Raw genomic sequence first — 72089 nt, 5'->3', positions numbered from 1 at the left:
CCGCCCTGTCCACCGCTAGTTCCACCATATGCAGCTCTCAAGTCCAGCTCACCCTCCCAGAGACTATGAGTAGGTCAAGAAAGTACTCAGTCTCTCATCCACGTACACTGGGTTTGAACGCCCACATTGCCAAACTAATCTCGTTAGAGATGATGCCCTATCGGTTGGTGGAAAGTGCAGCTTTCCGCGAACTCATGGCCTATGCAGTACCACGCTATGACCTACCCAGTCGCCACTTCTTCTCTCGCAAAGCCATCCCAGCCCTCCTCCATCATGTGAAAGACCGCATTGTCCATGCACTCAAGCAGTCAGTGAGTGGAAAGGTGCACCTCACAACAGATGCATGGTCCAGTCGGCATGGCCAGGGCTGTTACGTGTCCATCACTGCGCACTGGGTTAATACGGTGGATGCAGGGTCCACAGGGGACAGCGGTGGTGGGACAGTGCTGCCTAGCCCACCATATAGGAAACAGTTGGCTGTAGGCGTTCAACCCTCCTCCTCCTCCAGAAGCGAAAGCTCATCCACAGAGCGCAGTCGTATGAGCAGCTAGTGGAAAGCGTCAGCAGGCTGTGTTGCAGATGATGTGTTTGGGCGACAGACCCACCGCGGAGATGCTGGCCGAGTACTTTCAGCGACAAACTGAGTCATGGCTGGGCAGTATACATCTTGAGGCAGGCAAGGTAGTTAGTGATGACGGCCGTAATTTTGTGGCAGCCATAGCCCTTTCAAAACTCAGACACATACCTTGCTTGGCTTACACCTTGAACCTGGTGGTGCAGTGCTTCCTCAACAATTATCCGGAGTTAACAGCCCTGCTCCAGAAGGTGCGAAGACTGTGCGCGTACATCCGCTGGTCGCCTGTACACTCCATTCGTATGCAGAAGCTGCAGCGATTGCTCCACCTTCCCAACCACCGCCTCATTATCGACATTGCAACAAGGTGTAACTCCACCCTGCACATGGTTGAGCGGCTGTGCGAACAGAGGCAGGCCATAATGCATTTGTGGGAGGATACACAGCCAGGCACTTTGAGAGCAGACATGGAGTTGACAGGTGTGCAGTGGTCGAAGCTGAAAGACCTCTGTAAAGTCCTTCAGTGTTTTGAGGAATGCACACGGCTGGTAAGCGCAGACGACGCCATCCTAAGCATTAGCATCCCACTTATGCGTCTGCTCATGCAAACTTTGACGCACCATAAGGAGCAGGTGTCTGCAGCCAATGTTGACGAGGAGGAAGAGGAGGAGGGAATCCTTGATGACATTCAGCCATTGTCTGCTCAGGGACCTCTCCTGGACGAGGTGGAGGAAGAAGAGGAGGAGGAGGATGATGATGGGGATGATTACTTAGGGAGGAGGATGCATCTCGTGGGGCAAGTGAAATTGTTGCCTTGGCAAGGTCTGGTACAGGTTTGTGCGTGACTGGAGGGATGTGGATTTGCCAGAAAGTGATCCTCCAACCAGCACTCGCAGTGCATCATTGACACCGGGAACATTGGCCCACATGTCAGATTATGCCTTGCAGGTCCTAAAAAGGGACCCCCACATTGCCAAAATGATGAACGATGATGACTACTGGTTTGCCAGCATCCTGGATCCATGCTATAAAGGCAAATTACAAACCATCATGCCACAGGAGAACCTTGAACTAATATTGGCTAATAAACAAGCAACTCTGGTAAACCGGTTGGTTGAGGCATTCCCAGCACACAGCAGCAGTGATGGTTCTCACACGAGCCGTTCGGGCCGGGGGCAGCTTGGCAGAGGTGTTCGTGGTGCACACAGCAGAAGTGGCGTTGGAGACAGGGGTTTCATGACAATGTTGTGGACTGATTTTTCAAGTACCGCTCACACAACTGGTAATACTGCATCGATGGAAAGTGACAGGAGACAGCAGTTGTCAACTATGGTTACAAACTACTTTTCCTCCCATATCGATGTTCTCCCGCACAGGTCATTCCCCTTTGACTATTGGGCCGCTAAACTGGACACCTGGCCTGAATTGCCACAATATGCCTTACAGGAGCTCGCTTGACCAGCTGCAAGTGTGCTATCGGAAAGAGTCTTCAGTGCAGCTGGATCAATCCTGACAGAAAAAAGGACCCGTCTGTCAACCCAAAATGTGGATGATCTAACCTTCATTAAAATGAACCATGCATGGGTTTCCAAGGATTTTGTCCCACCTTCCCCTGATGACACATAGGGTGACAGAAAAATGGCTTGCTTTGGTTCTCCTCTTCCTGGGACTTGAACAATTTCGCCTTTTGCATCAGCTGAATGTCCAACATCAACATATGCCACTTTCTAAAACTCCCTAACTGTGCTGCCTCCCCCCCCCATGGCCGGGGTCACCACCTAGCGCACGAAACCGTGCGAGTGCCGTTGCCCTGGACAGGTGGGTAGGCCGACTATTGGGTGCGAGCACTGGCACATGGTCCCTCATAGTGCAATCAAGTGTCTCTGACGGTGGTTGTGCACACCCGCCGTCAGACACACTGCCGTACTATGAGGGGCCCAGTGCCAGTACCGACGCCCACGAGTGGGCCCCCCTTGCTTGGGCAGGGCCCCAGCATTTGCAATCTTTACCTCTCCCTGCTCTTCCGCTGTGTAGTCTGGGCTGTCAAATCCATACTGGGCCTGACACCGTCTGAACCTGCCTCCTGATCTATAGACATATATTTTGAATGTGTACACTATGCTATCCATTCATGTTATCCGGAGATATGGTACCCTTTCTCACCTTTGTGCAATCACGTGTATTCCATACTGGGCCTGACACCGTTTGAGCCTGCCTCCTGATCTATAGACATATATTTTGAATGTGTACACTATGCTATCCATACATGTTATCCAGGGATACGGTACCCTTTCTCACCTTTGTGCAATCACGTGTAATCCACACTGGGCCTGACACCGTCTGAGCCTGCCTCCTGATCTATAGACATATATTTTGAATGTGTACACTGAGCTATCCATACATGTTATCCGGGGATACGGTACCCTTTCTCACCTTTGTGCAATCACGTGTAATCCACACTGGGCCTGACACCGTCTGAGCCTGCCTCCTGATCTATAGACATATATTTTGAATGTGTACACTGAGCTATCCATACATGTTATCCGGGGATACGGTACCCTTTCTCACCTTTGTGCAATCACGTGTAATCCATACTGGGCCTGAGAACGGCTGGCGAGCTGTTATGCAAGCTATAGCACCTGTGGTTTGCACACGTAAGTTTTTCATTTTTTCAGGAGTGACGGTTAGGCCTAATTCCGGAACTGCAGTTGACCTACACTTACTGGGAAATCATCGTTCGCGGGTAATAATTGTAATCCCAGATCCCCATCACTAACGTTGTTCAGCGGGTTATCTGCACCTGTAAGCGACAAACGCTGGCCTTTTCAGTGTAGCGCACATGCAGCCACGGACATGTAAGGGCATGACACACCAGTTATTGGCCAATCTCACGTGCCAGAGCCTCGCGTGTCCCTCTAGTAAGCCAGACTCGGACCGAGGGGCATGACGGAGTCTCGTTCGTTAACGGAATTAAGCTTGCAATGTGTGCATCTTTTTTGTTGCTGGATGGTTGAGGTTGCCCGTGTTGAGTCAAATTACACCGTAGGCTCCACTCCTGGTGGTGCCCTTCTGGACATTCCTTTAAGGTTCAGCTTTGCAACCATACTGCCCACGTAAAACAAACACTTTGCCTTCATGAACGCTGTTTGGAGGGTCGTGACTCGTGAGAATAACGCCGCCCAAACAGTTAACCTGCTAGAGAGATCCTTTGTTGCTCCCAAGCATGACATCACACTCCCTAGGAGGAAGGTAATGCCACTGTGGCGACCGTACTCCTGGGGGCGACACAAGTGCACTGATGCCCAGCCACTGCTCGATGAATCTGCTGCTACATTGACCCAGACCACTACATTCCCCTCGCATGCTACACGGCCTGAATCTGACCCTGATGAAACTCTGGTTACCCTTCCCATATACAGTTCCATCTTACACGGTGACAAAGAGGAAGCTGCAGATGAAAGTGCAGGTTCGGGCCACCTGCCGTAAGACACTCCAGCGTACTATCAGGGGCCCTGTGCCAGTGCCGTCGCCAACGAGTGGGCCCCCCCTGCTTGCTCAGGATCACAGCACTTGCAAGGTTGAAAGTGCAATGAGATGGAAGATGGGGACGACGAGGAGTCCAGACTAGTACAGGGATTCCCTAGCGAGGAGACTTATTTGATTGTTTTCAATGTTGGGACAGCAATTTTTGGGGAGCACTATACTCTGGAGAATGATAGATGGGGCCCACCATACACTGGAACATTCCAAAGGTGGACATCAGACACTGGAGCAGCATTTACAGGGCCCATTATACACTAGAGCATTAGAAATGGGGCCCATTATGTTTGGAGCATTATTTGGGCCCATAAGACAGTGGAGCTTCATCCATGGGGACCAACATATACTGTAGCATTATGTGGAGCTCATCATATACTGTTTCAAACATTATATGGGACCAATGATTCTGTATGTAGAAATAGATGGGCCTCGTAATGAGATGTAAAAAGTGAAGTATTTTTCATTGTACTATACCGCTATTTCTCTGCCGTATCGGAGCATCATGAGTTGTAGTATGTGTTAAAGGGGCGCTCTTTCCCCCAGGGCACATGAAAACCTGGAGCCAGCCCTACCCCCCCACAACTTTAGCCAAATAACCCCAATTTTTCAGTGCGTAACTTGTATTATGAAGTTAATTAAGGTTGACAAGCTTAAGTAATAAGAATTGATGCTTTTGGCATTCAAATGGGCACTGTAGGTGTGTTTCCTGTCCTCTTCTCACTGCCGACTTTAATTCCCCATTGACTTACATTGGGTTTCGTGTTGCGGTTGGACCCCCGACTTTTCCCTATAGTCGGCCGATTTTGCTCGACCCGACTTTTGGAAAAGTCGGGTTTCATGAAACGAAACTCGACCCTAAAAAAGCAAAAGTCGCTCAACTCTATACGATACTGTTTGATAATCAGACAACTCAATACGATGTATAAAGAAATGGAAATGTCCATATATGTATTTATCGAGTGTCACACACGCTGACTCTGTGTAGATGTGAGCGTAATAAGAAACCAGATATCAGATACTGTTTGAGAATAGGACAGCTCAATACGGTGTATGGAGAAATGAAAATGTCCATATACGTATTTACAGAGTCTCACAGACACACGCTGACTCTGTGTAGATGTGACTGTAATAAGAACACCTGATATATGATACTGTTTGAGAATCGGACAGATCAATACGGTGTACAGAGAAATGGAAATGTCCTTATATGTATTTATGAAGTGTCACACACACACACTGACTCTGTGTAGATGTGACCGTAATAAGAACAGCAGATATCAGTTACTGTTTGAGAATCGGACAGATCAACACAGTGTATGGAGAAATGGAAATGTCCGTATATGTATTTATGGAGTGTCACACAGGCTGTCTCTGTGTAGATGTGACCGTAATAAGAACACCAGATAGCAGATACTGTTTGAGAATCGGACAGATCAATACGGTGTATGGAGAAATGGAAATGTCCATATATGTATTTATGGAGTGTCACACAGGCTGTCTCTGTGTAGATGTGACCGTAATAAGAACACCAGATAGCAGATACTGTTTGATAATCGGACAGCTCAGTAAGGTGTATAGAAAAAAGGAAATGTCCGTATATGTATTTATGGCATGTCACACACAGGCTGACTCTGTGGAGATGTCACCATAATAAGAACACCAGATATCCTATACTTTTTGAGAATCGGACACCTCTATACGGTGTATGTATGGAAAAATGTTAATCTCCATGTATTTTTTATGGAGTCTGTTCCTTTTGATTGGCGGCAAGCAAATGTGGTACCAATATTCAAAAAGGGGTGTAAAAGGGAACCTGGAAACTATAGGCCGGTAAGCTTAACATCTGTTGTGGGTAAAATTTTTGAAGGGTTTCTAAGGGATACCATTATGGAATATCTCAATGTTAATAAATGTTTAACTCCATATCAACATGGATTTATGAAGGATCGCTCCTGTCAGACTAACCTGATCAGCTTCTATGAGGATGTAAGCTCTCAAATGGACCCAGGAGAATCATTGGATGTCATTTATCTTGACTTCTCTAAAGCATTTGACACTGTCCCACATAAAAGATTGGTCAGTAAGATGAGAAAGCTTGGGCTAGGGGAAAATGTGTGTAGATGGGTAGGTAGCTGGCTTAGTGATAGAAAACAAAGAGTGGTTATTAATGGGGCATCCTCAGATTGGGCCAGGATTACTAGTGGGGGACCACAGGGGTCTGTATTGGGCCCCCTACTATTTAATATATTTATTAATGATCTAGTGGATGGCTTACACAGTAAAATATCAAAAGGATGACAGTTTGCAACTACAGACATATTTGAGTAAAATGGAGAACTGGGCTGAAGAATGGCAAATGAGGTTTAACACAGATAAGTGTAAGGTTATGCACATGGGAAGGAGAAACTGATGCTACAATTACTTACTAAATGGGAAACTGCTGGGGAAATCAGACATGGAAAAAGACTTAGGCATCTTAGTAAGAAGCTAAATTGGAGTGCCCAGTGTCAGGCAGCTGCCACCAAAGCAAATAGGGTCATGGGATGCATTAGAAGAGGTCTGGGGACACGAGATGAAAACATAATTCTCCCTCTGTAGAAATCACTCGTCAGACCACACTTGGAGTAGTGTGTGCAATTTTAGATGCCGGTGCTCAAGAAAGACATTACTGAACTTGAAAGGGTTCAAAGGTGGGCTACTAAAATTATATATGGAGTTGGTTCACTACAATACCCAGAAAGGTTATCAAAATTAGGTCTATTTACTCCAGAAAAGAGAAGACTTAGGGGAGACCTAATATATACAGTTGTGGCCAAAAGTATTGACACCCCTGCAATTCTGTCAGATAATACTCAGTTTCTTCCCAAAAATGATTGCAAACACAAATTCTTTGTTATTATTATCTTCATTTAATTTGTCTTAAATGAAAAAACGCAAAAAGAATTGTCCTAAAGCCAAATTGGATATAATTCCACAAAAAACATAAAAAAGAGGGTGGACAAAAGTATTGGCACTGTTCGAAAAATCCTGTGATGCTTCTCTAATTTGTGTAATTAACAGCACCTGTAACTTACCTGTGGCACCTAACAGGTGTTGGCAATGACCAAATCACACTTGCAGCCAGTTGACATGGATTAAAGTTGACTCAACCTCTGTCCTGTGTCCTTGTGTGTACCACATTGAGCATGGAGAAAAGAAAGAGGACCAAAGAACTGTCTGAGGACTTGAGAAACCAAATTGTGAGGAAGCATGAGCAATCTCAAGGCTACAAGTCCATCTCCAAAGACCTGAATGTTCCTGTGTCTACCATGCGCAGTGTCATCAAGAAGTGTAAAGCCCATGGCACTGTGGCTAACCTCCCTAGATGTGGATGGAAAAGAAAAATTGACAAGAGACTTCAACGCAAGATTGTGCGGATGTTGGATAAAGAACCTCGACTAACATCCAAACAAGTTCAAGCTGCCCTGCAGTCCGAGGGTACAACAGTGTCAACCCGTACTATCCGTCGGCGTCTGAATGAAAAGGGACTGTATGGTTGGAGACCCAGGAAGACCCCACTTCTTGCCCCGAGACATAAAAAAGCCAGGCTGGAGGTTGCCAAAACTTACCTGAAAAAGCCTAAAACGTTTTGGAAGAATGTTCTCGGGTCAGATGAGACAAAAGTAGAGCTTTTTGGGCAAAGGCATTAACATAGAGTTTACAGGAGAAAAAAAGAGGCATTCAAAGAAAAAAACACGGTACCTACAGTCAAACATGTCGGAGGTTGCCTGATGTTTTGGGGTTGCTTTGCTGCCTCTAGCACTGGACTGCTTGACCATGTGCATGGCATTATGAAGTCTGAAGACTACCTATGTAGGGCCCAGTGTGAAAAAGCTTGGTCTCCCTCAGAGGTCATGGGTCTTCCAGCAGGACAATGACCCAAAACACACTTCAAAAAGCACTAGAAAATGGTTTGAGACAAAGCACTGGAGACTTCTAAGGTGGCCAGCAATGAGTCCAGACCTGAATCCCATAGAACACCTGTGGAGAGATCTAAAACTGGCAGTTTGGAGAAGGCACCCTTCAAATATCAGGGACCTGGAGCAGTTTGCCAAAGAAGAATGGTCTAAAATTCCAGCAGAGCATTGTAAGAAACTCATTTATGGTTACCGGAAGCGGTTGGTCGCAGCTATTTTGGCTAAAGGTTGTGCAACCAAGTATTAGGCTGAGGGTGCCAATACTTTTGTCTGGCCCATTTTTGGAGTTTTGTGTGAAATTTCATTCGCATTGAAATTCGCATTCGCATTGCATTCGCATCGCATTTTCATTCGCATTGAAAATTTCATCCGATCCCTCTCACCCGGGACACTCCTCATTCCAACTACTCCCTTCAGGACGTCTCTTCAGAGTCCCGAAATGCAGCACCAACCGCCATATGAACAGCTTCTATCCACTCTCTCTTCAACAATTAAATCGTCATGTGTAGACTATATACTGTATCTGTCTTGTTAAATGTTACTTGTTGTATCTGTTGTTATATATTATGTTGCCTCTTTGCCACAAAGAATTCCTTGTATATATGTAATATGTACTTGGCGATAATAAATTTGATTTGATTTGATTTGAAATGATCAATGTTTTGCTTTTTGCTTCATTCTCTTTTGTTTTTTCATTTAAGACAAACTAAATGAAGATAATAATACCAAAGAATTTGTGTTTGCAATCATTTTCAGGAAGAAACTGAGCATTATCTGACAGATTTGCAGGGGTGTCAATACTTTTGGCCACAACTGTATGTACAAGTATTTCAGAGGGCAATACAGAGATTTCTCCAATGAACTTTTGCCTTCCCCAGGATCAACAATGCAGAACAGCTGCACTAAAAATAGGCTGAAGTAGATGGACATAAGTTTTTCCTTCAGCCTTCAAAACTATGTTACTATGTGGGCTCTATAGATCATAATACAGTGTATAATATAATAATCCGATAGATGTGGGCTCTATAGATCATAATACAGTGTATAATATAATAACCCTATAGATGTGGGCTCTATAGATCATAATACAGTGTATAATATAATAACCCTATAGATGTGGGCTCTATAGATCATAATACAGTGTATAATATAATAACCCGATAGATGTGGGCTCTATAGATCATAATACAGTGTATAATATAATAACCCTATAGATGTGGGCTCTATAGATCATAATACAGTGTATAATATAATAACCCTATAGATGTGGGCTCTATAGATCATAATACAGTGTATAATATAATAACCCTATAGATGTGGGCTCTATAGATCCTAATACAGTGTACAATATAATAACCCTATAGATGTGGGCTCTATAGATCATAATACAGTGTACAATATAATAACCCTTTAGATGTGGGCTCTATAGATCATAATACAGTGTATAATATAATAACAATATAGATGTGGGCTCTATAGATCATAATACAGTGTATAATATAATAACCCAATAGATGTGGGCTCTATAGATCATAATACAGTGTATAATATAATAACCCTATAGATGTGGGCTCTATAGATCATAATACAGTGTATAATATAATAACCCAATAGATGTGGGCTCTATAGATCATAATACAGTGTATAATATAATAACAATATAGATGTGGGCTCTATAGATCATAATACAGTGTATAATATAATAACCCTATAGATGTGGGCTCTATAGATCATAATACAGTGTACAATATAATAATCCAATAGATGTGGGCTCTATAGATCATAATACAGTGTATAATATAATAACAATATAGATGTGGGCTCTATAGATCATAATACAGTGTACAATATAATAATCCAATAGATATGGGCTCTATAGATCATAATACAGTGTATAATATAATAACCCAATAGATGTGGGCTCTATAGATCATAATACAGTGTATAATATAATAACCCTATAGATGTGGGCTCTATAGATCATAATACAGTGTATAATATAATAACCCAATAGATGTGGGCTCTATAGATCATAATACAGTGTATAATATAATAACAATATAGATGTGGGCTCTATAGATCATAATACAGTGTATAATATAATAACCCTATAGATGTGGGCTCTATAGATCATAATACAGTGTACAATATAATAATCCAATAGATGTGGGCTCTATAGATCATAATACAGTGTATAATATAATAACCCAATAGATGTGGGCTCTATAGATCATAATACAGTGTATAATATAATAACCCTATAGATGTGGGCTCTATAGATCATAATACAGTGTATAATATAATAACCCAATAGATGTGGGCTCTATAGATCATAATACAGTGTATAATATAATAACCCTATAGATGTGGGCTCTATAGATCATAATACAGTGTATAATATAATAACCCAATAGATGTGGGCTCTATAGATCATAATACAGTGTATAATATAATAACCCAATAGATGTGGGCTCTATAGATCATAATACAGTGTATAATATAATAACCCTATAGATGTGGGCTCTATAGATCATAATACAGTGTATAATATAATAACCCTATAGATGTGGGCGCTATAGATCATAATACAATGTATAATATAATAACCCAATAGATGTGGGCTCTATAGATCATAATACAGTGTATAATATAATAACCCTATAGATGTGGGCTCTATAGATCATAATACAGTGTATAATATAATAACCCTATAGATGTGGGCTCTATAGATCATAATACAGTGTATAATATAATAACCCAATAGATGTGGGCTCTATAGATCATAATACAGTGTATAATATAATAACCCTATAGATGTGGGCTCTATAGATCCTAATACAGTGTATAATATAATAACCCTATAGATGTGGGCTCTATAGATCATAATACAGTGTATAATATAATAACCCTATAGATGTTGGCTCTATAGATCATAATACAGTGTATAATATAATAACCCTATAGATGTTGGCTCTATAGATCATAATACAGTGTATGATATAATAACCCTATAGATGTGGGCTCTATAGATCATAATACAATGTATAATATAATAATCCGATAGATGTGGGCTCTATAGATCATAATACAGTGTATAATATAATAACCCTATAGATGTGGGCTCTATAGATCATAATACAGTGTATAATATAATAACCCGATAGATGTGGGCTCTATAGATCATAATACAGTGTATAATATAATAACCCGATAGATGTGGGCTCTATAGATCATAATACAGTGTATAATATAATAACCCTATAGATGTGGGCTCTATAGATCATAATACAGTGTACAATATAATAACCCTATAGATGTGGGCTCTATAGATCATAATACAGTGTATAATATAATAACCCTATAGATGTGGGCTCTATAGATCATAATACAGTGTATAATATAATAACCCTATAGATGTGGGCTCTATAGATCATAATACAGTGTACAATATAATAACCCTATAGATGTGGGCTCTATAGATCATAATACAGTGTATAATATAATAACCCTATAGATGTGGGCTCTATAGATCATAATACAATGTATAATATAATAATCCGATAGATGTGGGCTCTATAGATCATAATACAGTGTATAATATAATAACCCTATAGATGTGGGCTCTATAGATCATAATACAGTGTACAATATAATAACCCGATAGATGTGGGCTCTATAGATCATAATACAGTGTATAATATAATAACCCTATAGATGTGGGCTCTATAGATCATAATACAGTGTACAATATAATAACCCTATAGATGTGGGCTCTATAGATCATAATACAGTGTATAATATAATAACCCTATAGATGTGGGCTCTATAGATCATAATACAGTGTATAATATAATAACCCTATAGATGTGGGCTCTATAGATCATAATACAGTGTACAATATAATAACCCTATAGATGTGGGCTCTATAGATCATAATACAGTGTATAATATAATAACCCGATAGATGTGGGCTCTATAGATCATAATACAGTGTATAATATAATAACCCGATAGATGTGGGCTCTATAGATCATAATACAGTGTATAATATAATAACCCTATAGATGTGGGCTCTATAGATCATAATACAGTGTACAATATAATAACCCTATAGATGTGGGCTCTATAGATCATAATACAGTGTATAATATAATAACCCTATAGATGTGGGCTCTATAGATCATAATACAGTGTATAATATAATAACCCTATGGATGTGGGCTCTACAGATCATAATACAGTGTATAATATAATAACCCGATAGATGTGGGCTCTATAGATCATAATACAGTGTATAATATAATAATCCTATAGATGTGGGCTCTATAGATCATAATACAGTGTATAATATAATAACCCTATAGATGTGGGCTCTATAGATCATAATACAGTGTATAATATAATAACCCTATAGATGTGGGCTCTATAGATCATAATACAGTGTACAATATAATAACCCGATAGATGTGGGCTCTATAGATCATAATACAGTGTATAATATAATAACCCAATAGATGTGGGCTCTATAGATCATAATACAGTGTATAATATAATAACCCTATAGATGTGGGCTCTATAGATCATAATACAGTGTACAATATAATAACCCTATAGATGTGGGCTCTATAGATCATAATACAGTGTATAATATAATAACCCTATAGATGTGGGCTCTATAGATCATAATACAGTGTATAATATAATAACCCTATAGATGTGGGCTCTATAGATCATAATACAGTGTACAATATAATAACCCTATAGATGTGGGCTCTATAGATCCTAATACAGTGTATAATATAATAATCCTATAGATGTGGGCTCTATAGATCATAATACAGTGTATAATATAATAACCCTATAGATGTGGGCTCTATAGATCATAATACAGTGTACAATATAATAATCCGATAGATGTGGGCTCTATAGATCATAATACAGTGTACAATATAATAACCCGATAGATGTGGGCTCTATAGATCATAATACAGTGTACAATATAATAACCCTATAGATGTGGGCTCTATAGATCATAATACAGTGTACAATATAATAACCCGATAGATATGGGCTCTATAGATCATAATACAGTGTATAATATAATAATCCTATAGATGTGGGCTCTATAGATCATAATACAGTGTATAATATAATAACCCTATAGATGTGGGCTCTATAGATCATAATACAGTGTACAATATAATAACCCGATAGATGTGGGCTCTATAGATCATAATACAGTGTATAATATAATAACCCTATAGATGTGGGCTCTATAGATCATAATACAGTGTACAATATAATAACCCGATAGATATGGGCTCTATAGATCATAATACAGTGTATAATATAATAATCCTATAGATGTGGGCTCTATAGATCATAATACAGTGTATAATATAATAACCCTATAGATGTGGGCTCTATAGATCATAATACAGTGTACAATATAATAATCCGATAGATGTGGGCTCTATAGATCATAATACAGTGTATAATATAATAACCCTATAGATGTGGGCTCTATAGATCATAATACAGTGTACAATATAATAACCCGATAGATATGGGCTCTATAGATCATAATACAGTGTATAATATAATAACCCTATAGATGTGTGCTCTATAGATCATAATACAGTGTACAATATAATAACCCGATAGATTTGGGCTCTATAGATCATAATACATTGTATAATATAATAACCCTATAGATGTGTGCTCTATAGATCATAATACAGTGTATAATATAATAACCCAATAGATGTGGGCTCTATAGATCATAATACAGTGTATAATATAATAACCCAATAGATATGGGCTCTATAGATCATAATACAGTGTATAATATAATAACCCTATAGATGTGTGCTCTATAGATCATAATACAGTGTATAATATAATAACCCTATAGATGTGGGCTCTATAGATCATAATACAGTGTACAATATAATAACCCGATAGATATGGGCTCTATAGATCATAATACAGTGTATAATATAATAACCCGATAGATGTGGGCTCTATAGATCATAATACAGTGTATAATATAATAATCCGATAGATTTGGGCTCTATAGATCATAATACAGTGTATAATAGAATAACCCTATAGATGTGGGCTCTATAGATCATAATACAGTGTACAATGTAATAACCCTATAGATGTGGGCTCTATAGATCATAATACAGTGTATAATATAATAATCCTATAGATGTGGGCTCTATAGATCATAATACAGTGTACAATATAATAACCCTATGGATGTGGGCTCTATAGATCCTAATACAGTGTATAATATAATAACCCTATAGATGTGGGCTCTATAGATCATAATACAGTGTACAATATAATAACCCTATAGATGTGGGCTCTATAGATCATAATACAATGTATAATATAATAATCCGATAGATATGGGCTCTATAGATCATAATACAGTGTACAATGTAATAACCCTATAGATGTGGGCTCTATAGATCATAATACAGTGTATAATATAATAATCCTATAGATGTGGGCTCTATAGATCATAATACAGTGTACAATATAATAACCCTATAGATGTGGGCTCTATAGATCCTAATACAGTGTATAATATAATAACCCTATAGATGTGGGCTCTATAGATCATAATACAGTGTACAATATAATAACCCTATGGATGTGGGCTCTATAGATCCTAATACAGTGTATAATATAATAACCCTATAGATGTGGGCTCTATAGATCATAATACAGTGTATAATATAATAATCCTATAGATGTGGGCTCTATAGATCATAATACATTGTATAATATAATAACCCTATAGATGTGTGCTCTATAGATCATAATACAGTGTACAATATAATAACCCGATAGATATGGGCTCTATAGATCATAATACAGTGTATAATATAATAACCCTATAGATGTGGGCTCTTTAGATCAAAATACAGTGTACAATATAATAATCCGATAGATGTGGGCTCTATAGATCATAATACAGTGTATAATATAATAACCCGATAGATGTGGGCTCTATAGATCATAATACAGTGTATAATATAATAACCCGATAGATATGGGCTCTATAGATCATAATACAGTGTATAATATAATAACCCTATAGATGTGGGCTCTTTAGATCAAAATACAGTGTACAATATAATAATCCGATAGATGTGTGCTCTATAGATCATAATACAGTGTATAATATAATAACCCGATAGATGTGGGCTCTATAGATCATAATACAGTGTATAATATAATAACCCAATAGATGTGGGCTCTATAGATCATAATACAGTGTATAATATAATAATCCGATAGATTTGGGCTCTATAGATCATAATACATTGTATAATATAATAACCCTATAGATGTGTGCTCTATAGATCATAATACAGTGTATAATATAATAACCCTATAGATGTGGGCTCTATAGATCATAATACAGTGTACAATATAATAACCCGATAGATATGGGCTCTATAGATCATAATACAGTGTATAATATAATAACCCGATAGATGTGGGCTCTATAGATCATAATACAGTGTATAATATAATAACCCAATAGATGTGGGCTCTATAGATCATAATACAGTGTATAATATAATAATCCGATAGATTTGGGCTCTATAGATCATAATACAGTGTATAATAGAATAACCCTATAGATGTGGGCTCTATAGATCATAATACAGTGTACAATATAATAACCCTATAGATGTGGGCTCTATAGATCATAATACAGTGTATAATATAATAATCCTATAGATGTGGGCTCTATAGATCATAATACAGTGTACAATATAATAACCCTATGGATGTGGGCTCTATAGATCCTAATACAGTGTATAATATAATAACCCTATAGATGTGGGCTCTATAGATCATAATACAGTGTACAATATAATAACCCTATAGATGTGGGCTCTATAGATCATAATACAATGTATAATATAATAATCCGATAGATATGGGCTCTATAGATCATAATACAGTGTATAATATAATAATCCTATAGATGTGGGCTCTATAGATCATAATACATTGTATAATATAATAACCCTATAGATGTGTGCTCTATAGATCATAATACAGTGTACAATATAATAACCCGATAGATATGGGCTCTATAGATCATAATACAGTGTATAATATAATAACCCTATAGATGTGGGCTCTTTAGATCAAAATACAGTGTACAATATAATAATCCGATAGATGTGGGCTCTATAGATCATAATACAGTGTATAATATAATAACCCGATAGATGTGGGCTCTATAGATCATAATACAGTGTATAATATAATAACCCAATAGATGTGGGCTCTATAGATCATAATACAGTGTATAATATAATAATCCGATAGATTTGGGCTCTATAGATCATAATACAGTGTATAATAGAATAACCCTATAGATGTGGGCTCTATAGATCATAATACAGTGTATAATATAATAATCCGATAGATTTGGGCTCTATAGATCATAATACAGTGTATAATAGAATAACCCAATAGATGTGGGCTCTATAGATCATAATACAGTGTATAATAGAATAACCCTATAGATTTGGGCTCTATAGATCATAATACAGTGTATAATAGAATAACCCTATAGATGTGGGCTTTATAGATCATAATACAGTGTATAATATAATAACCCTATAGATGTGGGCTCTATAGATCATAATACAGTGTATAATATAATAACCCTATAGATGTGGGCTCTATAGATCATAATACAGTGTACAATATAATAACCCTATAGATGTGGGCTCTATAGATCATAATACAGTGTATAATATAATAATCCTATAGATGTGGGCTCTATAGATCATAATACAGTGTACAATATAATAATCCTATAGATGTGGGCTCTATAGATCATAATACAATGTATAATATAATAACCCTATAGATGTGGGCTCTATAGATCATAATACAGTGTATAATATAATAACCCGATAGATGTGGGCTCTATAGATCCTAATACAATGTATAATATAATAACCCGATAGATGTGGGCTCTATAGATCATAATACAGTGTATAATATAATAATCCGATAGATGTGGGCTCTATAGATCATAATACAGTGTACAATATAATAATCCGATAGATGTGGGCTCTATAGATCATAATACAGTGTATAATATAATAACCCGATAGATGTGGGCTCTATAGATCATAATACAGTGTATAATATAATAATCCGATAGATGTGGGCTCTATAGATCATAATACAGTGTACAATATAATAACCCAATAGATGTGGGCTCTATAGATCATAATACAGTGTATAATATAATAACCCTATAGATGTGGGCTCTATAGATCATAATACAGTGTATAATATAATAACCCAATAGATGTGGGCTCTATAGATCATAATACAGTGTACAATATAATAATCCGATAGATGTGGGCTCTATAGATCATAATACAGTGTACAATATAATAATCCGATAGATGTGGGCTCTATAGATCATAATACAGTGTATAATATAATAACCCTATAGATGTGGGCTCTATAGATCATAATACAGTGTATAATATAATAACCCTATAGATGTGGGCTCTATAGATCATAATACAGTGTATAATATAATAACCCAATAGATGTGGGCTCTATAGATCATAATACAGTGTATAATATAATAACCCTATAGATATGGGCTCTATAGATCATAATACAGTGTATAATATAATAACCCAATAGATGTGGGCTCTATAGATCATAATACAGTGTATAATATAATAACCCTATAGATGTGGGCTCTATAGATCATAATACAGTGTACAATATAATAATCCGATAGATGTGGGCTCTTTTGGTCATAATACAGTGTATAATATAATAACCCAATAGATGTGGGCTCTATAGATCATAATACAGTGTATAATATAATAACCCTATAGATGTGGGCTCTATAGATCATAATACAGTGTATAATATAATAACCCTATAAATGTGGGCTCTATAGATCATAATACAGTGTATAATATAATAACCCTATAGATGTGGGCTCTATAGATCATAATACAGTGTACAATATAATAATCCGATAGATGTGGGCTCTATAGATCATAATACAGTGTATAATTGTAAAATAATGCCTATCCTGTAAAGTACTCAGGACTAGTTATCAGATAAAAATATAGTGGTTTATTTGGATTCTTCCATCAAAGAAAGGTTATTACAGAAAACAGGTGAATAAAAATAGGTGAGATATTGTCCATCAGTTCATAGCAAAGCAACGTGTATTCTTCTTTCTCTCCGGGATCTCACATGGCAAATGGCGTCTGTCTCTCAGTTCGGCTTCTTCGTAGTTAAGTAACATACCAGCTGTTGAGTTATGTCATCTTGCGTCTGTGTCTCATGATGGTGAGGGAAGAAGAAGAGCGACCTCTACAGTTAGCCATGAATTATATACGTCTCCTAAAGCACGTGGTCTCTACATATATGGAGTTTGACATTTACCTCAAGGCTAAACTTAAATATGTAGTGAGCTGACATTTCTACCATGAGCCAAGCTTAAAAATAGCCTATGTCATGTAAGCTAAAGCATTCTACAGAACTGGGTGTAATAAGAAATATTTAACGAATTATTAATATTTAACAATTCCCCCTTTTGAGGGAGACAGACATTAATTGGAACCCTCAAATATAACGATCTTTTTTCTTCTTTTCTTCTTCTTTGACAAAATAATTTAATATCAATAATAATAATAATAATAATAATAATAATAATAATATTAGATTACCGTTATAAGTACTCAATGACATAATTGATGTGAATTCATGTTATGGTAAGCCGTGAACAATATTCATATAAAATATGTATAATTATACTTCCCTAAGTCTAAATTGAAGCATCTCAGGTCCAGTCATCATCATCTGGTGTCATCTGGTCTTCATTTTGATGTCTTCTGTCTTCTTCTTGGTTCTTTTAAAAACACAGTTTTTCTATAGCATATAGAAATTGTGTTGTGTATCAAATCAAAGTCCATAATTTCAAATGTTAATACGAAAACAAAGTCTATGCAGCTTTAATATCTGTGCAGTGTCATCTTTAAAAACCTGGGCTTATATTGGCTCGCCTTGGATATTCTGGAATCCTCCATCGGTACTGGTCTTTGAACAGGTGTGACGTCTTTGGTCAGCAAAGCAAGGGTTAAAATGACTCTTCCTTGCTAAACATAGCACCATAACCAGTCCTTGTCCTAATGCACAGGACATATGTCAGGGTTGTAGCTTCCTGATAATTACCTTCATTGTTCACCAGCTTTCATCGAAGCTTTTCAGGTGATTGAAAACCTCTGGAACTTGATAAGAACGTGATAACACAGTTCACATCAGCATCATAGGAGCATCGTCCTCTGGTTGTCAGGTTAGACACTTTAATTGTGACTGTCGGTGGTGGATACTGCACTTGTGACTGTCAGTGGTGGATACTGCACTTGTGACTGTCAGTGGTGGATACTGCACTTGTGGCTGTCAGTGGTGGATACTGCACTTGTGGCTGTCAGTGGTGGATACTGCACTTGTGACTGTCAGTGGTGGATACTGCATTTGTAATTAACACAGTCTATTACTCAGTAATCATAGCTTTGTTACCTTCTGGGACTTCTGGATCGCGGCATTCTTCTTCTTGCAACTGATAAAAATCAATGAAGTTTAGAAATGTGAAAAGTCTTTATTAACATAATTTCAGTATCTTGCTTGAAGTCTTCATTCCCTATTCTATACCAAATCTGGTAATTTCCCTATCCCATAATATCACAGCGTACCATAGCAATCAGTAATATCCATATAATTATTATCAGAATTTGTACCATATATGGATTTCAATATTTGAAATAATAAATGATAATACATTATTATCCGCATTTTTCATGTGATAGAACATTTTTTTATGTCATAGGTGTAATTACCTTTTTCAACCCATAGGTGTCACTGTGTTTTATGTAACCAGTGTTTTCATCTTTATTAATAAGGAATATATTTATTATACTAATAATATGTAGGAATGTAAAGCCATGAACCAAAATAAGAATATATGAGTGAGCGAATGAATGAATAAAAGAATTGTTGCATATAACTCAGAAGTGAAACATTTTCTTAGTAATAGAACCATATAATTGCTATATTTAATGAAGCAATATTCTCAGTAGATATTACTTTACTAAATATTGGTGAAAGAATTAAAAATAATGAAAAATAAGAATAAAAATAAAAATAAAAACAAGGCCTTTATGTTGATGCAGAGTAGTTATGTCTTCAGTGACATACACCCTTAATATTTCTATGATCTGGAATATTTCATAATTGTCATAAACTTGTGTTACCAAAATATTCAAATTATGCAACTTTGCATATAATATTCCTCTTACTGTAAAGAAATGACTCTTTATAATACTTGTTATTATACCCAATACTTATACCATTGTACCTTATTAATATTTTTTCCTATTAAAATGTGTGAAGAAGAGGTATTAATCAAATGTGATGATGTAGTCAGGATAAAAAACATATTTTCCCCCTTAATACCAAAAAATATTGTTCTATGAAATAATTCATTTATCAAAACCAAAATTAAAAATAATTAATTTATAAATTATGTGAATATTATACTTGCTTATACCATTATTTGTCTGAAGATGTGTAACCATTAAAATTAATTTGAATATCATAAAATTATCCTTTGGAAAAATTAATTTGCATAAACCATTTTGATGTGCGATTGCACTTTGTACTTATCCACAATTAACTAAATCAAGAAATAATAATTACTATAGAAATACAGAAATATATGTTGTATAGATAATATTTCATTATATATCCTAATATTCTAATAATTTATCTGATCTGCATATTTCTCCTAAAGATAAAAGCTTTGGGGTTTTTTTTTCTTTCTCTCATGCATTCAGGATCCTGAGGCCTCACAAACGTATCACATTACTCGCTCAGCAGCTGCTCATACACTCAGTCACTGTCACTCAGACTGTGTCACATATTAACTTTAAACCAAATACCTCACATATGAAGGTGTGATGAATACACGTATTTTAACCCAAATTATCCTAATCATCAATGCATTGTAAACTATTTCAATTTAGTCTTAATATTTCTTTGAATATTCCCCACATGACATAAATATATGTATAGCTATACTTGACATTTAGGCCTGGAAAAAAAATTCCATTGCTTTGCAAAAATTGAGACCCCCTTAAAAATTATTTTCCTAAGGAACAGGGACATAGTATACTGGTATACTTGTATTATTAGAACAAGGTTCAAATTCCCCTGCTGTGGTTGTCATTCAAACCATGCAGTAAAGCACACACCCAGAACATATTTTAAAATGCAATTAGCTATTTCCTTTTAAGGGTTAGATATAAAATCATGCAATTATTGCAACTTCCTGTGTAAATAAAGGCATAAATCCTTGGAAGAGAATTTTTCCCGATTAAGTCCTGCTTTGAAATGAAAATTCTAAGGAAACATAAAAAATAAGGTTAATATCATATTCATAATTCTAAATTATTACTGATGTAGATTTTAATTTTCATGAAAAAATACAGTTCTACTATTTCTACTTCTACAAACACTCTATATATACTGTATGACTATGTATATATCCACAAACCATTGAACTACAGGATTATACTCTATAAAATAATTACATATAACTCACTAATTGTATAACACTGTTACACAATATTCCTACACCCATACTTATTTCTCTGCAAAAAATATCCTGAAAGGTTCTTGCCATTTTAAAGCTGATAGATTCTTGGAGCAGAGTATTCAGTTTACAGGCCATGATGTCACTCACCACCTGTTTCTGTCTGTTAAATTCGGCCATCTTTGTTACAGAAAGAAAATCAGAACTCATCATTTTTCTTAATTCCATTTGTGTCTTTTCGGTGTTCCTTTGCATCATTCCATATGGCTTATAACAAACATGTGATCTCCTTTGTACTTCATATATTTGGGGAAAACTCATTTTAGAAGGCTTTGCTAATACAGGCTTCTGATAAGATTTTACTCTGCCTGTCTTCACAAAATTAGCACAATTTACTTTCCTCTCACGATTCTCGTGTTTTCTGGCAAAATCAAGGGATTGCGCACATTCAAACAAAGAATCTTTTTGTGACGCAATAACACGAGATGCAGGATTTAGAAACCAAAATTTGCTTACAAAACTCCTTATGAGGGACGGTGTTTTGACATTCTCACTCAGCATTTTGTACAAACGTTCATATATGCACATGAACGTAAAAATACATTCCTTCCGACCAATTCTTAATTTTTGAAGAATATCAATATCTGGATGATTTTCATTTGATGAACAAAAAATGAGAATTTTTAATCTGTCTTTATCAGTTAAATTCTCATGTGTTTCACCAGATAACTTTAAAGACAATCTCCTAGCAAAATTTACAGGGATCCACATTTTGAACAACTGATTCTTCTCCTCGTTAGATAAATCAAATTTATCAGCACAACTTTCAAAAATCTCAGAGTTTCTACAAACATCTATTTTGTTGTCATAAGCAGGAATTATTTGGCATATCTTTATCAAATCCTTCCTCACGCTACTTCGGATTTGGGCCTGTGAGTCTTCTATTTTTAGTGGTACGTCTTTCCCTTGTACGTCCTCTACGTCAGTTCTGAAGTCTCCTCCTACTTCTCCATCTTGTTCCACGTCTGCAAGGTCACCTTCAATGGCTGCTACAGACACTTGATTACAGTCAATCTCCCTAACTTTACAGCCAATCTCGAGAACATCACAACAATCATTTTTGGATTTCTCTGACACAGATCTATGAAATATATCTACCATCTGTAGAATATTTTTTAATCTCTCTCTTTCTCTATTGAATAACTTAGAATCTAACCTCTGATTCTCGAGTTCACACTCGGCATATAAACTTAACCATAAAACTTCTGAATTAGAATTGTCTACAGACTTAAATTTCAATTTACTCTGCTTAGCAAGACAATTAATGACATCCATTTTATCTTACCTTGAAATGTCTCAGCTCCTTTGATGGACAACGCTGGGTTCCTGTTGTCTTGGTTTCAGCACGTCTGGCACTTTGGCACTTGTAGTACTTCTCAATCTATCTGGCAATTCTTACTTCTAGGTTCTGTGTGATTCTTGTAAGTAGTGGAATTCCCGATAACTTGCACATATGATTTGACGTTAGCAAAGTCCAATCCCCCGTGTGGGCAAGTTGAGGGAAATCCGCAAAAAAAGTACAAAAATGCAGATCTGGCTGGCTCGCCAATGTAAAATAATGCATATCCTGTAAAATACTCAGGACTAGTTACCAGATAAAAATATAGTGGTTTATTTGGATTCTTCCATCAAAGAAAGGTTATTACAGAAAACAGGTGAATAAAAATAGGTGAGATATTGTCCATCAGTTCATAGCAAAGCAACGTGTATTCTTCTTTCTCTCCGGGATCTCACATGGCAAATGGCGTCTGTCTCTCAGTTCGGCTTCTTCGTAGTTAAGTAACATACCAGCTGTTGAGTTATGTCATCTTGCGTCTGTGTCTCATGATGGTGAGGGAAGAAGAAGAGCGACCTCTACAGTTAGCCATGAATTATATACGTCTCCTAAAGCACGTGGTCTCTACATATATGGAGTTTGACATTTACCTCAAGGCTAAACTTAAATATGTAGTGAGCTGACATTTCTACCATGAGCCAAGCTTAAAAATAGCCTATGTCATGTAAGCTAAAGCATTCTACAGAACTGGGTGTAATAAGAAATATTTAATGAATTATTAATATTTAACAATAATATAATAATCCAATAGGTTTGGGCTCTATAGATCATAATACAGTGTACAATATAATAATCCGATAGATGTGGGCTCTATAGATCATAATACAGTGTATAATATAATAACCCGATAGATGTGGGCTCTATAGATCATAATACAGTGTACAATATAATAACCCGATAGATGTGGGCTCTATAGATCATAATACAGTGTACAATATAATAACCCTATAGATGTGGGCTCTATAGATCATAATACAGTGTATAATATAATAATCCGATAGATGTGGGCTCTATAGATCATAATACAGTGTACAATATAATAACCCGATAGATGTGGGCTCTATAGATCATAATACAGTGTACAATATAATAACCCGATAGATGTGGGCTCTATAGATCATAATACAGTGTACAATATAATAACCCTATAGATGTGGGCTCTATAGATCATAATACAGTGTATAATATAATAACCCGATAGATGTGGGCTCTATAGATCATAATACAGTGTACAATATAATAACCCGATAGATGTGGGCTCTATAGATCATAATACAGTGTACAATATAATAACCCGATAGATGTGGGCTCTATAGATCATAATACAGTGTATAATATAATAACCCTATAGATGTGGGCTCTATAGATCATAATACAGTGTACAATATAATAACCCGATAGATGTGGGCTCTATAGATCATAATACAATGTATAATATAATAACCCTATAGATGTGGGCTCTATAGATCATAATACAGTGTACAATATAATAACCCTATAGATGTGGGCTCTATAGATCATAGTACAATGTATAATATAATAACCCTATAGATGTGGGCTCTATAGATCATAATACAGTGTATAATATAATAACCCAATAGATGTGGGCTCTATAGATCATAATACAGTGTACAATATAATAACCCTATAGATGTGGGCTCTATAGATCATAATACAGTGTATAATATAATAACCCTATAGATGTGGGCTCTATAGATCATAATACAGTGTACAATATAATAACCCTATAGATGTGGGCTCTATAGATCATAATACAATGTATAATATAATAACCCTATAGATGTGGGCTCTATAGATCATAATACAGTGTATAATATAATAACCCTATAGATGTGGGCTCTATAGATCATAATACAGTGTACAATATAATAACCCTATAGATGTGGGCTCTATAGATCATAGTACAATGTATAATATAATAACCCTATAGATGTGGGCTCTATAGATCATAATACAGTGTATAATATAATAACCCGATAGATGTGGGCTCTATAGATCATAATACAGTGTACAATATAATAACCCGATAGATGTGGGCTCTGTAGATCATAATACAGTGTACAATATAATAACCCGATAGATGTGGGCTCTATAGATCATAATACAGTGTATAATATAATAACCCTATAGATGTGGGCTCTATAGATCATAATACAGTGTATAATATAATAACCCAATAGATGTGGGCTCTATAGATCATAATACAGTGTATAATATAATAACCCGATAGATGTGGGCTCTATAGATCATAATACAGTGTACAATATAATAACCCGATAGATGTGGGCTCTATAGATCATAATACAGTGTATAATATAATAACCCTATAGATGTGGGCTCTATAGATCATAATACAGTGTACAATATAATAACCCGATAGATGTGGGCTCTATAGATCATAATACAGTGTACAATATAATAACCCGATAGATGTGGGCTCTATAGATCATAATACAGTTTATAATATAATAACCCTATAGATGTGGGCTCTATAGATCATAATACAGTGTATAATATAATAATCCAATAGATTTGGGCTCTATAGATCATAATACAGTGTACAATATAATAACCCGATAGATGTGTGCTCTATAGATTATAATACAGTGTATAATATAATAACCCTATAGATGTGGGCTCTATAGATCATAATACAGTGTACAATATAATAACCCGATAGATGTGGGCTCTATAGATCATAATACAGTGTACAATATAATAATCCAATAGATGTGGGCTCTATAGATCATAATACAGTGTATAATATAATAATCCTATAGATGTGGGCTCTATAGATCATAATACAGTGTACAATATAATAATCCGATAGATGTGTGCTCTATAGATCATAATACAGTGTACAATATAATAATCCGATAGATGTGGGCTCTATAGATCCTAATACAGTGTATAATATAATAATCCAATAGATGTGGGCTCTATAGATCATAATACAGTGTATAATATAATAACCCTATAGATGTGGGCTCTATAGATCATAATACAGTGTACAATATAATAATCCAATAGATGTGGGCTCTATAGATCCTAATACAGTGTACAATATAATAATCCAATAGATGTGGGCTCTATAGATCATAATACAGTGTATAATATAATAATCCTATAGATGTGGGCTCTATAGATCATAATACAGTGTACAATATAATAATCCGATAGATGTGGGCTCTATAGATCATAATACAGTGTACAATATAATAATCCGATAGATGTGGGCTCTATAGATCATAATACAGTGTATAATATAATAATCCAATAGATGTGGGCTCTATAGATCATAATACAGTGTATAATATAATAACCCTATAGATGTGGGCTCTATAGATCATAATACAGTGTACAATATAATAATCCAATAGATGTGGGCTCTATAGATCCTAATACAATGTATAATATAATAATCCTATAGATGTGGGCTCTATAGATCCTAATACAATGTATAATATAATAATCCTATAGATGTGGGCTCTATAGATCATAATACAGTGTATAATATAATAACCCTATAGATGTGGGCTCTATAGATCATAATACAGTGTACAATATAATAATCCAATAGATGTGGGCTCTATAGATCCTAATACAGTGTACAATATAATAATCCAATAGATGTGGACTCTATAGATCATAATACAGTGTATAATATAATAATCCGATAGATGTGGGCTCTATAGATCATAATACAGTGTATAATATAATAATCCGATAGATGTGGGCTCTATAGATCATAATACAGTGTATAATATAATAATCCTATAGATGTGGGCTCTATAGATCATAATACAGTGTACAATATAATAATCCGATAGATGTGTGCTCTATAGATCATAATACAGTGTACAATATAATAATCCGATAGATGTGGGCTCTATAGATCCTAATACAGTGTATAATATAATAATCCAATAGATGTGGGCTCTATAGATCATAATACAGTGTATAATATAATAACCCTATAGATGTGGGCTCTATAGATCCTAATACAGTGTATAATATAATAATCCAATAGATGTGGGCTCTATAGATCATAATACAGTGTATAATATAATAACCCTATAGATGTGGGCTCTATAGATCATAATACAGTGTATAATATAATAACCCTATAGATGTGGGCTCTATAGATCATAATACAGTGTATAATATAATAACCCTATAGATGTGGGCTCTATAGATCATAATACAGTGTATAATATAATAATCCTATAGATGTGGGCTCTATAGATCATAATACAGTGTATAATATAATAACCCAATAGATATGGGCTCTATAGATCATAATACAGTGTACAATATAATAATCCGATAGATGTGGGCTCTATAGATCATAATACAGTGTACAGTATAATAACCCGATAGATGTGGGCTCTATAGATCATAATACAGTGTACAATATAATAACCCGATAGATGTGGGCTCTATAGATCATAATACAGTGTATAATATAATAACCCTATAGATGTGGGCTCTATAGATCATAATACAGTGTATAATATAATAATCCGATAGATGTGGGCTCTATAGATCATAATACAGTGTATAATATAATAATCCTATGGATGTGGGCTCTATAGATCATAATACAGTGTATAATATAATAACCCTATAGATGTGGGCTCTATAGATCATAATACAGTGTATAATATAATAACCCAATAGATGTGGGCTCTATAGATCAAAATACAGTGTATAATATAATAACCCGATAGATGTGGGCTCTATAGATCATAATACAGTGTACAATATAATAATCCGATAGATGTGGGCTCTATAGATCATAATACAGTGTACAATATAATAACCCGATAGATTTGGGCTCTATAGATCATAATACAGTGTACAATATAATAACCCGATAGATGTGGGCTCTATAGATCATAATACAGTGTATAATATAATAATCCTATGGATGTGGGCTCTATAGATCATAATACAGTGTATAATATAATAACCCTATAGATGTGGGCTCTATAGATCATAATACAGTGTATAATATAATAACCCAATAGATGTGGGCTCTATAGATCATAATACAGTGTATAATATAATAACCCGATAGATGTGGGCTCTATAGATCATAATACAGTGTACAATATAATAATCCGATAGATGTGGGCTCTATAGATCATAATACAGTGTATAATATAATAATCCTATGGATGTGGGCTCTATAGATCATAATACAGTGTATAATATAATAACCCAATAGATGTGGGCTCTATAGATCATAATACAGTGTATAATATAATAACCCGATAGATGTGGGCTCTATAGATCATAATACAGTGTATAATATAATAATCCGATAGATGTGGGCTCTATAGATCATAATACAGTGTACAATATAATAACCCGATAGATGTGGGCTCTATAGATCATAATACAGTGTACAATATAATAACCCGATAGATGTGGGCTCTATAGATCATAATACAGTGTACAATATAATAACCCGATAGATGTGGGCTCTATAGATCATAATACAGTGTATAATATAATAACCCAATAGATGTGGGCTCTATAGATCATAATACAGTGTACAATATAATAACCCGATAGATGTGGGCTCTATAGATCATAATACAATGTATAATATAATAACCCGATAGATGTGGGCTCTATAGATCATAATACAGTGTACAATATAATAACCCGATAGATGTGGGCTCTATAGATCATAATACAGTGTATAATATAATAACCCAATAGATGTGGGCTCTATAGATCATAATACAGTGTACAATATAATAATCCGATAGATGTGGGCTCTATAGATAATAATACAGTGTATAATATAATAACCCTATAGATGTGGGCTCTATAGATCATAATACAGTGTATAATATAATAACCCAATAGATGTGGGCTCTATAGATCATAATACAGTGTACAATATAATAACCCGATAGATGTGGGCTCTATAGATCATAATACAGTGTACAATATAATAACCCGATAGATGTGGGCTCTATAGATCATAATACAGTGTACAATATAATAACCCGATAGATGTGGGCTCTATAGATCATAATACAGTGTATAATATAATAACCCAATAGATGTGGGCTCTATAGATCATAATACAGTGTATAATATAATAACCCTATAGATGTGGGCTCTATAGATCATAATACAGTGTACAATATAATAACCCGATAGATGTGGGATCTATAGATCATAATACAGTGTATAATATAATAACCCAATAGATGTGGGCTCTATAGATCATAATACAGTGTATAATATAATAACCCTATAGATGTGGGCTCTATAGATCATAATACAGTGTACAATATAATAACCCGATAGATGTGGGCTCTATAGATCCTAATACAGTGTATAATATAATAACCCAATAGATGTGGGCTCTATAGATCATAATACAGTGTACAATATAATAATCCGATAGATGTGGGCTCTATAGATAATAATACAGTGTATAATATAATAACCCTATAGATGTGGGCTCTATAGATCATAATACAGTGTATAATATAATAACCCTATAGATGTGGGCTCTATAGATCATAATACAGTGTACAATATAATAACCCGATAGATGTGGGCTCTATAGATCATAATACAGTGTACAATATAATAACCCGATAGATGTGGGCTCTATAGATCATAATACAGTGTACAATATAATAATCCGATAGATGTGGGCTCTATAGATAATAATACAGTGTATAATATAATAACCCTATAGATGTGGGCTCTATAGATCATAATACAGTGTATAATATAATAACCCGATAGATGTGGGCTCTATAGATCATAATACAGTGTACAATATAATAACCCGATAGATGTGGGCTCTATAGATCATAATACAGTGTACAATATAATAACCCGATAGATGTGGGCTCTATAGATCATAATACAGTGTATAATATAATAACCCTATAGATGTGGGCTCTATAGATCATAATACAGTGTATAATATAATAACCCTATAGATGTGGGCTCTATAGATCATAATACAGTGTATAATATAATAACCCTATAGATGTGGGCTCTATAGATCATAATACAGTGTATAATATAATAACCCTATAGATGTGGGCTCTATAGATCATAATACAGTGTATAATATAATAACCCGATAGATGTGGGCTCTATAGATCATAATACAGTGTACAATATAATAACCCGATAGATGTGGGCTCTATAGATCATAATACAGTGTACAATATAATAACCCGATAGATGTGGGCTCTATAGATCATAATACAGTGTATAATATAATAACCCTATAGATGTGGGCTCTATAGATCATAATACAGTGTATAATATAATAACCCTATAGATGTGGGCTCTATAGATTATAATACAGTGTATAATATAATAACCCTATAGATGTGGGCTCTATAGATCATAATACAGTGTATAATATAATAACCCTATAGATGTGGGCTCTATAGATCATAATACAGTGTACAATATAATAATCCAATAGATGTGGGCTCTATAGATCCTAAAACAGTGTATAATATAATAACCCTATAGATGTGGGCTCTATAGATCATAATACAGTGTACAATATAATAATCCGATAGATGTGGGCTCTATAGATCATAATACAGTGTATAATATAATAATCCGATAGATGTGGGCTCTATAGATCATAATACAGTGTACAATATAATAACCCTATAGATGTGGGCTCTATAGATCATAATACAGTGTATAATATAATAACCCTATAGATGTGGGCTCTATAGATCATAATACAATGTATAATATAATAACCCTATAGATGTGGGCTCTATAGATCATAATACAGTGTATAATATAATAACCCTATAGATGTGGGCTCTATAGATCATAATACAGTGTATAATATAATAATCCGATAGATGTGGGCTCTATAGATCATAATACAGTGTACAATATAATAACCCGATAGATGTGGGCTCTATAGATCCTAATACAGTGTATAATATAATAACCCTATAGATGTGGGCTCTATAGATCATAATACAGAGTACAATATAATAAACCGATAGATGTGGGCTCTATAGATCATAATACAGTGTATAATATAATAACCCAATAGATGTGGGCTCTATAGATCATAATACAGTGTATAATATAATAACCCAATAGATGTGGGCTCTATAGATCATAATACAGTGTACAATATAATAACCCTATAGATGTGGGCTCTATAGATCATAATACAGTGTATAATATAATAATCCGATAGATGTGGGCTCTATAGATCATAATACAGTGTATAATATAATAATCCGATAGATGTGGGCTCTATAGATCATAATACAGAGTATAATATAATAACCCTATAGATGTGGGCTCTATAGATCATAATACAGTGTATAATATAATAACCCTATAGATGTGGGCTCTATAGATCATAATACAGTGTACAATATAATAATCCGATAGATGTGGGCTCTATAGATCATAATAAAGTGTATAATATAATAATCCGATAGATGTGGGCTCTATAGATCATAATACAGTGTATAATATAATAACCCTATAGATGTGGGCTCTATAGATCATAATACAGTGTACAATATAATAATCCGATAGATGTGGGCTCTATAGATCATAATACAGTGTATAATATAATAATCCGATAGATGTGGGCTCTATAGATCATAATACAGTGTATAATATAATAACCCTATAGATGTGGGCTCTATAGATCATAATACAGTGTACAATATAATAATCCGATAGATGTGGGCTCTATAGATCATAATAAAGTGTATAATATAATAATCCGATAGATGTGGGCTCTATAGATCATAATACAGTGTATAATATAATAACCCTATAGATGTGGGCTCTATAGATCATAATACAGTGTACAATATAATAATCCGATAGATGTGGGCTATATAGATCATAATACAGTGTATAATATAATAATCCGATAGATGTGGGCTCTATAGATCATAATACAGTGTATAATATAATAATCCGATAGATGTGGGCTCTATAGATCATAATACAGTGTATAATATAATAACCCTATAGATGTGGGCTCTATAGATCATAATACAGTGTATAATATAATAACCCTATAGATGTGGGCTCTATAGATCATAATACAGTGTATAATATAATAACCCTATAGATGTGGGCTCTATAGATCATAATACAGTGTACAATATAATAATCCGATAGATGTGGGCTCTATAGATCATAATACAGTGTATAATATAATAACCCTATAGATGTGGGCTCTATAGATCATAATACAGTGTATAATATAATAACCTTATGGATGTGGGCTCTATAGATCATAATACAGTGTATAATATAATAACCCTATAGATGTGGGCTCTATAGATCATAATACAGCGTACAATATAATAACCCTAGAGATGTGGGCTCTATAGATCATAATACAGTGTATAATATAATAACCCAATAGATGTGGGCTCTATAGATCATAATACAGTGTATAATATAATAACCCTATAGATGTGGGCTCTATAGATCATAATACAGTGTATAATATAATAATCCTATAGATGTGGGCTCTATAGATCACAATACAGTGTATAATATAATAACCCGATAGATGTGGGCTCTATAGATCATAATACAGTGTATAATATAATAACCCTATAGATGTGGGCTCTATAGATCATAATAGAGTGTATAATATAATAACCCTATAGATTTGGGCTCTATAGATCATAATACAGTGTATAATATAATAAACCTATAGATGTGGGCTCTATAGATCATAATACAGTGTATAATATAATAACCCTATTGATGTGGGCTCTATAGATCATAATACAGTGTATAATATAATAATCCGATAGATGTGGGCTCTATAGATCATAATACAGTGTATAATATAATAACCCTATAGATGTGGGCTCTATAGATCATAATACAGTGTATAATATAATAATCCGATAGATGTGGGCTCTATAGATCCTAATACAGTGTATAAAATAATAACCCTATAGATGTGGGCTCTATAGATCATAATACAGTGTATAATATAATAACCCGATAGATGTGGGCTCTATAGATCATAATACAGTGTATAATATAATAACCCGATAGATGTGGGCTCTATAGATCATAATACAGTGTATAATATAATAATCCTATAGATGTGGGCTCTATAGATCCTTATACAGTGTATAATATAATAACCCTATAGATGTGGGCTCTATAGATCATAATACAGTGTATAATATAATAATCCGATAGATGTGGGCTCTATAGATCATAATACAATGTATAATATAATAACCCAATAGATGTGGGCTCTATAGATCATAATACAGTGTATAATATAATAATCCGATAGATGTGGGCTCTATAGATCATAATACAGTGTATAATATAATAACCCTATAGATGTGGGCTCTATAGATCATAATACAGTGTATAATATAATAACCCTATGGATGTGGGCTCTATAGATCATAATACAGTGTATAATATAATAACCCTATGGATGTGGGCTCTATAGATCATAATACAGTGTATAATATAATAACCCTATAGATGTGGGCTCTATAGATCATAATACAATGTATAATATAATAACCCGATGGATGTGGGCTCTATAGATCATATTACAGTGTATAATATAATAACCCTATAGATGTGGGCTCTATAGATCATAATACAGTGTATAATATAATAACCCTATAGATGTGGGCTCTATAGATCATAATACAGTGTATAATATAATAACCCTATAGATGTGGGCTCTATAGATCATAATACAATGTATAATATAATAACCCAATAGATGTGGGCTCTATAGATCATAATACAGTGTATAATATAATAACCCTATAGATGTGGGCTCTATAGATCATAATACAGTGTATAATATAATAACCCTATAGATGTGGGCTCTATAGATCATAATACAGTGTATAATATAATAACCCTATAGATGTGGGCTCTATAGATCATAATACAGTGTATAATATAATAACCCTATAGATGTGGGCTCTATAGATCATAATACAATGTATAATATAATAACCCAATAGATGTGGGCTCTATAGATCATAATACAGTGTATAATATAATAACCCTATAGATGTGGGCTCTATAGATCATAATACAGTGTATAATATAATAACCCTATAGATGTGGGCTCTTTAGATCATAATACAATGTATAATATAATAACCCAATAGATGTGGGCTCTATAGATCATAATACAGTGTATAATATAATAACCCTATAGATGTGGGCTCTATAGATCCTAATACAGTGTATAATATAATAACCCTATAGATGTGGGCTCTATAGATCATAATACAGTGTATAATATAATAACCCAATAGATGTGGGCTCTATAGATCATAATACAGTGTATAATATAATAATCCGATAGATGTGGGCTCTATAGATCATAATACAGTGTATAATATAATAACCCTATAGATGTGGGCTCTATAGATCCTAATACAGTGTATAATATAATAACCCTATAGATGTGGGCTCTATAGATCATAATACAGTATATAATATAATAACCCAATAGATGTGGGCTCTATAGATCATAATACAGTGTATAATATAATAAACCTATAGATGTGGGCTCTATAGATCATAATACAGTGTATAATATAATAACCCAATAGATGTGGGCTCTATAGATCATAATACAGTGTATAATATAATAACCCGATTGATGTGGGCTCTATAGATCATAATACAGTGTATAATATAATAATCCTATAGATGTGGGCTCTATAGATCATAATACAGTGTATAATATAATAACCCTATAGATGTGGGCTCTATAGATCATAATACAGTGTATAATATAATAACCCTATAGATGTGGGCTCTATAGATCATAATACAGTGTATAATATAATAACCCTATAGATGTGGGCTCTTTAGATCATAATACAATGTATAATATAATAACCCAATAGATGTGGGCTCTATAGATCATAATACAGTGTATAATATAATAACCCTATAGATGTGGGCTCTATAGATCATAATACAGTGTATAATATAATAACCCAATAGATGTGGGCTCTATAGATCCTAATACAGTGTATAATATAATAACCCTATAGATGTGGGCTCTATAGATCATAATACAGTGTATAATATAATAACCCTATGGATGTGGGCTCTATAGATCATAATACAGTGTACAGTATAATAATCCGATAGATGTGGGCTCTATAGATCATAATACAGTGTACAATATAATAATCCGATAGATGTGGGCTCTATAGATCATAATACAGTGTATAATATAATAACACTATAGATGTGGGCTCTATAGAACATAATACAATGTATAATATAATAACACAATAGATGTGGGCTCTATAGATCATAATACATTGTATAATATAATAACCAATAGATGTGGGCTCTATAGATCATAATACAGTTTATAATATAATAACCCGATAGATGTGGGCTCTATAGATCATAATACAGTGTATAATATAATAACCCTATAGATGTGGGCTCTATAGATCATAATACAGTGTATAATATAATAATCCTATAAATTTGGGCTCTATAGAGCATAATACAATGTATAATATAATAACCCAATAGATGTGGGCTCTATAGATCATAATACAGTGTATAATATAATAACCCAATAGATGTGGGCTCTATAGATCATAATACAGTGTATAATATAATAATCCTATAGATGTGGGCTCTATAGATCATAATACAGTGTATAATATAATAACCCAATAGATGTGGGCTCTATAGATCATAATACAGTGTATAATATAATAATCCAATAGATGTGGGCTCTATAGATCATAATACAGTATATAATATAATAACCCTATAGATGTGGGCTCTATAGATCATAATACAATGTATAATATAATAACCCTATAGATGTGGGCTCTATAGATCATAATACAGTGTATAATATAATAACCCAATAGATGTGGGCTCTATAGATCATAATACAGTGTATAATATAATAACCCTATAGATGTGGGCTCTATAGATCATAATACAGTGTATAATATAATAACCCTATAGATGTGGGCTCTATAGATCATAATACAGTGTATAATATAATAACCCTATAGATGTGGGCTCTATAGATCATAATACAGTGTACAATATAATAATCCGATATATGTGGGCTCTATAGATCATAATACAGTGTATAATATAATAACCCTATAGATGTGGGCTCTATAGATCATAATACAGTGTATAATATAATAACCCTATAGATGTGGGCTCTATAGATCATAATACAGTGTATAATATAATAACCCTATAGATGTGGGCTCTATAGATCATAATACAGTGTATAATATAATAACCCTATGGATGTGGGCTCTATAGATCATAATACAGTGTATAATATAATAACCCTATGGATGTGGGCTCTATAGATCATAATACAGTGTATAATATAATAATCCAATAGTTGTGGGCTCTATAGATCATAATACAGTGTATAATATAATAACCCTATAGATGTGGGCTCTATAGATCATAATACAGTGTATAATATAATAACCCTATGGATGTGGGCTCTATAGATCATAATACAGTGTATAATATAATAACCCTATAGATGTGGGCTCTATAGATCATAATACAGTGTATAATATAATAACCCTATGGATTTGGGCTCTATAGATCATAATACAGTGTATAATATAATAACCCTATAGATGTGGGCTCTATAGATCATAATACAGTGTATAATATAATAACCCTATAGATGTGGGCTCTATAGATCATAATACAGTGTATAATATAATAACCCTATGGATGTGGGCTCTATAGATCATAATACAGTGGATAATATAATAACCCTATAGATGTGGGCTCTATAGATCATAATACAGTGTATAATATAATAACCCGATAGATGTGGGCTCTTAGATCATAATACAGTGTATAATATAATAACCCGATAGATGTGGGCTCTATAGATCATAATACAGTGTATAATATAATAACTCAATAGATGTGGGCTCTATAGATCATAATACAGTGTATAATATAATAACCCAATAGATGTGGGCTCTATAGATCATAATACAGTGTATAATATAATAACCCAATAGATGTGGGCTCTATAGATCATAATACAGTGTATAATATAATAACCCTATAGATGTGGGCTCTATAGATCATAATACAGTGTACAATATAATAACCCGATAGATGTGGGCTCTATAGATCATAATACAGTGTATAATATAATAACCCTATAGATGTGGGCTCTATAGATCATAATACAGTGTATAATATAATAACCCGATAGATGTGGGCTCTATAGATCATAATACAGTGTATAATATAATAACCCTATAGATGTGGGCTCTATAGATCCTAATACAGTGTATAATATAATAACCCTATAAATGTTGGCTCTATAGATCATAATACAATGTATAATATAATAACCCAATAGATGTGGGCTCTATAGATCATAATACAATGTATAATATAATAACCCTATAGATGTGGGCTCTATAGATCCTAATACAGTGTATAATATAATAATCCGATAGATGTGGGTTCTATAGATCATAATACAATGTATAATATAATAACCCTATAGATGTGGGCTCTATAGATCATAATACAGTGTATAATATAATAACCCTATAGATGTGGGCTCTATAGATCCTAATACAGTGTATAATATAATAACCCTATAGATGTGGGTTCTATAGATCATAATACAATGTATAATATAATAATCCGATAGATGTGGGCTCTATAGATCATAATACAGTGTACAATATAATAACCCTATAGATGTGGGCTCTATAGATCCTAATACAGTGTATAATATAATAATCCGATAGATGTGGGCTCTATATATCATAATACAGTGTACAATATAATAACCCTATAGATGTGGGCTCTATAGATCCTAATACAGTGTATAATATAATAACCCTATAGATGTGGGCTCTATAGATCCTAATACAGTGTATAATATAATAACCCTATAAATGTGGGTTCTATAGATCATAATACAATGTATAATATAATAACCCGATAGATGTGGGCTCTATAGATCATAATACAGTGTATAATATAATAACCCAATAGATGTGGGCTCTATAGATCATAATACAATGTATAATATAATAACCCGATAGATGTGGGCTCTATAGATCATAATACAGTGTATAATATAATAACCCAATAGATGTGGGCTCTATAGATCATAATACAGTGTATAATATAATAACCCTATAGATGTGGGCTCTATAGATCATAATACAGTGTATAATATAATAACCCTATAGATGTGGGCTCTATAGATCATAATACAGTGTATAATATAATAATCCAATAGATGTGGGCTCTATAGATCATAATACAGTGTATAATATAATAATCCGATAGATGTGGGCTCTATAGATCATAATACAGTGTATAATATAATAACCCAATAGATGTGGGCTCTATAGATCATAATACAGTGTATAATATAATAATCCGATAGATGTGGGCTCTATAGATCATAATACAGTGTATAATATAATAACCCTATAGATGTGGGCTCTATAGATCATAATACAGTGTATAATATAATAACCCTATAGATGTGGGCTCTATAGATCATAATACAGTGTATAATATAATAACCCTATAGATGTGGGCTCTATAGATCATAATACAGTGTATAATATAATAATCCGATAGATGTGGGCTCTATAGATCATAATACAGTGTACAATATAATAACCCTATAGATGTGGGCTCTATAGATCATAATACAATGTATAATATAATAATCCGATAGATGTGGGCTCTATAGATCATAATACAGTGTATAATATAATAATCCGATAGATGTGGGCTCTATAGATCATAATAAAGTGTATAATATAATAACCCTATAGATGTGGGCTCTATAGATCATAATACAGTGTATAATATAATAATCCTATAGATGTGGGCTCTATAGATCATAATACAGTGTACAATATAATAACCCTATAGATGTGGGCTCTATAGATCATAATACAGTGTACAATATAATAATCCGATAGATGTGGGCTCTATAGATCATAATACAGTGTATAATATAATAACCCTATAGATGTGGGCTCTATAGATCCTAATACAGTGTATAATATAATAACCCTATAGATGTGGGCTCTATAGATCATAATACAGTGTATAATATAATAATCCGATAGATGTGGGCTCTATAGATCATAATACAGTGTATAATATAATAACCCTATAGATGTGGGCTCTATAGATCATAATACAGTGTACAATATAATAATCCGATAGATGTGGGCTCTATAGATCATAATACAGTGTACAATATAATAATCCGATAGATTTGGGCTCTATAGATCATAATACAGTGTATAATATAATAATCCTATAGATGTGGGCTCTATAGATCATAATACAGTGTACAATAAAATAACCCTATAGATGTGGGCTCTATAGATCATAATACAGTTTATAATATAATAATCTGATAGATGTGGGCTTTATAGATCATAATACAGTGTATAATATAATAACCCTATAGATGTGGGCTCTATAGATCATAATACAGTGTATAATATAATAACCCGATAGATGTGGGCTCTATAGATCATAATACAGTGTACAATATAATAACCCGATAGATGTGGGCTCTATAGATCATAATACAGTGTACAATATAATAACCCTATAGATGTGGGCTCTATAGATCCTAATACAGTGTATAATATAATAATCCGATAGATGTGGGCTCTATAGATCATAATACAGTGTATAATATAATAATCCGATAGATGTGGGCTCTATAGATCATAATACAGTGTACAATATAATAACCCTATAGATGTGGGCTCTATAGATCCTAATACAGTGTATAATATAATAACCCTATATATGTGGGCTCTATAGATCCTAATACAGTGTATAATATAATAACCCTATAAATGTGGGCTCTAGAGATCATAATACAATGTATAATATAATAATCCGATAGATGTGGGCTCTATAGATCATAATACAGTGTATAATATAATAACCCTATAGATGTGGGCTCTATAGATCCTAATACAGTGTATAATATAATAACCCTATAGATGTGGGCTCTATAGATCATAATACAGTGTATAATATAATAACCCAATAGATGTGGGCTCTATAGATCATAATACAATGTATAATATAATAACCCAATAGATGTGGGCTCTATAGATCATAATACAGTGTATAATATAATAACCCAATAGATGTGGGCTCTATAGATCATAATACAGTGTATAATATAATAACCCAATAGATGTGGGCTCTATAGATCATAATACAATGTATAATATAATAACCCAAAAGATGTGGGCTCTATAGATCATAATACAGTGTATAATATAATAATCCGATAGATGTGGGCTCTATAGATCATAATACAGTGTATAATATAATAATCCAATAGATGTGGGCTCTATAGATCATAATACAGTGTATAATATAATAACCCAATAGATGTGGGCTCTATAGATCATAATACAGTGTATAATATAATAATCCGATAGATGTGGGCTCTATAGATCATAATACAGTGTATAATATAATAACCCAATAGATGTGGGCTCTATAGATCATAATACAGTGTATAATATAATAATCCGATAGATGTGGGCTCTATAGATCATAATACAGTGTACAATATAATAACCCTATAGATGTGGGCTCTATAGATCATAATACAGTGTATAATATAATAACCCTATAGATGTGGGCTCTATAGATCATAATACAGTGTATAATATAATAACCCTATAGATGTGGGCTCTATAGATCATAATACAGTGTATAATATAATAACCCAATAGATGTGGGCTCTATAGATCATAATACAATGTATAATATAATAACCCAATAGATGTGGGCTCTATAGATCATAATACAATGTATAATATAATAACCCAATAGATGTGGGCTCTATAGATCATAATACAGTGTATAATATAATAACCCAATAGATGTGGGCTCTATAGATCATAATACAGTGTATAATATAATAACCCAATAGATGTGGGCTCTATAGATCATAATACAGTGTATAATATAATAATCCGATAGATGTGGGCTCTATAGATCATAATACAGTGTATAATATAATAACCCAATAGATGTGGGCTCTATAGATCATAATACAGTGTATAATATAATAATCCGATAGATGTGGGCACTATAGATCATAATACAGTGTACAATATAATAACCCTATAGATGTGGGCTCTATAGATCATAATACAGTGTATAATATAATAACCCTATAGATGTGGGCTCTATAGATCATAATACAGTGTATAATATAATAACCCTATAGATGTGGGCTCTATAGATCATAATACAGTGTATAATATAATAATCCGATAGATGTGGGCTCTATAGATCATAATACAGTGTACAATATAATAACCCTATAGATGTGGGCTCTATAGATCATAATACAATGTATAATATAATAATCCGATAGATGTGGGCTCTATAGATCATAATACAATGTATAATATAATAATCCGATAGATGTGGGCTCTATAGATCATAATACAGTGTATAATATAATAACCCAATAGATGTGGGCTCTATAGATCATAATACAGTGTATAATATAATAACCCTATAGATGTGGGCTCTATAGATCATAATACAGTGTATAATATAATAACCCTATAGATGTGGGCTCTATAGATCCTAATACAGTGTATAATATAATAACCCTATAAATGTGGGCTCTATAGATCATAATACAATGTATAATATAATAATCCGATAGATGTGGGCTCTATAGATCATAATACAGTGTATAATATAATAATCCTATAGATGTGGGCTCTATAGATCATAATACAGTGTACAATATAATAACCCTATAGATGTGGGCTCTATAGATCACAATACAGTGTACAATATAATAATCCGATAGATGTGGGCTCTATAGATCATAATACAGTGTATAATATAATAACCCTATAGATGTGGGCTCTATAGATCATAATACAGTGTACAATATAATAACCCTATAGATGTGGGCTCTATAGATCATAATACAGTGTATAATATAATAACCCTATAAATGTGGGCTCTATAGATCATAATACAATGTATAATATAATAATCCGATAGATGTGGGCTCTATAGATCATAATACAGTGTATAATATAATAACCCTATAGATGTGGGCTCTATAGATCATAATACAGTGTATAATATAATAATCTGATAGATGTGGGCTCTATAGATCATAATAAAGTGTATAATATAATAACCCTATAGATGTGGGCTCTATAGATCATAATACAGTGTATAATATAATAATCCTATAGATGTGGGCTCTATAGATCATAATACAGTGTACAATATAATAATCCGATAGATGTGGGCTCTATAGATCATAATACAGTGTATAATATAATAATCCGATAGATGTGGGCTCTATAGATCATAATACAGTGTACAATATAATAATCCGATAGATTTGGGCTCTATAGATCATAATACAGTGTATAATATAATAATCCTATAGATGTGGGCTCTATAGATCATAATACAGTGTACAATATAATAACCCTATAGATGTGGGCTCTATAGATCATAATACAGTGTATAATATAATAACCCTATAGATGTGGGCTCTATAGATCATAATACAGTTTATAATATAATAATCTGATAGATGTGGGCTCTATAGATCATAATACAGTGTACAATATAATAACCCTATAGATGTGGGCTCTATAGATCATAATACAGTGTATAATATAATAACCCGATAGATGTGGGCTCTATAGATCATAATACAGTGTACAATATAATAACCCGATAGATGTGGGCTCTATAGATCATAATACAGTGTATAATATAATAACCCTATAGATGTGGGCTCTATAGATCATAATACAGTTTATAATATAATAATCTGATAGATGTGGGCTCTATAGATCATAATACAGTGTATAATATAATAACCCTATAGATGTGGGCTCTATAGATCATAATACAGTGTATAATATAATAACCCGATAGATGTGGGCTCTATAGATCATAATACAGTGTACAATATAATAACCCGATAGATGTGGGCTCTATAGATCCTAATACAGTGTATAATATAATAACCCAATAGATGTGTGCTCTATATATCATAATACAGTGTATAATATAATAACCCTATGGATGTGGGCTCTATAGATCATAATACAGTGTACAATATAATAATCCGATAGATGTGGGCTCTATAGATCATAATACAGTGTATAATATAATAACCCGATAGATGTGGGCTCTATAGATCATAATACAGTGTATAATATAATAACCCAATAGATGTGGGCTCTATAGATCATAATACAGTGTATAATATAATAACCCTATAGATGTGGGCTCTATAGATCATAATACAGTGTATAATATAATAACCCTATAGATGTGGGCTCTATAGATCATAATACAGTGTATAATATAATAACCCTATAGATGTGGGCTCTATAGATCATAATACAGTGTATAATATTATAATCCTATAGATGTGGGCTCTATAGATCATAATACAGTGTATAATATAATAACCCTATGGATGTGGGCTCTATAGATCATAATACAGTGTACAATATAATAATCCGATAGATGTGGGCTCTATAGACCATAATACAGTGTATAATATAATAATCCGATAGATGTGGGCTCTATAGATCATAATACAGTGTATAATATAATAACCCAATAGATGTGGGCTCTATAGATCATAATACAGTGTATAATATAATAACCCTATAGATGTGGGCTCTATAGATCATAATACAGTGTATAATATAATAACCCAATAGATGTGGGCTCTATAGATCATAATACAGTGTATAATATAATAACCCTATAGATGTGGGCTCTATAGATCATAATACAGTGTATAATATTATAATCCTATAGATGTGGGCTCTATAGATCATAATACAGTGTATAATATAATAACCCTATGGATGTGGGCTCTATAGATCATAATACAGTGTACAATATAATAATCCGATAGATGTGGGCTCTATAGACCATAATACAGTGTATAATATAATAATCCGATAGATGTGGGCTCTATAGATCATAATACAGTGTATAATATAATAACCCAATAGATGTGGGCTCTATAGATCATAATACAGTGTATAATATAATAACCCTATAGATGTGGGCTCTATAGATCATAATACAGTGTATAATATAATAACCCTATAGATGTGGGCTCTATAGATCATAATACAGTGTATAATATAATAACCCTATAGATGTGGGCTCTATAGATCATAATACAGTGTAGAATATAATAATCCGATAGATGTGGGCTCTATAGATCATAATACAGTGTATAATATAATAATCCGATAGATTTGGGCTCTATAGATCATAATACAATGTATAATATAATAATCCGATAGATTTGGGCTCTATAGATCATAATACAGTGTATAATATTATAATCCTATAGATGTGGGCTCTATAGATCATAATACAATGTATAATATAATAACCCTATAGATGTGGGCTCTATAGATCATAATACAGTGTAGAATATAATAATCCGATAGATGTGGGCTCTATAGATCATAATACAGTGTATAATATAATAATCCGATAGATTTGGGCTCTATAGATCATAATACAGTGTATAATATAATAATCCGATAGATTTGGGCTCTATAGATCATAATACAGTGTATAATATAATAATCCGATAGATTTGGCTCTATAGATCATAATACAGTGTATAATATAATAACCCTATAGATGTGGGCTCTATAGATCATAATACAGTTTATAATATAATAATCTGATAGATGTGGGCTCTATAGATCATAATACAGTGTATAATATAATAACCCTATAGATGTGGGCTTTATAGATCATAATACAGTGTATAATATAATAACCCTATAGATGTGGGCTCTATAGATCATAATACAGTGTATAATATAATAACCCTATAGATGTGGGCTCTATAGATCATAATACAGTGTATAATATAATAACCCTATAGATGTGGGCTCTATAGATCATAATACAGTGTATAATATAATAACCCAATAGATGTGGGCTCTATAGATCATAATACAGTGTATAATATAATAACCCTATAGATGTGGGCTCTATAGATCATAATACAGTGTACAATATAATAATCCGATAGATGTGGGCTCTATAGATCATAATACAGTTTATAATATAATAATCTGATAGATGTGGGCTTTATAGATCATAATACAGTGTATAATATAATAACCCTATGGATGTGGGCTCTATAGATCATAATACAGTGTATAATATAATAATCTGATAGATGTGGGCTCTATAGATCATAATACAGTGTATAATATAATAACCCAATAGATGTGGGCTCTATAGATCATAATACAGTGTATAATATAATAACCCTATAGATGTGGGCTCTATAGATCATAATACAGTGTACAATATAATAATCTGATAGATGTGGGCTCTATAGATCATAATACAGTGTACAATATAATAATCTGACAGATGTGGGCTCTATAGATCATAATACAGTGTATAATATAATAATCTGATAGATGTGGGCTCTATAGATCATAATACAGTGTACAATATAATAACCCGATAGATGTGGGCTCTATAGATCATAATACAGTGTATAATATAATAACCCAATAGATGTGGGCTCTATAGATCATAATACAGTGTATAATATAATAACCCTATAGATGTGGGCTCTATAGATCATAATACAGTGTATAATATAATAACCCTATGGATGTGGGCTCTATAGATCATAATACAGTGTATAATATAATAACCCTATAGATGTGGGCTCTATGGATCATAATACAGTGTATAATATAATAATCCTATAGATGTGGGCTCTATAGATCATAATATAGTGTACAATATAATAATCCGATAGATGTGGGCTCTATAGATCATAATATAGTGTACAATATAATAATCCGATAGATGTGGGCTCTATAGATCCTAATACAGTGTATAATATAATAATCCAATAGATGTGGGCTCTATAGATCATAATACAGTGTATAATATAATAATCCTATAGATGTGGGCTCTATAGATCATAATACAGTGTATAATATAATAACCCAATAGATGTGGGCTCTATGGATCATAATACAGTGTATAATATAATAATCCTATAGATGTGGGCTCTATAGATCATAATACAGTGTATAATATAATAACCCAATAGATGTGGGCTCTATAGATCATAATACAGTGTATAATATAATAACCCAATAGATGTGGGCTCTATAGATCATAATATAGTGTACAATATAATAATCCGATAGATGTGGGCTCTATAGATCCTAATACAGTGTATAATATAATAATCCAATAGATGTGGGCTCTATAGATCATAATACAGTGTATAATATAATAATCCTATAGATGTGGGCTCTATAGATCATAATACAGTGTATAATATAATAACCCTATAGATGTGGGCTCTATAGATCATAATACAGTGTACAATATAATAATCCGATAGATGTGGGCTCTATACATCATAATACAGTGTATAATATAATAACCCAATAGATGTGGGCTCTATAGATCATAATACAGTGTATAATATAATAACCCTATGGATGTGGGCTCTATAGATCATAATACAGTGTATAATATAATAACCCAATAGATGTGGGCTCTATAGATCATAATACAGTGTATAATATAATAACCCTATGGATGTGGGCTCTATAGATCATAATACAGTGTATAATATAATAACCCAATAGATGTGGGCTCTATAGATCATAATACAGTGTATAATATAATAACCCAATAGATGTGGGCTCTATAGATCATAATACAGTGTATAATATAATAACCCTATAGATGTGGGCTCTATAGATCATAATACAGTTTATAATATAATAATCTGATAGATGTGGGCTTTATAGATCATAATACAGTGTATAATATAATAACCCGATAGATGTGGGCTCTATAGATCATAATACAGTGTACAATATAATAACCCGATAGATGTGGGCTCTATAGATCCTAATACAGTGTATAATATAATAACCCAATAGATGTGTGCTCTATATATCATAATACAGTGTATAATATAATAACCCTATGGATGTGGGCTCTATAGATCATAATACAGTGTACAATATAATAATCCGATAGATGTGGGCTCTATAGATCATAATACAGTGTATAATATAATAACCCTATAGATATGGGCTCTATAGATCATAATACAGTGTATAATATTATAACCCAATAGATGTGGGCTCTATAGATCATAATACAGTGTATAATATAATAACCCTATAGATGTGGGCTCTATAGATCATAATACAATGTATAATATAATAACCCTATAGATGTGGGCTCTATAGATCATAATACAGTGTATAATATAATAACCCTATAGATGTGGGCTCTATAGATCATAATACAGTGTATAATATTATAATCCTATAGATGTGGGCTCTATAGATCATAATACAGTGTATAATATAATAACCCTATAGATGTGGGCTCTATAGATCATAATAAAGTGTATAATATAATAACCCTACGGATGTGGGCTCTATAGATCATAATACAGTGTACAATATAATAACCCGATAGATGTGGGCTCTATAGATCATAATACAGTGTATAATATAATAACCCTATGGATGTGGGCTCTATAGATCATAATACAGTGTACAATATAATAATCCGATAGATGTGGGCTCTATAGACCATAATACAGTGTATAATATAATAATCCGATAGATGTGGGCTCTATAGATCATAATACAGTGTATAATATAATAACCCAATAGATGTGGGCTCTATAGATCATAATACAGTGTATAATATAATAACCCTATAGATGTGGGCTCTATAGATCATAATACAGTGTATAATATAATAACCCAATAGATGTGGGCTCTATAGATCATAATACAGTGTATAATATTATAATCCTATAGATGTGGGCTCTATAGATCATAATACAGTGTATAATATTATAATCCTATAGATGTGGGCTCTATAGATCATAATACAATGTATAATATAATAACCCAATAGATGTGGGCTCTATAGATCATAATACAGTGTATAATATAATAACCCTATAGATGTGGGCTCTATAGATCATAATACAGTGTATAATATTATAATCCTATAGATGTGGGCTCTATAGATCATAATACAGTGTATAATATAATAACCCTATGGATGTGGGCTCTATAGATCATAATACAGTGTATAATATAATAACCCAATAGATGTGGGCTCTATAGATCATAATACAGTGTACAATATAATAATCCGATAGATGTGGGCTCTATAGACCATAATACAGTGTATAATATAATAATCCGATAGATGTGGGCTCTATAGATCATAATACAGTGTATAATATAATAACCCAATAGATGTGGGCTCTATAGATCATAATACACTGTATAATATAATAACCCTATAGATGTGGGCTCTATAGATCATAATACAGTGTATAATATAATAACCCTATAGATGTGGGCTCTATAGATCATAATACAGTGTATAATATAATAACCCTATGGATGTGGGCTCTATAGATCATAATACAGTGTACAATATAATAATCCGATAGATGTGGGCTCTATAGATCATAATACAGTGTATAATATAATAATCCGATAGATTTGGGCTCTATAGATCATAATACAATGTATAATATAATAATCCGATAGATTTGGGCTCTATAGATCATAATACAGTGTATAATATTATAATCCTATAGATGTGGGCTCTATAGATCATAATACAGTGTATAATATAATAATCCGATAGATTTGGGCTCTATAGATCATAATACAGTGTATAATATAATAATCCGATAGATTTGGGCTCTATAGATCATAATACAGTGTATAATATTATAATCCTATAGATGTGGGCTCTATAGATCATAATACAGTGTATAATATAATAACCCTATAGATGTGGGCTCTATAGATCATAATACAGTGTATAATATAATAACCCTATAGATGTGGGCTCTATAGATCATAATACAGTGTATAATATAATAACCCAATAGATGTGGGCTCTATAGATCATAATACAGTGTATAATATAATAATCCGATAGATGTGGGCTCTATAGATCATAATACAGTGTATAATATAATAACCCTATGGATGTGGGCACTATAGATCATAATATAGTGTATAATATAATAATCCGATAGATGTGGGCTCTATAGATCATAATACAGTGTATAATATAATAACCCTATGGATGTGGGCACTATAGATCATAATATAGTGTATAATATAATAATCCGATAGATTTGGGCTCTATAGATCATAATACAATGTATAATATAATAATCCGATAGATGTGGGCTCTATAGATCACAATACAGTGTACAATATAATAATCCAATAGATGTGGGCTCTATAGATCATAATACAGTGTATAATATAATAACCCTATAGATGTGGGCTCTATAGATCATAATACAGTGTACAATATAATAATCCGATAGATGTGGGCTCTATAGATCCTAATACAGTGTATAATATAATAACCCTATAGATGTGGGCTCTATAGATCATAATACAGTGTACAATATAATAATCCGATAGATGTGGGCTCTATAGATCCTAATACAGTGTATAATATAATAACCCTATAGATGTGGGCTCTATAGATCATAATACAGTGTACAATATAATAATCCGATAGATATGGGCTCTATAGATCCTAATACAGTGTATAATATAATAACCCTATAGATGTGTGCTCTATAGATCATAATACAGTGTACAATATAATAATCCGATAGATGTGGGCTCTATAGATCATAATACAGTGTATATTATAATAACCCGATAGATGTGGGCTCTATAGATCATAATACAGTGTATAATATAATAATCCGATAGATGTGGGCTCTATAGATCATAATACATTGTTTAATATAATAATCTGATAGATGTGGGCTCTATAGATCATAATACAGTGTATAATATAATAACCCTATAGATGTGTGCTCTATAGATCATAATACAGTGTACAATATAATAATCCGATAGATGTGGGCTCTATAGATCATAATACAGTGTATATTATAATAACCCGATAGATGTGGGCTCTATAGATCATAGTACAGTGTATAATATAATAATCTGATAGATGTGGGCTCTATAGATCATAATACATTGTTTAATATAATAATCCGATAGATGTGGGCTCTATAGATCATAATACATTGTTTAATATAATAATCTGATAGATGTGGGCTCTATAGATCATAATACAATGTATAATATAATAATCCGATAGATGTGGGCTCTATAGATCATAATACAGTTGTCACGGGGTCCTTCTCCGATACCACACAATCAACAGAGCGAGGGAAGGGTGAACAATCCCAAGACCTTTATTACAGGCAAAATTAGAAGGTTCATAAACAATCCACCACACTGAGGATACAATAGACTAGAACAAGAATGTAGTCCAGTAACAGCATAAAATATCCAGGGAGATGAGAGTCCAAAACTCTTGCACCAGAGGATAAAATGGGTCCTTCTCTCTGAAGTGCAGTCTTTACACAATCCTCTCGACACAGGAACTGACTTGACCAGCTCCTGTCCTCCCCACCACCTTTCTTGGGTCCAGGGGTAGTCAAGCAGGTTGGGGCAGTTTCCAGGCCTCCCAGAGGAGAACAAAGGAACCTTGGGGATTAAAGAACTACAGGGGGTCATCAAGAGAAAGATACAGTCAGGCTATAGACATACAAGAAAAACACTATGAAAATAAGTGAAATAGAAATATACTCAAAATGATATCCACATAGCCTATCACACCATCACACCATGGGTTGCTCCTATAGTCCTAGTACAAAAAAAACAACACTCTGAAATTTTGTGTAGACTATCACAAGTTAAATGCCTGAACTGTGCGGGATTCATACCAGCTACCCCAGATTGAAGAGTCCTTATCCACTCTGGGACAAGCAAGATATTTTTCCACCCTAGATCTGGCCAGTGGTTGTTGGCAAATGCCGATGTCCAAACAAGACCAAACGAAGATGGCCTTCATACTACCTATGTGTTGTGAGTTCATTTTCCCCTTCATCACTGAGGCCCGAGGAACTCCCTCTTCTGGTAAGGAGAGGTAGTGAGTCTGATTATCAGACACTTGAGATTAATGATGATGACGCCCATTCTCCCTGCGGGTGATTTCTCTGTGGTATCCTTGGAGTCCAGTCTGAATTCCTGTTCTGCTAAAGCTAAGTTTTCTTCCTTGCTTTTTGCATTTGTGCCTTGCTTCGTTTTTTCTGGATTTCAGCCATTCCCTGCTGGGGTGAGCTGAACTCCTTAGCTCTGTCTCCTGAAAATACCAGAGTGCTGATTAAGTTTTGAAGCCTAGCTGCTTCAGGGTCTTTTTCCATATCAGCTTGCTGGCCTATGTTTTTGATAGGGTTTTTGCCGATTGCAGACAGCAGCTTTCCTTTCCTGTCCTGTTTAGATTAGCTTGGGCCCCAACGTTTGCTCAGCCTATCTTTCTATCTGTGTTGGTGTTTTTTCATCTTGCTTCACCGTCATTATATGTTGGGGGCTGCCTTTTACTTTGGGGTCTGCTCTGGCGCAGTTTAGATTTCCCTTTCTATCTTTAGGCTATATAGTTCTCCGGCTGTGATCGAGGGGTCTAGGGCACCGTAGGAACCCCCCACGGCTACTGCTAGTTGTGTTGATAGGTTCAGGGGTCTGCAATCGGAGAGTTGCCAACTCCTCTGGTTTTCTGGATGTAGCTTCTATTTTTGTGTCTGCCTCCTACGGTCACTCAATCATAACAGAATCACCTGCCCGACCGCAGATCCTAGGGTACTCAATAGCAGGAAAGAATTGCAAAAAAAAAAAAAAAGTGTGTATATTTTTACCTCTATATCTCTGAGGCCGTAAGGGGAATTTTTTTTTCTCTCAGTGGAGATAAAGCAATTGTCTGATCGTGTGGAGCAGCTCGCTGCGGAAGTGCGGGGAATTTCCGCCTACCTTGCTCATTCACATGCTGCGGAACCAAAGATTCCTACACCTGATGTATTTTGTGGTGATCGGTCTAAATTTTTGAATTTCAAAAATAATTGTAAATTATTTTTTGCCTTGAAGCCTAACTCGTCAGGGAGCTCCGCGCAGCAGGTTAAAATTATCATCTCTTTTCTGCGTGGCGATCCTCAGGATTGGGCGTCTTCTTTGAAGCCAGATGATCCTATTCTGACTAATGTGAAAGCATTTTTTCAAGCCTTGGGCTTGTTGTATGACGAACCTAATGCCATTGATCAGGCTGAAAAGACCCTGCTGGCATTGAATCAGTGTCGAGATTCTGCAGAATTGTACTGTCAAAAATTCCGAAAGTGGGCGGTACTTACTACTTGGAATGATAATGCCTTGGCTACTCTCTTTCAGAAGGGTTTGTCAGAAGCTGTAAAAGATACTATGGTGGGATTTCCTGTTCCCTCTGGTCTTGACGATTCTATGTCATTAGCTATTCAGGTTGATCGGCGTTTGCGCGAACGCAAAACTGCACGAGAGGTGTTGCCACCTGTTGAACAAATGACTGAACCTTTGCAATGTGATAGAGTTTTCTCCAGAGAGCAGCGTCAGGAGTTCAGAAGGTGTAATAAGTTGTGTTTTTTCTGTGGAGATACCTCACATATTATTTCTGTCTGTCCTAAATGAGAGAAACGCTTTGCACACATGTTTTCTGTTGGTGGTGTTCAACCTAAGTTTCTTCTGGCTATTACTCTGATCTGCTCCCTGTCCACATTTTCCGCCAAGGCTTTTGTGGATTCGGGAGCAGCCCTAAACCTAATGGACTTTAATTTTGCTAAACGTTGTGGATTTCCTATGACACCTCTGCGGACGCCTATCCCTTTGAGGGGGATTGATGCTACTCCTTTGGCTAAAGATAAACCTCAGTTTTGGACCCAGGTGGTAATGCGGGTCGCCCCAGACCATCAGGAAAATTGCAGATTTTTGGTGTTGCATAATCTGCATGATACCATTGTTCTGGGGTTTCCCTGGATACAAATTCATAATCCAGTTTTGGATTGGAAATCTGTGTCTGTGGTGAGTTGGGGTTGTCGGTGTGCCTTTAGTGAGGCTCCGGTGTTTTCCACCTCTCCTCAGTCACATGATGTTCCTGATTATTTGGCGGACTTTTATGATGTATTTAGTGAGAATGAGTCTGCGTCTCTGCCTCCTCATAGGAGTTATGACTGTGCAATTGAACTGATCCCGGGGTGTAAATTCCCCAAGGGTCGGCTCTTCAATTTATCTGTACCCGAGCACGAGGCTATGCGATCCTATATTAAGGAGGCGTTGGAGAAGGGTCATATTAGACCATCCTCGTCACCCTTAGGTGCCGGTTTTTTTTTTGTAGCCAAAAAGGATGGATCATTAAGACCTTGTATTGATTATCGTGCCCTCAACAAGATTACTGTTAAATATCAGTATCCGTTACCCCTGATTTCGGATCTATTCTCTAGAGTTAAAGGTGCTTGCTGGTTTACCAAGCTTGACCTCAGGGGGGCGTATAATCTTATTCGCATTAAGCATGGGGATGAATGGAAGACGGCGTTTAATACTCCGGAGGGACATTTTGAGTACATGGTGATGCCTTTTGGGCTCACTAATGCCCCTTCTGTCTTCCAGTGCTTCATGAACGATATTTTCCTAGATTTTGTGGATACATTTTTGATTATCTATCTGGATGATATTTTGATCTTCTCAAAGATTGGGATTCTCATGTGGAACATGTTCGGACTGTGTTCCGGATCTTGAGGGAGAATTCCCTGTATGTCAAAGGATCTAAATGCCTTTTAGGGGTACAGAGGATTTCTTTTTTGGGATTTATTTTGTCTCCGTCAACTATTGAAATGGACCCGGCCAAGGTACAGGCCATTTATGATTGGGTTCAGCCCACTTCTTTGAAGGCCCTCCAGAACTTTTTGGGTTTCGCTAATTTTTATCGGAAATTTATAGCAAAATTTTCTAGTATTGCCAAGCCATTGACTGATTTGACTAAGAAGGGTGCTGATGTGTTAAATTGGTCTCCGGAGGCTGTTTCTTCCTTTCAGGAGTTGAAGCGAAGATTCACCTCCGCCCTGGTTTTGCGGCAACCTGATGTCTCACTTCCGTTCCAGGTAGAGGTGGATGCTTCTGAGATTGGTGCAGGAGCTGTTTTGTCCCAAAAGGATCCTGTAACATCTAAAATGAATCCCTGTGCTTTCTTTTCCCGAAAGTTCTCTCCATCTGAACGTAACTATGATGTGGGGAATCGGGAACTGTTGGCCATGAAATGGGCATTTGAGGAGTGGAGACATTGGTTGGAGGGAGCTAAGCATCAAGTCGTGGTCCTCACCAACCACAAGAATTTGATTTATCTAGAGTCGGCTAAGCGCTTGAACCCTAGACAGGCTAGGTGGGCCTTGTTTTTTACACGTTTTGATTTTGTGGTTTCTTTTCTTCCTGGAACTAAGAATGTCAAGGCAGACACACTCTCTAGGAGTTTCTTTGCTGATTCTCCTGTGGTGACCAAACCTGCTACCATCTTAGGCGAAGGGGTAGTTCTTTCTGCCATCTCGCCCAATTTGAGACGTGCTCTGGAAGAGTTCCAGAGAGACAAGCCTGAGCGTTGTCCCAGTGGAAAGTTGTATGTTCCTGACCAGTGGAAGAAGAGAGTGATGTCTGAAGTTCATTGCTCTGCTTTGGCTGGTCATCCAGGTATTTTTGGTACTAGAGATCTTGTGAGTCGGTCTTTTTGGTGGCCCTCCTTGTCTCGTGATGTCAGGAATTTTGTGCAGTCCTGTGGGACGTGCTCCCGGTCTAAATCATGCTCCCGCTCTAGTGGGTTGTTGATGCCTTTGCCTGTCCCCAAGAGGCCATGGACCCATATTTCAATGGATTTCATCTCTGATATGCCTGTCTCTCAAAGGATGACTGTTATTTGGGTGATTTGTGATAGGTTCTCTAAGATGGTTCATCTTGTACCACTCCCTAAGTTGCTGTCTTCCTCTGAGTTGGTGCCCCTGTTTTTGCAACAGGTGGTTCGCTTGCACGGGATTCCTGAGAACATTGTGTCTGACAGAGGAGTTCAGTTTGTGCCTAGATTTTGGAGAACTTTCTGTTCCAAGCTGGGAATTCAGTTGTCCTTCTCCTCTGCCTTTCACCCTCAGACCAATGGGCAGACAGAGAGAACAAACCAGACCTTGCAGTCATATTTGAGATGTTTTATTTCCGCTGATCAGGATGATTGGGTTTCATTTTTACCCTTGGCCGAATTTGCTTTAAATAATAGAGCTAGTTCTGCCACTTTGATGTCACCTTTTTTTTGTAACTTTGGGCTTATCATCAAAAAATATTGCTATGAAGGTGGCTTCTCCTAAGTTTAAGCCTAGATTTATTGGACCTTACAAGATTTTGGAGATTATTAATCCGGTCTCTTTTCGTTTGGCTCTTCCTGTCACATTTAAAATCCATAATGTGTTTCATAAGTCTTTGTTGAAGAGGTTTGTTGAACCTGTTGTTCCGGGAGTGGCACCTCCAGACCCTGTATTGGTTGAAGGTAACATTGAATATGAGGTAGAGAAAGTACTGGATTCTCGTCTGGCTAGACGGAGACTGCAGTATTTGGTTAAGTGGAAGGGTTATGGTCAGGAGGATAATTCCTGGGTCTCTGGGTCTCTGCCTCTGATGTTCATGCCAAAAGATTGGTGTGTGCCTTTCATCAGGCACACCCTGATCGCCCTGGTGGCGTGGTAGAGGGTTCGGTGACCCCTCCTCAAGGGGGAGGTACTGTTGTGAGTTATCAGACACTTGCCTCCTACGGTCACTCAATCATAACACCTATGGGCCTGTTTGAGTTTAATAGAATGCCGTTCGGGCTGGCCAATGCTCCTGGAATGAATTTTGAAGCCACTTTGATCTATCTAGATGACATAATTGTCTATGCCACCACGTTCGAAGAATACCTGCAGCACAAACCTATTTCAACCCCCTCATCACCTCACTATCCAATAACCCTAAACATCTCTGACACTTTTCGTTCCCTACTCAACCAAAGAGTGCAGTCCCCAACCACGGATCTCCGAGCTAATGATCTAGCCAATTACTTCAAAGAAAAAATTGACCACACCCGACAGGAAATTTTCTCCCAATCCCCTCATACCATGCACTGTCCTCCCTCCCCTACTGCATCTAGCTCACTCTCTGATTTTGATCCAGTTACAGAAGAAGCGATGAGGCTCCTTGCATCTTCTCGCCATACTACTTGCACCAGTGACCCTATTCCCTCACATCTCCTCCAGTCCCTTTCCCCTGCTGTCACCACTCACCTAACAAAAATATTCAACCTCTCTTTCTCCTTTGGTATCTTTCCCTCCTCATTTAAGCATGTCATCATGCATTCATTACTAAAAAAAATCCCTCAACCAAAACTGTGCAGCTATCTATAGACATGTCTCTAATCTTCCCTTCATCTCTAAACTCCTCAAATGCCTGGTCCACTCCACTTTTATCCGCTATCTCTCAGATAACACTCTTCTCGACCCTCTCCCATCTGGTTTCCACTCTTTACACTCTACTGAAACTGCCCTCACTTAAGTCTCTAATGATCTCCTAACAGCTAAATCTAAAGGTCACTATTTCATGCTAATTCTCCTAGATCTCTCTGCAGCATTCGACACTGTGGATCACCAGCTTCTCCTCACTATGCTCCACACCATTGGCCTCAAGGACACCATTCTCTCCTGGTTCTCCTCCTACCTCTCTAATCGTTCCTTCATTGCATCTTTTTCTAGCTCCTCCTCCTCTCATCTTTCCCTTACTGTTGGGGTTCCTCAAGGATCAGTCCTAGGCCCCCTCCTCTTCTCTTTATATACTGCCTCTATTGGACAAAGAATCAGCAGATTTGCATTGCAGTACCATCTCTATGCTGATAACATCCAATTATACATCTTCTCTCCTTTTTAGAAAACACCAGTGATTGTCTTACCACTGTCTCCAACATCATGTCCTCCCTCTATCTGAAACTGAACCTGTCAAAAACTGAACTCCTTGTGTTTCCTCCCTTTATTAACCTACCTATGCCCAACATTACCATTTCCGTGTGTGATTCTACCATTACTCCCCAGCAACATGTCCACTGTTTTGGGGTCATACTTGATACAGAGCTTTCATTCACTCCTCACATTCGATCACTGGCTCGCTCTTGTCAACTGTATCTCAAAAACCTTTCTAGAATTCGACCCTTTCTTACTTTCGACTCTGCAAAAATTCGTAATGTTTTTCTTATTCATCTTTCATCTCGACTATTGTAATTCTTTATTAATCAGTCTCCCTCTTACCAAACTCTCCTATCTCCAATCTGTCTTGTATTGTGCAGCCAGGATCATATTCCTCACAATCCATTACACCGATGCCTCTACCTTGTGCCAGTTATAACAATGGTTACCCATCCACAAAGCACTCCACAGCTCAGCACCACCCTACATCTAATCCCTCGTCTCAGTCTACCACCCTACCCGTGCCCTCCGTTCTGCTAATGACCTGAGGTTAACATTCTCACTAATCAGAACCTTCTTCTCCAAAACTTTTCACGTGCTGCACCAATTTTTTGGAATGTACTACCCAGGTTAATCCAATTAATCCCCAATACCCACAGTTTTAAATGTGCAATAAAACACATTTTTTCACACTGGCCTACCGCCTCAACACATTATTTTAACTATCCCTGTGTTGCCCATTCAAAATCTTTATCATAACCATGTTCCTTGTATCATGTTCTCATACGCCTTATACATTTAATAGCCCTCTGTGTCTGTACGTTTAAGTATTCAGGCTGGTAACTGGTTCATGCAACAGCACATGAACACCCGATTTCTTACATTATGGCTGGTCCGAACAACGAAAGCAATTGTTACCATTCACCTTTTGTGTCTCCCATATTTCCTCATAGACTGTAAGCTTGCGAGCAGGACCCTCATTCCTCTTAATATCTGTTGATCTAAGTGTTTATTGTAATGCTTAATGTCTATTGTCTGTACAAGTCTCTTTTAAAATGTAAAGTGCTGCGGAATATGTTGGCGCTATAGAAATAAAATTATTATTATTATTATTCTGGCTGATGTGGGTCACGTACTCTGAGATAGCGCATTGGAAATGGAGGATGAGCAGGAGGGGTGCAGGAACTGGTGTGAGACTTGAAGGAAATCCTGATAGAAGTAGGGCCTCAGTGTCGATAGCACATATTCCATTCCAGGGTCCGACTATTGGGCCACGGCTTCCACAATGTTCACCCAGTGTGCAGTCAGGAAAATGTATTGTCACTCACAACAAGAGCTTTTACATATGTAGGTCGTTAAGTGGACAGTCCCTGAAAGTGCATTGGTATGGGCAAGGGTGATATTCTTGTACAATAGCTGGTACAATGTGTGGACAATGCAACGGGAGTAACAGTGGCGGCTTGGGACCAAATTTTTTCACCTTTACCACCTGGTAGCCGATTAACTACACAATTTCCCAGGCAGGCCTGGCCCTGTATCACAGTTTTTCCACAAATCCACATGCACCACCGTTGGGTGTAACAGCTTGTTTGGCCATGGGCCCCACTGACCCTCAACCCTCTTTGCACTCGTAAATGTTTCGGCAACTGGGGTATCAGCGAGCGAGCCAGTTTAATAATTTTGTACTGATGACAATAAATGCCCGAATAGAAGCACTGACATTAGGGATGAGCAAGTATACTCGTTAGGCTTCGGTACTCGGCGAGTAATGAGGTACTCGCGGTACTCGAATCCTAGTCAGTAAATTTCACTACTCGCCTCGCAATATTTGGATCTCCCGCCCGGCATGTGTTAGCCAATCACAGTAAAGCTGCTGCCTTCTTTGTTGTGGCATTACTGTGATTGGCTGGCCGCACAGCATCACTGTATTTCTGGAGCCCCTGGAGAGCAGTCGCATCAGCTGATGCGGCTGCTCTCCACAGGAGATCGACGTGGGACCCTCGTTATTAATAGGATTACGGCGGAAAGGTCAGTGTAGGTTGCTTTATTATTTTAATTTTTTTACAGGTGATCAATGGCTTCGGGGAATTAGGTGTGCGCGGTGAGTGTGCACTCTATGTTATGTGTTGCATGTTATGTGTATGTACTGTATGTTATATGTTCTGTATGTCTTTTTTTAACATTCACCACATTAGCTGGATGATGGGAATACTACTTTGCAATCATCCGCTAATGCTGTCACTGTAGCGGGCATAGCCAGATGGGACAAGTAGTCCCATCGGACAATGCCCACACAGGCCCCGCACACACACAGCCCCACAGACCCCCGCACACATTCTCGACGCACACATAGTCTCCGCCCACACACATTCTCTGCCCTTTACTCGCGTTTCCCATAGACTTACATTGGACTCGCTTCTCATTATGAGTACCCTAGTATTAGGAGCTACTCGTAACTAGTACAGCGAGTCCGAGTATTTCACTACTCGCTCATCCCTACCTGACATCTGTACAATCTGAAATTTTTGCTCCAGGAGTGGAACCTGTCTTGCCTAATCTGTCTTGGTACTATGGGGATCCGAAGCAATGCTGTGGGTTCCTGGAGCAGAGCGTGTGGCGCTAGGAAGATTTCAGCCAGCAGTTTACCTCTGATCGGGCTGAGGCGGGACTCCTGATGTCCATCCAAGCTGGTGATGCCCTGGCATGGCTCATACCCCCATGGGAAAAAGGGGCCCCTATCATTTGGAACTGAAGGCCTTCCTAGTGGCCATCTTTGTGGTCTTTGATAAGCCAAATCCAGAATCTTCTGCAAAAACTTCCCTTCCAATCTTCCAGGAGTAGACCAGACTGGTGACATGTGTGAGGAGAATGTCACTTCTGGCCCTGTCCTTTGAAATACCACTCATTCCCCAGCTTGTTGAGGCAGCTATCCATGCAGAATCTGTGAAGGTTCACTGTGTCTGGCATGCCGGGTAGAAGCTGATGGGATTGCTATGTAGCTATGCTTCTGCAGAACATACTGACAGTCTTTGTTAAGCCTAAAAAACTCCAAAGCCATGGACCTGTGGGAGAGGCTACCCTTGGTGGGAATATTCCCTCTCCACAAATGACTATGACTCTATCAGTGGCAAGTAGAGTCTTCAGTTTGGTTGGAGAGTTTGTGCTGCAAGCCATGAAGAGTCTTTGTCCGACAGCTCCAGAATTCGGTGAGGCTGTCTTGTCTGAACAACTCGAGCTCCAGATCAGAGCATTATACATGGAGAAAGATAGCCTTCCATGTGCTGTCTGGTATTTCCATAGGTAATCCAGAGCTGAAAACTCAGGTGTCCGTTCTAGTCTGGAGATTCTGTGTGGTGCACTGTTAGCGGCAGCAGAACCATAAGAGGTGTCATGTTCACACAAGTCCAGGTTAGCCAGCAGTGTCAGGTAAAGAAAACGTCAAGGTGGTAGCATCTTACAATTCTCTTTTATCCACCAACCAGGTGGAGGAACTCCAGTTAGTATTTGAATCCTCCAGGGTGGTAGCTAATGTCATCGAATTCAAAGAGACTTTTCAGTGAATAATTCTTAGTACTATACCCACTTTGTCCTATGCTGAGGATGGGTTGATGTATAGGAGCATCCTAGTCAGGAAGAAGGTGAGATGTTTGACTTCTCTTCTAGTGGATAGAAAAAATTGTGGTCCTGAAGAGAAGTCATGGGAGTCTGTGAAGAGGTGTTGGCCTCCAATTTATCTTCAGAGAAAGGCTTGAAGAAGAGGGGCATAAGGGAGTGGAACTGTAGTGCTATTACTGTGTGCAAACTGTAAAGCACTGCGGAATATGTTAGCGCTATATAAACATAAATATTATTATTACTTGCTCCCCTCATGTTGTCCCTTTCTACCTCTGTGCAGGGACACTGGATTACTCACTACCCTGACCCTTGGTGTGGCTCCCTTGTGTACTCCTGCTCCTTCCTGGTGCATGGGTGAGTGCTCCCCTGATCTTAACAGAGCAGCATAGATATAGTAAATGTACACAGCTTGTAGCTGAGAGGCATTTAATATATTGTATTCACCAATTGCTGGGAGTCATCCTCTATAAAAGACTTAGGGAGTCACCAAGCAACGAGTTGAGTAATTAGGTAGTTGGTGTTCTACCCATGCAGTTGTAAGGTCCCTGGTCATGGTGTTGACAGTGTCCTGATCCAGAATCCCTGGTCCCAGTGTGGCAAGTGCCTGAACATTGTTCCCCTGTCCAGGAGTGTCCAGTCCTGAATCCGAAGTCCCCTGGTGTTGGTGCGGCCAGTCATGTTACTGTAGTCCCCTGTTACCAGTTATCCTGGTGCTCATAGTGATCTCATTGTGCCACTCACTATGTAGTGTAAGAACGCAGTGTCAATGACAGGCGGTGAACTGTATTACGTCACCGATAATCACTGATGCTGTGTTCTCAGCACTTCATTCGCCCATGGTTTTCAGCATGGATGGCGGCATCATGCCACCGTCCAGGTTGAAAACCTGTGAGGGATATGGTTGTGTATTATTTTTGTTTTTTTACAGGGGACATGGACATCGGTGGATTAGGCGTAAAGGTGAGTATTTTTGTTGTTTATTCTTTTCTGTTTTTTTACACGAGACAATGGCTTCAATGGAATAGATGTAATATGAGAGCAACTGAGTTTTTATTTTTGTTGTCATCCGTGTCATCAGTGTGCCACGGATTCTGTGTTACACCAAAAAAACTGACATGTGTGCACCGCCATTTAATACACTGGGTGTCCATATGTCCATATTTGCGGTTCTTAAAAATCAGACCTCGTATGAACATAAAAAACGAACGTGTGAAGAAGGTCTTAATTTGTAAGAGGACTGGACACTCAAAATAGCTCTATTGATATATGACCTATATGTGACCTATCTAAATGGTGTTGTTTTTTGAATAGCAGAGGGAAATAATAAATTGCTTACCAAAAACTAGTATTTTACAGTATAGTACCCACAACCTCAATGCGCATAATATTTTCTGGCTTCCTAGGTGCAAAAGGGACACTTGGACAGAAGTCTATCCCTAGCATTGGAAAAAGCACACAGGTCCATGCCCAACTTTGTCCTCCCTTTCCCCCAAAGGTTCGTGGTTTCATGCAAATTCGACCATTTAAAGTCTTGATTTGCAATTCCCCCCAAAAAAACTTGCCCAGCACCATTATCCACAGTGCTGCAGTGCTGGAACACTAATGTCACCTTTCATGGCCTTGCAACCTCTCCATGATGCTATGCAGTTACAGTATGAGACCGTACAGTATAACACTTGACCACTGTTGCTCATTACCTGGGCAATGACAGATCAGCCGTTCCCAGTGGAGCTCAGTTTGGGCAGTAGAGTTGTTTTCCATCTATAGCCACTGGGTAAGTCTCTCTTCTGTAGAGTGTAAACTCTTATGGTCAGAGGGGACTTCTCCCTCTCCTACAATGTGCAAACTCTTATGGTCAGGAGGGCCACTCTTTCCTTTACCCCTTGTATTTTCCAAGCAATTTCAAGCTATCAAGTATTGAGCTTTGTGCAAATTTATTTCCCACAAATCCATTTTTTGCAGAAAATTTGGCGAGTTAGGAACTTATATTTATTTTTAAGTCATTGCAGCCCCTCTACTATTCATCTTAATAAAGAAAGCATGAAACGTTATTATTTTATTATCACTATTACACAATTGACCCCCAATCTGTACATTTCATATTCTGTCTTTTATTGGTTAGAATTAAGGTCTAGAAATGCCTCCACACACCCAACAAGTGTTTGGTCCTGAACCAGTTATGAAACGTAAATGTCTTTTTTTTAATCAAAAACCTGTTTCTCTTTCTGGAAGTTTCTGCTCTGAATTTTTATTGGGTTACCTGATTTCCCCCATTATAATGGCTTTTCTGTGATTCGCTGCCTCATCGATTTGCTTCTATTATATTTGGAGACTTTCAGTATAACAACCCCCTATCAGTAATTTATTAGCCTATCTCTCTCCCCTTTTTCCCCCACATGGATTCTACATTTTCAGTGGCCTCACATAAATTATCATGTGAGATGGGCTTTAGGGACAATTTTACATTTATTCCCGAACAGACTATTGTGCTATAAATTAACAGCCCAGTCATAGCTTCAATATCCCCACAATATCATAAATTCCAGATTATGAATTCTAATTTGTCCATCTTGTTGGTGAGACTTCTTACATTAGTACAGATTTTCTTTATGTATTTCTCAGTTTCTCTATTCCTGCTTATTGTATTTACAGTTCTATCCCAAAGCCTCATTAGTTTTCATTACTAAGGCCCAGGTCACTATCTAAACTTAGACTATCGTCCTCTCCTGGACAGTAATTACCCCTCAGTCCCTAGTTTTATCACATCTCCAACTTTCTAGCTATTTCTTCCCACAGCACAGTGGCCTCCTCCTCATCATCCCTATACATCTCTAATGTAGGGTCTGTGGCCAGTAGAAAAGTCTGCCCAGTTTTCCAGGAACCCAAAATTATCCTTACAACACTAATTACTTTGCTGTTTATTCACTTCACTAATCTCCTGTTTCCTCCCTGGTGTGGCACATGGTACAGTAAGTATATCAGACAATGTTATCTTTGGGGTCCTTGCCTTTAGTTTCCAACTTAATTTACTAAAATTAATTTTAGGACTTCCACCTTCCTCTAACATTGACATAACTTTGACAGTGATCTGTCAACTTGATCCGCATTGTGAACTTGAGCAGTAGGAAGACAATACACCATCCGATGAGCCCGGTCTTGGTGACAGATTGCTCTGTCTGTTCCACTAACAATTTTATCCCCCACTACCAGCACTCTGATTCCCACCTTACTGGAGCAAGCACTTTCAGAGGATGTGTTGCTTTAGCGGTGTTACCCTTATACTAAAGAACCACTCATTTGCCAGCTTAGCAAACTTGCTGGAGTGTGCCAAATAAGGACTAGCCTCCCTGACACTCTTCCCTTTGCCCTGTCTCCTGTAAACTCAGTGTGACCACACAGCATTTCTTCTTAATTATGCCAGATATAAATTCAGCAGGCCCAGAGATGTAGGCTATTTTCTGAATGTTAACTAGTGAATCTATGTGTTTCTATCTTCAGTTGGTCAAGAAGTATGGCCTATTGTCATATTTTCTGAATGTTGACACTTGAGGTGATGTTTGTTTTAACTTATTGTCTTTTATCTCTCGAGGACAGGGACGCAGGGTCATGGAACAATCAATGTTTGTTAATATGTTGATTACACATTGTACCAGGATGGCTGGTTTGTTGACCTGCAAAATAAAGAAGAAAGAACTATGCATAATGACTAAAAACTCAATTAAAGTTAATCTCATCCCACTTTCCTATTGACCATTCTAACCAATGGTTGATGACCTGAACCACAGACATGGATGGAAAAAGGCATTTATATCATTCTGCAAGAAGAATCAGAGAGACTTTACAAAACTGCAGCCAGGAACGTTCTACAGGATGTTAGCTTAGGTAACCATGACCCCAGCTGGGAGAACACAGAACTGCTTTATTGTCCATCGCTGAACCCTCAAAGACTTCTTGAAGAATCCAGGTTGGGACAATCATGTCACCTAGACACATACCTCGGTCAGCTTTCTGTGGGTGTCTGCCAAAAGCAGAGTGTCATTGCTGCTCTAATCCTGGTGAGTCAGCGGAAGGGTGAGACTCTGTAATTTGCACTATTTTGAACATTTGTTGGGACAAATCTATGTGTTAGTGTCTGTTTAGTGGTACAATAAAGTATTGCCATGCTGTTTTACCCTCATCTGGAATTGTCTGAGTAGCAGTCTACCCACAATAAAAGGAGAGTGGGGCATTTGGAATATTTGATGATTTTCTACATGTATGTACATTGCATGTTTCTATTTTTCACCTGCCCACAATTGCTGGCTGCAGCTCTGTGATACCATTGTAGGAGAGAGAGCCCCTGCTGTGTAACCGGGCCAGAAGCAAAGGGGCTGTCACCAAGGTTCCTAGGGGGTTTGTTTCCGGGGGACATGATTAGAGGATGAACCAGAGGAGCTTCTAGAAAGTGTGGGGGTGGGGCGGTTATAAAAGGAGCACAGGGAACCAGCAGGGGATACTCGACGGAGAGAGAAAGAAGGAGCAGGAAGCAGGAACCTAGGTGGCGCTGGAGAGCTAGAGGGAGTCAACGTCTTCCAGGGAGACAGGACGAAGGCTCTCCTGACCCAAGGGGAGGATGACACCAAGCAGCGTGAGGGAGTGACACAGATCTGACACCCACGGTTGCGCCCCAGACAGAGTGACCCGCGACCACCGTAGCCTCACTCCAGCTTGCGGCTGCGGCCTGCTTGCTGCCAACTGCGGCGGCCACCGCCCGACTCCAGCCCGCGGCTGTGGCCTGCCTGCTGCCACCGCAGCCACCACCATCCGACTCCAGCCCACGGCTGCGGTCTGCCCGCTGCCAACTGCAGCCCCCACTGGCTCACTCCAGCCTGTGGCTGCGACCTGCCCGTGGCCAACCGCGGATGCCACTGCCCCACTACGTCCCACGGCTGCGACCTGTACGCTGCTACCCACAGCCGCCACTGTCCCGATCCACACCATGGCTGTGACCCGGATGCTGCAACCCACGGCAGCCAGTGCCCCTTTCCAGACCACGGCTGTGGCCTACACATTCAGGGCCACGGCTGTCACCGCCTCAAATCCGCAAGGGGGCTCCATGCTGAGGAACCCTCCTGAGCCATGTTGTGCCCCCTCTACATCCAGGCGTAGGAACGCCAGAAGCCTGCGACAGCTCCTCATCGGCTGGGCCCAGTGGCTGAGACGCCAAACGGATACTGCCTGGACAACAACTCTGCAGGACTTCAGAGAAGGATAAGTGACACTCTGTTGTTAGCCAGTTATAATTCAGGACTTGTAGTTGGCCATACTGCAGCCATACAGTTACCTGCACCATCCGGGTAGTAGATATCATGTTGCTTGTGTGTACTATTGTTTAAATCTCTGCAAGGAAAACTATTGTCAGCTTACTAGTTATACATATAACCCCTAGATAAAGGTTAAATTTAAGCTTGCTCCATCTCCATCTCGCCACTGCATCCTGCGCACCTGCGAGTACCACACCATCATCCCCCGCATTTACCCCAGTGAGCTCCTGCTCAGTGAGTGGGAAAATATTGCAAACCACAAGCAGCTGCTAATTCTAAACCCTTATTGAGGTACTCCCATCTGTAAATGGGAGTACCTGGAAGCTGGAGAGAAAATAGCACAAGTAAGGTCTGCGGGTTAAATCCCGAATATACTAACCTGCTTTAATAAGGATTTAGCTGCTGCAGATTCACGGTTCATGGGACCAATTACAAATAGAGGATTGAGGATTTGTGGAATTTTTCCAGAGTGCTGAGGATGGAAGAAATCCGATACCAGGAGATGATATCACACGGTTTTACTCGGCATGTTTTGAAGTATAACACACTTCTTATTCTTACCCCCAGCGTATTTGCCGGTTTCTGAGCCGGGATCGGAGGGAATGCTTGAGTCATACATACTCCAGGCCAAAGAGCATATTGTGGGCGTGGCTTCAGTCCAAACACTTGTAATGAACAAGGCTGCACTAAATACAGGTGTATGAAAGCGAGGTCACACCCACTGGGCGGGAGTATACATTTCCTCTGGTCCTGGGTCAGAGACCGCCGATGTCCTGCAGCACACAGTGCATGTGCTGGGGATTCATGAGTCTGCAGCCACACAGAGTCACTGACGACTTATCGATTGGGACCTGACAATACCTATAAACAAGAACAGATGTAACTGCAGTAACGTAACAGACTAGTGACCTCTAGAGAGAAATATAGAAATAAAAAATGAAATAAATAGGAAAGTGCGATCAATTTAAAGTATTAGAGATGCAGCCAGCAACTCCCACGTGTGCTGGATATGTTACTTATTACACTTGGTGTTATGATGTACTTATTAAAATTAAAATCTGTTATTCTAATGTTTTTCAGTGTTGCCATATTGTACGGGTAACTGTTTTAATTTTCTCACTGACTGAGCTGTGAGGAGCTCTATTTTATACAAGTGAATGGAAGCGTTTCTTGGAACCATTACGTGGTTCTCTATACAATTGTAACTACTTGTTATTCTGGCTTTATGATTTTTTTGTTATTTTATGGTGTTTACTCGGCAGGATACATGGCGCGCTCATTTTATAGTGTAGGCCATTAACCCCTTCATGACTAGAGTTGAGCGATACCAGCCGATACTTGAAAATATCGGATCGGAATGGATCGGCCGATCTTAAAAAAAAGTATCGGTATCGCCGATTCCGATACCGGGAACCAATGCAAGTCAATGGGGCCAAAATATCGGAATTAAAAAAAAACCTTTCTTTCCTTGTAGGTTAATTCTACATGAAGAAAAACAACTAAGAATAATGTAGAATGTATTGTGGGAGGTGGAGGAGACATTAAAGCCATAGAGGTTTAGCCCAATCAAATGGAATAGCAGGAATTAAACTTTTTTTTTTAAAGATGTTAGGAGTTACAAAGATATTGACTATGTTAGCCTCATTTATATTTTGCCAGACATGTATGTCTTCTTCTTCTACTTCCTTTTTTTACATTCTTCTTCTTCTTCTTCTACTTCCTTTTTTTACATTCTTCTTCTTCTTCTTCTACTTCCTTTTTTTACATTCTTCTTCTTATTCCTTTTTTTACATTCTTCTTCTTCTTCTTCTACTTCCTTTTTTTACATTCTTCTTCTTCTTCTTCTTCTTCTTCTTCTTCTTCTTCTTCCTTTTCTTACATTCTTCATATTCTTCTTATTCAACAATTATTATTCTACATATTCAGCTTCTTCATCTTCTTCCTATTCTTCTTCATCATATTCTTGTTTGTGTCAGGCATTCCTGTAGTTGTTATCTAGAAAAGTTAGAAGTTTACACCTTCCGTTCTGCCTGTCACAAAAGATTTACAACAGGATTTGTCCGCGTTCAGTTTGGCCTGCAGAAGCAGGCCTTTTCCAGGGGCACCACGAGGAGGAACGGACTCACCCCCATACACTGCTTAGTCTTCTTCTGCTTATAAATAAGATAATATCATTTGCTCAGAGTATTAGTCTTATGCTTAATGTTCTTCTGCTTTGTTTTTTTTATGCTTCTTTGTCTTCTCTCTCTTGTTGTTCTGCATCTTGGTGGTTGTCTTCCTGTTCTTTGTCCTCTTGAACCAGCTGACGGTACTGGCACCCGGAGGGGCAGCAGAAGGAACAAGAGCCAATGGCACTACCGAGGACCAGCTGACGGTGCTGGAACCCGGTTACTAAGCAGGAGGTACCTGTGCTACAAAGCACTACCAAGGACCAGCAGACGTTGCCGGAACTCGGATACCGAGATGGAGGCACCTAGGCCAAACGCTCTGACGAGAACCAGCTGACGGTGCTGGAACCCGGAGGGGTAGCATAAGCTGCAAGAGCAAATGGAAATAGCGAGGACCAGCTGACAGTGCTGGCACCCGGAGGGGCAGCAGAAGGAATAAGAGCCAATGGCACAACCGAGGACCAGCTGACGGTGCTGGAACCCGGTTACTAAGCAGGAGGTACCTGTGCTACAAAGCACTACCAAGGACCAGCAGACGTTGCCGGAACTCGGATACCGAGATGGAGGCACCTAGGCCAAAGGCTCTGACGAGAACCAGCTGACGGTGCTGGAACCCGGAGGGGTAGCATAAGCTGCAAGAGCAAATGGAAATAGCGAGGACCAGCTGACAGTGCTGGCACCCGGAGGGGCAGCAGAAGGAATAAGAGCCAATGGCACAACCGAGGACCAGCTGACGGTGCTGGAACCCGGTTACTAAGCAGGAGGTACCTGTGCTACAAAGCACTACCAAGGACCAGCAGACGTTGCTGGAACTCGGATACCGAGATGGAGGCACCTAGGCCAAAGGCTCTGATGAGAACCAGCTGACGGTGCTGGAACCCGGAGGGGTATCAGAAGTTACCCCTGAAAAGCAAAGTTGGCATGCCGCAAGCTGGCCGCAGTTACCGAATCACACAGTCCTACAGGGGGTGCTTGTCCTACTGGCACTATGGAACAAACCTTTCTTACCAGAACCCGCAGTCCACATAGGAAGCACCTAAACTGCTGGCACCCTAGCCTCGGCTAACCCAACCGCAACACGACATGGCAACTTGGGGTGGCAAACTGACATTGACACTTCCCGGAAACAGCAGGCAGGGCTGGAACCAAGCTGGGCAGGAGGGAGTACCCGTGCCAAAGTCAGTTATGAGCAGCAACTGGCGATGTTGGAGCCCAGGACAAGCACTTAGCAGGCTGAGGCCTGATGTGCTGTCAATTGGGAGGCAGCAGGACAGATTGCCATCAAAACAGCAGGGGAACAGCTGACGTTACTGAACCCCACAAACACAGGAGCTAGTGTTTTACTCTGTGAAGACGGCACTTCCGAGCAACAACTGGCTGTGTTGAAGCCCAGGGACAAGCACGGAGCAGGCTTAGGCTGCATTGAAGAAATTTTAAGATCGGTTGTAGACTACTAATTTGAACCAAGCTCCACTTAGGCCTGTGGATTCACTGATTTTCGTATTTCCCCTGTCCTCCAACCCCGCCAGTTACAGCTCCGAAGTGGCGTCTGCACAATCCACACTTGTTCCTGTGTTACAGGTGTTCAGTCCGGTCAGTTAATCCCCTGATGTGTGTCCGGCAATGTCGCCTGCTCTGTCCACATTCCGATAATGACCTCTCAGACAGCCGTGAACAGTGCAGCAAAGTGGACACTAGCACTGAAAGGCTGCAGAAAGGCTCCGCTGTCTACTACTAGTGTTTGCAACCAACGTATATGGATACGGATGGAAGCACACTAGATTGAAATTATTTAAAAAATGCAGCTCAAAAAATAAAAGATGTATGAGGCAGCAGTGATCACACTGGGTGGCCTACAGCCTGACGTGGCTGCAGGACCCACTCCACAGCGTGAGCTGCACTCACACAGCCCTTGCAGACAGCTGTGAAAACAGCGCTGCTAGGGAAAAGCAAGCTACAGTGGTGGTTTATGTAGCCTGGATAAAGCACAATATTGTTTTTAGAATCGCTATTTCTAACTGTCCCTCACAGTCTTCTACAGCAGCCTGTCCCTAACTGAATTCACAGCAGAGTGACCAGAAATGGCGGCTGCGGTGGCTTTTATAGTGCATCATGACATCATTTCGGCAGCCAATCACAGCCATGCCAATAGTTAACATGCCTACATGCCTAACAGGATGTGCCCACACTTCGGAGGATTCCCATTGGCTTAATCAAAGCAAGCAGGCTCATAGCATGATGGGAACTTCCTATTCCGATTCCGATCCCGGAATCCGATATGAAAAAAGTATCGGAATTAAGTATCGGAATTCCGATACCGCTGATATCGGCCGATACCCGATACTTGCGGTATCGGAATGCTCAACACTATTCATGACCCAGCCTATTTTGACCTTAATGACCTGGCCATTTTTTGCAATTCTGACCAGTGTCCCTTTATGAGGTAATAACTCTGGAACGCTTCAACGCATCCTAGCGATTCTGAGAATTTTTTTTCGTGACACATTGGGCTTCATGTTAGTGATAAATTTAGGTCAATAATTTTTGCATTTATTTGTGAAAAAATCAGAAATTTGGTGAAAATTTCGCAATTTTCAAATTTTTATTCTGCTAAACTAGAGAGTTATGTGACACAAAATAGTTACTAAATAACATTTCCCACATGTCTACTTTACATCAGCACAATTTTGGAAACAATTTTTTTTTTTGTTAGGAAGTTATAAGGGTTAAAAGTTGACCAGCGATTTCTCATTTTTACAAAATTTACAAAACCATTTTTTTAGGGACCACCTCACATTTGAAGTCACTTTGAGGGGTCTATACGGCAGAAAATACCCAAAAGTGACACCATTCTAAAAACTGCACCCCTCAAGTTACTCAAAACTACATTCTAGAAGATTATTAACCCTTCAGGTGCTTCACAGGAACTAAAACAACGTGGAAGGAAAAAAAGGACATTTTAATTTTTCCAACACAAATTTTCTTTTAGCATCATTTTTTTCACTTTAACATGGGCAACAGGATAATATGGGTCCTAAAATTTGTTGGGAAATTTCTCCTGAGTACACCGATACCTCATATGTGGTCATAAACCACTGTTTCGGCGCATGGCAGGGCTCAGAAGGGAAGGAGCACATTTGACTTTTTGAATGGAAAATATGCTGGAATATTTAGCGCTTGCCATGTCACGTTTGGAGAGTCGCTGTGTACCTAAACACTGGAGCTTCCCAACAAGTGACCCCATTTTGGGAACTAGACCCCCCAAGGAACTTATCTAGATGCATAGTGATCACTTTGAACCCCCAGGTGCTTCACAAATTGATCCTTAAAAAAAAGGACTTTTTTGACAAAAATTATATTTTAGCCTCAGTTTTTTCATTTTCACATGGGCAACAGGAAAAGTGGATCCTAAAATTTGTTGGGCAATTTCACCGAGCACACCATTACCTCATATGTGGTCATAAACCACTGTTTGGGTGCACGGCAGGGCACTGAAGGGAACGAGCGTCATTTGACTTTTTGAATGGAAAATTAGCTCCAATCATTATTGGACACCATGTCTCGTTTGGAGAGCCCCTGTGTACCTAAACATTGGAGCTCCCCAACAAGTGACACCATTTTGGAAACTAGACCCCTTAAGGAACTTATCTAGATGTGTAGTGAGCACTTTGAAACCACTAAGTGCTTCACAAAAGTTTATAACTTAGAGCAGTGAAAATAAAAAAATCATTTTTTTCCTCAAAAATGATTTTTTAGCCCACAATTTTTTATTTTCACAAGGGTA

This window comes from Dendrobates tinctorius, unplaced genomic scaffold, assembly GCF_039654945.1.
Source record: "Dendrobates tinctorius isolate UK_male_01 unplaced genomic scaffold, ASM3965494v1 ptg000077l, whole genome shotgun sequence".
In the NCBI taxonomy this organism is placed as follows: Eukaryota; Metazoa; Chordata; class Amphibia; order Anura; family Dendrobatidae; genus Dendrobates; species Dendrobates tinctorius.
Note: the sequence above shows the minus strand (reverse complement) of the source record.